A 58314-nucleotide genomic window follows, 5' to 3' on the forward strand; every position below is an offset into this window, starting at 1 on the left:
AAAATTTCGAAAAAAAACTTAGAAAATTTCCGTTGTTTCCGACATAGGTTAGGTTAGGTGCGAAATAATTTTCAAAAATTCATATCTCCTGAACCGTTCTACGGAGAGGGTTCGTTAAGGGCTCGTTTTGTTCGATAAATCAAGCTCTACCAAGTTCATGTCTGGACCAATTAGGTCCAGCGACGGTTCCCCCCCCACGCCCCCCGCGGGGGGGGTTTTGAGGGGGGGTGTCAGTCTGACATCGGAAACGGGTGCGCAGAACTTTTATGCGTCCGACCATCACTTTTTGAGTTGGGTCGGGTCAGGTTAGGTGGGTGATATTTTTCGAAAAACGCCTATCTTTTGAACCAATCTACGGAGAGGGTTGGTTAGGGGCTCATTTTTTTCGATAAATCAAGGGCTGAAAAGTTCATGCCAGGACCAAATAGGTCCAGCAACCGTTCCCCCCCCACCCCCCCCGGGGGGGGGTCAAATGGGGGAGGGGGGAGGGGGCCGTGGGGGACATAACGGGCGGGGGGATCCTGCACCCGACCCACCCACCCCCCCTCGCCCCCCCCCATTTTTGCCCCCCCCCCCCCCCCTCAAAATCTCAAAAACGGCCCGATAGATTTTGGAATAAATAGCGGCATCGGAAAGAGCGGAAAAAATCCGAAAAAGTTCACTCAAAAACCGAAAGTCCACCGATGGCAACGGCTATAACCTAACCTAACCTAACCTAACCTAACCTAACCTAACCTAACCTAACCTAACCTAACCTAACCTAACCTAACCTAACCTAAACCTGACCTAAACCTGACCTAAACCTGACCTAAACCTGACCTAAACCTGACCTAAACCTGACCTAAACCTGACCTAAACCTGACCTAAACCTGACCTAAACCTGACCTAAACCTGACCTAAACCTGACCTAAACCTGACCTAAACCTGACCTAAACCTGACCTAAACCTGACCTAAACCTGACCTAAACCTGACCTAAACCTGACCTAAACCTGACCTAAACCTGACCTAAACCTGACCTAAACCTGACCTAAACCTGACCTAAACCTGACCTAAACCTGACCTAAACCTGACCTAAACCTGACCTAAACCTGACCTAAACCTGACCTAAACCTGACCTAAACCTGACCTAAACCTGACCTAAACCTGACCTAAACCTGACCTAAACCTGACCTAAACCTGACCTAAACCTGACCTAAACCTGACCTAAACCTGACCTAAACCTGACCTAAACCTGACCTAAACCTGACCTAAACCTGACCTAAACCTGACCTAAACCTGACCTAAACCTGACCTAAACCTGACCCAAACCTGACCCAAACCTGACCCAAACCTGACCCAAACCTGACCCAAACCTGACCCAAACCTGACCCAAACCTGACCCAAACCTGACCCAAACCTGACCCAAACCTGACCCAAACCTGACCCAAACCTGACCCAAACCTGACCCAAACCTGACCCAAACCTGACCCAAACCTGACCCAAACCTGACCCAAACCTGACCCAAACCTGACCCAAACCTGACCCAAACCTGACCCAAACCTGACCTAAACCTGACCCAAACCTGACCTAAACCTGACCCAAACCTGACCTAAACCTGACCGGCGATTGAAATCGTCAACCGAAGGTGATAACTCTTCAGTTATCATGATCGACGTGATTGTGATTTGACATGGACTAACCTGAATGATTTATAAGTCAGGGCTGCGACTTTTTCGGGAAAGCTATCATGATTCTAACCTCACGATGCCATTGTTCCGGAAAGGCTCTCCTTATGCAAACTTTTGGCTGCCGTAAACATATTATTGTTTTTCGTACTCACGTTCGTGTTGTGTCTGAACCCCAGCTGGGTCGGTGAAGTCCCTGAGCTCAATCCAACTTCCTATGGGCCACTGTCGCGGATGTCCGAACTTGTACTAAACATACGCGAGCCAACTCCACCTCAGCCATTTTTTTGCACCCGCCTGTGCGTGAGCGTTTCGGAAAGCAGAACTCACTACACACTATACACATTCAAGTTCGCTTTATTATGACTGTCAATATCCTCTGAGCCCTCCGTTCCGGCTAGGTGCTTCAAAGGACATTTCTTTACCGCGGTGGCTGGATTTTGTCTTCCGGATGTTTCGAAACTTTTCAGGGCGATTTTGGATCGATCCTCGGCTGGAGTGTCACTGTCGTGAGATGACCGAGCTTATTCTGACTTTCCGGTGTCACGGTCACCTTTTGCGGTTTCCCTACTGTGACATATGTGGCGGAAAGCGAACCGATTCTCTCGCGACGACGCAGCCGTTCGCCGGGCTCCTCCCTCCGAACTTGGCTGCTCACTACTCGTGCTCGCTTTTCCCCCACCCAACCAGCCGCACGCTGCGCGCTTACAGCGCCACGCGGGCACAGCGCGGGCGCTCAGAACTAACTGGTCTCAAGCGCGATTGTAGCGCAGCAGCGCTCCGCTCGGAAAGCTGCCAGACTAGAGTACCCGACGCTTGTCTTTCCCCTTGTTGTGCGTACGGGGTCTTGACCATCTTCTCGACCGGAGAACGTCGACACCACATGCCCGACACCTGGCTCGACCTTCTGGTGTGCGTGTACGGTTCATCGACCGTGTCTTACACAGAACGATACCGAGGCCACGCTACTTGACGCCTGGGTTGTCCTTTGATGTTCATGGACGGTGCAAAAATTCAATTTTGTACCACAAATCGAACAGGAAGAAAAAAAAAAAAAAAACTGCCAAACCGTAGGTTGGTGGCACGTACTCATGAGTGCGTTGCGGTTTCGGGAGGCTGACCTCATTATTTTAACCATTCAGGTGCCACTGTCGTGGGTGTCTTCACCTCCAAACAAAGTCAGTAAGATTTCTAAAAAATGATCTGAATTGTATACGTGGCAACGCTATACCTACAGCTAGCAATCAACTCACTAGAATGATCCTCGGAAATCTTGCAAGGCTAATAATTCCTGATTGTTAAGGAAATTCATCATCCCCAATACGCCGGTAAAATTTCTAGAAATATCATCAGTTAACACTGGAATATTTAATTTATAAAACCGAAACTATACCGATAAAATTAGAAACCTATCGTTAAAATAAATACTAGCAATTCTAATAATGCTGTTACATTATTAAACAAACCATACAATTCAGTCCACCAACAACCCATGTTTATTTATAACGTATGAATAGGATTACACAGGGTGATCCAGTACCCCCGCGGACCACTGGGCACTGACGTATTCCTTGCAAAGAAATAAGACTGAAACTTCTACTGACAATTTTTTTTACAGCAACGGTTATTGAGTCAGAGCCGTTTGAAGTCCACCAATCACGGCATGCAGATACGGCCAGGCGCGCGAGCCTAGTGTAACATCCGACCGGAGCGTCTGTATGTTTTATTGCTTATGACTATTCCCTAACATTAGTACCAACTAACCATCACTCTAAATGTGAGAACTCTGTAAGAAAGTCATTCAAGGAAACTGCCTAACCATCTGAATGCCCCTAGATGAGGTATAACAACAATTATCATTAATCAAGAGTCCAGAAACCGTATTTCAGGATCCTCACATTACAGGAGACTATGATATTATTATTTTATTATTACAATTTACTAATACCTTTATATTCAAATACTATACAATGCCTAGTTGCAAACATGGAGTTTAGAGCCACATTATAGGCAACTTACGCTACACCTTACAGCTTCAGAGATAGATAAAACTATTACGCAAAAGATATATAATCAATACAATATAAAATTAATAACATTACAGAAATAAACTATTAAGGCCAGGGACTGCGATACCTCCAAAAACGTAATTACAAATTATCCAACATGAATTATAGAATCCCTTCCAAAACGCCGTATTGTAGGCAATGCGCCGAAACTTTGGAGGTAACGTAGACCTCTATTGCAGAACCGTATAGAACGCTACCTGAAGAGTGTATCAGTAACATAATAACAAAACCACCGAATGTAAACTAACTCACGGGATGATTCTGTAGAGCGAAGCAATCAAAAGGCAACCTAGGAAAATAATGATGAATAGACTATTATTAAATCATCAAAATCAAAAACATTCACACTATTTTTGGAGACTACTCCTACTCCATCGACTTTGAAATGAGTAGTTTATAATAAAGAATTGTAAATTTTCCTTCAAACATGTAATGAATTTTAGGAGTTATACTAATTAAATACAAATTTTTATGAAAGTTGCCCATTCCTTGTAAGAAACAATGCATGCTTCGATCCTGTTTCTCTGAAAACTTGTAGAAAATTGCGAAAATCACTTCCACCAAAGCAGCATGCTCGCATCTGAGAATCTGCAATGTCGCATTTCACGATTTCAGCTGCTCTTTAAATGATTTTCAGTTTTCTATGCACCCATCAACTTCTATTGAAGTGTACCAGTTGTCACTTAGGATTGCATGTGTCACATTTTGGAAATAGATAGTATGAACTCGTTCATTATTTACTGGCATTATAATCTCATTGCCGCAATTTTCTGTCACTTTTACCTTTATAGAGCTTTCATGTAGTATATAATACTGGGGGTGATTGTTTATTCTTGCAGTGAGTATTGGCAATTATCACCATTTTCTGTGTTAATATAGATTATTCGTAGCCACTTTGCACTGCCAGCGCCAAAGCGTGCACAAGTTTCGTTTGCAACACTTGTCCGCTGCGCTCGGCTCATGTAAGTAAAGGTTGTGCATGTGTTGATGCTGACGGTGCCACGCAGCATGGAATCTGACCTTCCCGTGAGCCTCTCAGTATAAGTTGGAATAAGGTTGAACGGAGCTTGACATTGTATGATATACGCACATATCCCTGCATAACAGGTAAGAGTCTACGTAGGAGGACATATATTTATTATTGGTTCTACAAGATATTCCTTTAAAATGCGGTACATCTCAGCTACAATTAGGTTATAGACAATAGAAGGCTACATCTAAAAATAAAACATAAACCACATCTAATTTCAACTGTGATTGGTGTAGGCGCAAATAAAGATATTCACAGACACAGATTGAAAATTTAGGATGATCGATATGAGTATGCATAAGAAATGCAATGCAATGTGTAATTTTTCTCGAATTTACAAGAGGAGGCTAGCTGGTTGGACTTTCGCTGAAACCCCAAACCTAGGAGAGAAGCTCTTTTGGGAATATATTTTCAAAGTTCTGATACGTGTACCAAGGTTTTTATGGACAGTTCATTAACGTAAGCTCCTTTGGGAGTATATTTTCAAAGTTCTGATACGTGTACCAAAGTTTTTATGGACAGTTCATATGACGTAAGCTATTTTTTCGTTTACTTTGATTTACGTACTGGAGCTGTAACAGCAGCTCGGCATAAGAACGTTTCGGTCGTTTGTATGAGCGAAAATGTCATAATTATGACACCGTAAATATCATCTTTCCTGTCCACTTACTTCATTTTTTCCCTCTGTCTGTATCGATATATTGTGAAAAGTTAATTACATAAACAACGTTTGAATCTATAAGCGGAAAATTAATGTTTCAAACACATTCATCATAATTTTGAGAGTATAAAAATAGAATAAAAAACGAACCGAAAGAAACTCGTCGGAGTACTTTCGGACCCACTTAGTAGTTTGCGAAAATTCTTGCAGACGTTTGTACCTTCGTATTCTTGCTCGTAACTGAAGTTTATTCGAATAATTGGAACATTAGGAGTTCTATGAAAGCTCGGCCTCCTCCTTTCACGTCCCACATCCGGTAGTAATATTTGAATCATGATTTGGTGCTATTCTCTTTCCTAGTCCTCCAAGGTGACATTTTTAAAGAGGTAAGACATAGACTCTTTGTTGTGGATGCGTCGTATCGCTTCAGCAAGCAAAATACTGATGTCTACAGTCTTTATCTTGTGACATTGCATCTTCTGCAGCTCGTGGGGAATCGTGTTAGTAACAACAACCTGTAATGTACAAGAGTCATGAAACTTAGATTGGCTTCACCCGATTTTACTTTGGACAAGAGATGAACATCCTCAAGCAATGGCATCCTCGATCGGCATAACATCTTGTCATAAACTGTATATTAGGCTTACTTCGTCGATTGGCGATTCGTCGATAAGACGGGGAGCATCTGAACTAAGGAGACCATGAGTAGCGAGTACATATATCTTGTATGCACCCCGCTCCTTTAGAACTTCAGCTGCAGCGGCAAACGATTGTACATCATCGACCATGTCATCCTGTAACACTTGTGGATATATCTCCAATTCTGTCGTTTTACAATGGGAAAAAGATTGTGTCCTTGAAACAATCAAACTTACCACCATGATAGCAATACGTCCGCCAACGTCTCCTACCACGTTGATCGGTGGCTTCTCTTTAGCCGGATGCACCGGGACTCCGACTCCCACCTCCATTGTACGCGAAGGGACGACGGTAGGTGGGGAATACCGACCGTCGTTCATATCTGATTCGGATTCTCTCTGCTCTCCGTGAATCACAGCAATACCGAGACGGAGTCGTTCGGCATAGCTTGTCGCTTTTTTAGCACTGCCTGGATTTCTCGCTACTATTACCGAGTTACGGTAATCTGGAATCTAATACGAGAAAGTCTGTTTGTAATCCTTGGGGTGTTATATTTTACGCCTGTGTTACAGAACACAAGAGACCAACCCTCACTTACGCATTCTTGGATATACTGCAAAAGAAATGGGCTGGCGCGTAAATTGTCTACCGGACAATCAAAGAAGCCTTGAATCTCCTTTTGATGTAGGTCCATAGTGATGATATGGGTCAAACCGCTTTTACACATCATCTTGGCAAGCAGCTTGGACACAATGCATCCTCGTTTTCGCATTTTGCACTGTTTGGAATACGGTAGGTATGGAATAACACCGACAATATTCTTTGCCGATGATGTCTTGCAGGCGTAGGCCATTATCAGTAGTTCCATGATATTGTTGTTGACGTCCTTGGATCCGGTTTGTATTATGTAAATATCTTTACCTCGTACAGAGTCTCCGATTTCTACCATGGTCTCCCTGTTCGTTTTATGGTAGACCGAACAGCCTCCGCTCTTCACCCCAAGTCGGCTGAGAAAACAAAATTCAAAAAGTAAACTATGGTCCGCGCCTCAATATGACAAGAGTAGAGAACAGAACCATGAAATTTGGGATAAATTATAAAAAATACAAGAAATGGTAAGACGATTTCATAGAAAAGCTACTCACTTGGCGATCAGCATGGCGAGTTCAGGATGGGAATTCCCACCGATGATCATTATGTCAGAGGTGATTGGGACGTCCATTTTGATACTTGACCTGGGTAGCCGAAAACCGCCTAGTCTACGCGTGAGATATAGTAAGCAGGGGGTCTTTTGCATACAGCGTTATCGGTGGCGTTAAATAGAGAGGTTAGGTTATGTTGGTATCTAGCGTACGAAATGAATTAGCGGCATCCGTGCGTAGATGATTAAGAATGATCGGTGAACGTGACTGTCAGAGATAGAAATGCATGCATGGGATTCAAGTGTCAATTACCTATAGACGTATCGCAGGAGAATGAAAAGGAATTGAGGTGCTACATACGTCACATAGAGGAGCTAGATGATACGAGTGGCCGACGAGAATGTTACAACGAAAATCTCGACAAATAAACACCTTGTTTTGTTGTGAAACATATTAGCGAATGATACTTGCAAGCTTAATACTGCGATGACACAATGCGGTTTGCGACAGTACAAAGTCAAAGTTACAACTCAAACTATGCGTTCGCGTGTATAATTGCTCATCAATTTCTTCCACGGTCATCCATACACGGAGTTTTATTTACCTCCCGGACCGAAGAACAGCCGATGAGCCGACTGGCGAACGGATGATCTGGCGCAGGGCTACCATCCCACGCCGTCGGGCTGGACGTAAGCAATAGATTTCTTGTTGGTAAGAATGATAATTTAAGAGATAAATGATACTCGAGTAACTCGAATGAGGTTTCAGAACTAACACCCGACCACCCCTCCGCAATTATTTTTCTTTCCATTTCATAACCCAACGAACCACACCTAACTTCAGTACGAGAATCTTGCGACTAACCTAAAAGTTACTACATATTACCTAGTTACATACATCTAACTACATACCATTAATTGAAAGGCTATACTGACCTCAAAGGTCGCGACATCTTCTTACAAAAGCTGAGTAATATTACAATCATTGTTTCAACCATTAAAAGTATTATTTAGCACTAATCAAGTCCACGCAAAACCCCTAGAGTAAATCTACCTGGGGAGCAAAGACTAAACGCCGTATTATAGGCAGCCGTGTCTTGCACGAAGTAGTTTAGTCGGCAACGATACCGTAGACCACTGTCTATGTAAGACCGTGCCGTAGACACGACGAGCATCTACACCTGACAATATTGCGCTTGCATTCGATACTTATACCCAATGCTTGCATACACGCATAATAAACACATATGGATACATATATACGCATTTCTTGCGTAATATAATATCAGAATATTAATACTTAGATATTATCAATTCATATCCCAATGTCTCAAAGTATCGTTGCGTTGCGGAGCCTTGAGGGATATATTCAAACATGGATGAAAAAGCCTATTGGCCAATATTACATAGGCACTGCGCATAAAATAAACATTAATTAAATTAACAAACTTATAGGGATCCAAATAAGTAATTTCGACACAAGCAAGCGTTAGATAAATGAAAAAGGGTTGTGTGGCTGTATGAAACCACGATGAAAGTGAAACTTTTCTTCGGATCGTACGCATGCAACTGAAAATTTTCGTCAAGTTTTACCACTCCGCGCTCCGACCGCGTGATGTGATGCTGTCACGCGTTACGTGACGTGATAGTCGGAAGAATAAATGTGTGGCGATGTAATAAAAGTTTCACTTTAAAAATGTATCATACGTGTAATCGGGTGACGATATTAATAGAGGCAGTGTGACGTATGTGGAGGAGAACGACCCTTGTCGCGTTCGCACTCGTTTTTCTATCTTGCTCTCTCCGAGTTTAGTCGCAGCTAACTCGCTGCTCGCTTCTTGCCCGTCAAACTAGATTCGCGCCGCGCGCTCACTCGCCGCCGCGCATGCGCAGCGCGAGTACTCGCAAGTATGTAAGACCGTGCTCGCAATCGGCTGTTCTCAGGTGCGAATATGGCGCAGTAGTGCTCCGCTCGTGAAGACGTCAGACTAAAGTGTTTCCTTGGCCGAAGGACGTCGAGACCACATGCACGACGCTTGGCTCGATCTTGCGGGGTGGGTGTACGGTCCTCCGGCCGTCTCTTCTACAGGAAGATACCGAGACCACCTCACCCAACGCCCGGCTTTCCCCTCGTATCCCCCAATGGACTATTGGTCCACTTGGCAATTCCAAGCAACTTGACCGTATTACGGGGCTCATGCGTCGGCGAGAGCTAAGGAAAACGTAAATCCGTGGGAAAACGCCTCATCACACACTCTCTCTTCCCTTTTTTCGGCTCTGTACCCGCGTGACTCGCCCGTCGTAGTTCGTGCGACATTATCGGGTTCTTCGAGTGGGTGAGACCCTTATTGCGAATTGATGAACTCGATTCTCTTTCATATGGCGCAATAAAAGGGGGGGGAGGTTACGCTTTTGAGTTAGGTAGCATAATTTTAATGACATAAAAGCGAATCCCATAAGGGATAACAATCAATTTGCATCATGATGCAAAGCCCTGTGCAAAGCTAATATAGATCCCTGTGCGCTCTACGCAACAATCGACACAGCCAATAAAATTCTTAGAAAGAGAGAGCAATTGACCCCCACCTCGTTCCCTCGTTGTCTAACTCTAGCGGACACTTTTTGAACGTAACACGGGATTATTCGTCTGTCCTGTGTATGCAATGACAGGCCACGTATCTTCAAATTACTTAGTCGTCGGATCGTAATTTATCCCCCCGAATTGTACGAATGATAAAACTGCAATTTCAAAAACCTATTACTTTTTGGCAAACTTGTACGACAGGCAAACGGTATGTAATTTCATTCATACTCGTAACATGCACCAACGTTTTGACGTCACAAATTCACGCATGAGGGTTTTATTTATTTTTGGATTTTCCCTTTTTTACGTACCCAATATTCTCGAATGGTAATTTATATTATTATCGTTACCATTGCTTCAGAATATTCATTACGCATCAGATCATTCTGATATGTAAAGTACAACGGTGGACATAACGTCGCAATATAAATAAATACAATGAAATGACCGAAGAACAGATGCATTTCTTTGTGACGCTATTAAGTATTTGGTTGATGCATGAGACAGCGAGAGTGATCCGAACAATAAAATGACAGTTCATACGGGGCTGCAAAATAATGTACAAAAAAATGTAAATTTTTGATGAACATGTATTTTAACCAATATCAAAGTCTTATAAGTCAATAAATATATGATTTCATTACTTGTGGCGTATAATTATAGTTCGCGCAATACCGTAAATATACGCGTTACCCACATACAATTAGAAGCGGATAACCGCCTATGTCGAACACTGAATAATAACCCAAAGATTGATCCAACCATTGATCACTCTATATTTTACTAGATCTTCAATGGCAAACCAATTGTGTATTAAATGGCTTCTGCGGCACATGCTGATGAATTTGGAACAAGTATTTGTAACTTCCGTATGTACAATGTTTCCATCAGTCTCACGAAATTTAAAATTTTTATTGCACATTCTCAACCTATGATAATACAACTAATATATGACTATACTTGTTGCGTCGCTCGCAAAATGTGTATAATGACAACCCTGTGAGAATTCAACGGCTCTACTATTCTGCACCGATACAGCCGTCGCTAGTGATTCTAATGTATGTACGTACGGCAAAATGCGGACCGTGATTACTCGATAAGAAATTTGGACATAGGAAAACAAATTTTCACCCCACGGTCGAATAGTATAATCGTACGTATACAGTTCTCGATTATTGAATACCGGTCCAACAAAGAATCTGAAATGGACACGATTCTCTTTGCTCTCGATAATTCAATTATATCCATTTCAGATTATTCCCAAGACAAGCCCACGCAAGTGTCCGAATCTTGAATGATTTTCAGTTAAAATGTATCGCGTTCAAGTATAATGTCTCCGAAAGCTATCACTTGCAAGGGTGAATGTTTAGCATATACTAAATATATGCATATACAATAGATACCCAATAATCACGATATTTACAATTAGATAAGCTTAATGTTACGCTCAGATTTATAACAAAAAACAAGTCGTATTAGAAAACCTCTTTCCTGAAATTGAATCCAAACTGATCACACTTATATCGCAAGATACGAGCTAGCTGCAGAGGGCCGCAGAAGAACACCGTTACCTTACCCTTTTTTTGATCTTGAAGCTGCTTGAACACTTTATCCCAATTCGGACGACCGGCGTTGGTTCTCGTTTTCAACCCGGTGATAAGGTCGCGTTTTTCCTATAAGCATAAATAGCTCGACTCGTCAGAATCCGTTCAAGTAGTAAAAAATGGGGGAAAAAATGTTCGAACCTTTTCATGTAGCAAATCCATTGCTAATTGAAGTCCCACCGCTTTCATGTCGTTCTTCTGCAAGGCACTCGTTATGTACATATGCATCTCTAGAAAGCGTTCCATCGTTGCTCCGAGTTCAGCCTGTTCCATTTCTAACTGCGATAGTAAATTGACAAACCATTCGAACGAGTGCTGGTCCCGATTTATCCAAAAGAAATCTACCTAAAGGTCATGTGTCAAACAGTCGTAACGATAAGATGTCGGCGATAGAGAAATCAAATATATAACAATATTCAATACACAATGATTCTATTCTCACTAACTTTCCTCAAATGCATTACGGTTGGCGGTATTTCACTGGCCCAAGAAAATTTGCATTTTGGGCAGCAATGTCTCGCCTTCCAATATCTATGCATTATCGACTGAAGTATCGAGGCGAATGGGGTGACGCCAATACCAGTAGCGATTAGAACTGCATGCTGAGCTTGAAAAATATGACTGGACGGAGCACCATACGGCCCATCTAAATAAATCTGTAAATGCAATTATATCAGCTTTAAACTCAGGTAACAGGTGCACCGACATTCACGATGGCCCTGGATATTTATAATCAAATTCTGTGCCTGCTCTCCTGTATGGATAATTGACAGTGACAGCTGTAGTGTATTTAACAACAAATAGTGATCTACCGCCAAAGGTTTTCCGACGGGGTAATTGACAGGGGTGTGGAATGACTGCGATTTCTCATTCTCAGACTCTTCGACACTTTGGGGATGAAACACGCTGGCTTTTCCTTTTTCCACAGCAATCCCCGGAGGACTGCGAGTGTTCAACTCGTCTGTTTCTGCTGAAATCACATTATCATCATGTGGTAGGGTTGAGAGCTGCGTTTTCTCTATCGCCCTCTGACGTATAACCATACCGCGAACATGTTAAAGATTTTTAAAACTTACAATCTATAGTAACGACTGTATCGTCTGTTCCACAATTGTCTAGGCTGGGTGTTTTGAACGCAATTATCGTCGGCTTCATTCGCATGTACCTGAAGCTTTGGGCCAAAGATTTATTTTGTGGACTCAAATAGGCCAGACCCAATGATTTCAGTCGCGCTCGCCTTATTTGCGATTCGTCAAAGCTCGGTTCTGACTCAGATCTCGCGTAGTCACGAAGTCTGGGAATGAGGATGTACAATGGATGAATTAAATGGATTCGTGAAATATATACCTGTACGTATATTGTACCGTTGAATACTCACGCGAGTAATCGTTCCCTTTTTTTGTTCCTAATCCGCATGTCGGGCATCGAAATTGATTTTTCAAGTGGATGTTTGTTGCTCAATACTATCTTATGCAATTGCGCGTTGAGGGCCACTTTTTTAGGAAACTGTCTGGGATCATCTGAAATATTTTACAATTCATGATACCTACTGTACGAGAGTCGGGAAATTATTTTTACATCATTTCTACGGTCGAACCGAAAACCGCATTATTTTCCACTCACGCACGCTGACGTGAGACTTATTGAGCCCTGGATGGCTGCACCCGTCGTCACCTTCGAAACTCGGATTCGCCAGGGCTTTGGTTTCTTTCGCGCTGCCTGTAGTGGCCGTGGTTTTGATGCTTCTGCACAGGGTCACCTCGGAATTCCTGTAAATAATTTTGACCGAAGTCACGTCTACATTTGATACATTTGAACCGGTCGAGCATAAACTTACGATGGTAACTTTTCGACGGTCTTCGTAGCTCCGGATGTTCTTTGGGCACAACATTCAACAGGTAAGACGTCTCCGCGGTGTAATTTCATCTGTTCCCTGTCAAAGTACGAATATAAAGTATTCGTCCATTCGCCAACACCACGAATATGAAGCCACATATAATCTATAAGCACGCAAATAATGTGAATGTTAGAAAAAGATGTCACATTCTTACAGTTTACGTTCTCACTTTATAGCTACTCGACAAAGGTCTACCGATAATACACTGTTAAAAATGTTTGTAAATTTATTACAGACTTACTACAAAGAAGTGTAGCTGAATAAAAAATTGTACGTCTCAAAGTGAATTACTAAACATTATCATTAAATTTGTAATGAAATTTTGTGATCTTGCTTAACTTGGTTGGAAAAACGCAGAAGCGTACTTTGAATTCACTAAATTGTGTAGTAAATGTATTATAGATATTTGTAAATTTACCATAAATTTGCTATACGGCATTTGAAATTTACTAAACATACTGCTGAATTTACGTGATAAATTTACACAGAAATTCGATTACACTCTGTTGAAATAAAAATCGATTGTAGCAAAAGCAATTAATATGCATCCCAATTAATTTCACTTTTTGATTTCGAATATTCCATAACTAGATTCGAAAATGTCGCATATGGACTTTAAATTCCGTAATCAGATGTCGAATTTCCCAAGCCTGAGTTCTAAAATCACCCGAAAGAATTTTAGTTTTACTCGATAGTATGTTTTACACGTATTGTACTTAACAAGTTTCTCAACAGTTTTTGGAAAATCATAAATATCCTTGTGAACCAAGACTGAAGTTGTGCGTGTATAAATCCTATACAAAATCCTTAACAGTATCAGATTTTAGCAAAACCTAAAGAATTTCCATGATAATTTTGGAATTGTTTGACGAACTTTCAATTTCAGGCTGTTAAACCGTAAATTTGCTGACTATTTAACAATTTACTACACTTGGAATGTAGATCCTCTGGTAAATGTATTTAAAATTGTATTGCGAGTACGAATTTGAAACGAAAATCTTATTGGTGAGTTTTCGGTGTCTGTAATATCCGTCATTCCCGTGTGGACTGTGTATTGTATTATCGATCAAATAAAGTCATAGAGTCCCACTCGTATGGTGAATTTAAGAAACTGCAATGTGAAATTCCTGTAGGATAGAATAACCTTTATTCAAATTTACTACTACACACATAGCACTAACGTTCGGTGATTTTACTATAGGTATGTATGGTAAATGTCAACATTCTGGTTTAGAAATTACTTACCATATGTATAATAAATTTACAATACCAAATACGAATAATGCATCCTGTACTTTTTTGATTAATTTGCAACGGAAATATTTAATATTACACGATCTTGCATCTCCGCATGCCTCTATGGATTTCTGAGCGAGTGCGTAATTGCAATGTGCAATGGCTGAAACACTTCACGATAGAATATGATTTCAAGTTTATAGACCGACCTTCCTGTTCCGGTGCACTGCTGATGGTGAATGGATGCCATTCGTATTTTGCGACAGCTGGAATGTTGACGAAAACGTAATCACCAGGGTGAAAGTCAAAGTGGTTGGGCCTTTTTATAACGAGATGCGTAACTCTGGAGGGGAGGAGCAGCCCCGAGCAAATGTAAGTGTTTCCGCGCTCCGATCGTAGCCAGGCTACTCGACGGAGTCTCTCCATCAAGTACAGGGCGCAGGGCCCGACGAACCACTTCCAAAAATTTGGTCCATGAAATATCAGCAAGATCCAAAAGGGCACGTAGAGTAAATGTGTCCAGTAAAATATCTGAAACACATTGTTGGTTACATTTCACGTATAGTATGTGACGATAAAATATTCGAGCTTTCGAGCTAACTTGTACAACGAGTGCTCCTGCAAAGTTGATTTAACCAGACTCCTTTAGGCCCTCTCCGAATGCCATTCATACACACCTCGAAGCAGCCCCCTCGCCTGACAAAGGGCATGGAACATATGATCATCACGGTCAGTATAAGAACCAGAGCAACACCGGTCGGATTGGCCGCACCGGGAACAAGGCCGAACAGCTTGGGCTGGCTGGTGAATATCCATTCGGCGTAGGTGTAATTTCCCTTATTTATTTCGTAATCGTTGACGACAATCAGTTCTGGAATTCGGTTAACAGGGACCACAATATATGGTTTTGTTAAACGTTCGTTTCTGCCGGCGGGTATCACAGAGTCATATGTATATATGCTTTATATATGGTGTCTATACATGTATAAATTTGCATGTGCGCGGGTATGTATGTTAAGGGTATATGAATAGTAGGATGGGCCAAAGAAAATTTTTTTTCTTCAGTTACCGTGAAAATATCGTTCAAGATGATGAAAAACAAATTCTGGTAAAGTTTGAGCGCTTAATATTAATATTGAGAGGTACCTCATTGTGAATTTTGATTTCCCATTTACATAACACGGGAATTTTAATCGTTCAATTTCCTACAAAAATATGTATTTATTTCTACAGCACGCTAATTTGCTAGAACGCAATAAAATTCCAAATAAAAAAAATTAAAATTTCCCGTGTTATTTAAATGGGAAATCAAAAATCATCATGAGGTACCTCTCAATATTAAGGTGCATATAAAGACCCGTTGTACACCTCGAAAACGCGGGGATGCAAAATTCCTATACCGCTCAAGCGATCAGAGTGAAACTTGGGCAGTTAATGCCTTATTTTGGCAATAAGTGGAGCGTCTTTTTAATTTTTCAAAATTTTGAAAAAAAATTTACAGATTAGTTACCACCCACAGAAATTGGCCAAATTTTCACAGTTACACTGAATTGATCGAACTATCCGGTATGATGCCACTCGGCGGTGATGAAACACACATTTTGAGCCCAGTCCCATGAGATTTGATGGTTAATGGACGAAATGGCAGCTGATCTGGTTTTTGATTACGAAGTACACCGAAATCTCATTTTGGCGACATTTGTTACCGACCTTTCATGAATGTCGGTAAATATCTTACCGACATTACACGCATACATTACCGGCATGCGCGTAATATCGGTAACAAATGTCGCCAAAATGAGATTTCGGTGTACTTCGTAATCAAAAACCAGATCAGCTGCCATTTCGTCAATTCACCATCAAATCTCATGGGACTGGGCTCAAAATGTGTGTTTCATCACCGCCGAGTGGCATCATACCGGATAGTTCGATCAATTCAGTGTAACTGTGAAAATTTGGCCAATTTCTGTGGGTGGTAACTAATCTGTAAATTTTTTTTCAAAATTTTGAAAAATTAAAAAGACGCTCCACTTTTTGCCAAAATAAGGCATTAACTGCCCAAGTTTCACTCTGATCGCTTGAGCGGTATAGGAATTTTGCATCCCCGCGTTTTCGAGGTGTACAACGGGTCTTTATATGCACCTTAATATTAAGCGCTCAAACTTGACCAGAATTTGTTTTTCATCATCTTGAACGATGTTTTTTCACGGTAACTAAAGAAAAAAAAATTCTTTTTTTTGCTTGGCCCACCCTATATAATGTACAGTTATGTAAAGATATAGTGCGTGATCCTTACTGAAATTGAACAGATGCATTATCGTATGGATAATACTGTAGAATCCGACGAGCACGCCGGTCGTTTTGTGAAGATAGATATGCTGGTCCAATGGTATCACGGAGCTGAATCCATGCGTTCTCAGGAATGTAATAGAGTGTCGGAGCATTAGTATCAGAATAAAGGCACAATTGAAGTTCAGGCACTGACCTATAGAGGGTGAATAAAGCAACAGCTCACGTAAGTATCGTCGCCAGATAATAATGGCACCGTTCTAGACGGTCTGAATAACTTGCGCATCGATCCGTAGATCGCTTGGTAAAATTCATTAGTAGTGAAATATCGGCAAGGTGTTACGGAAGAGCCTCTGCCACCTTTTGAGTTGGTTAAATTTTTGCGGAAATGTCAACCGACTTATAAAAATCAACAAGTGTACCGCAGCTGACTATACGTGAAATGCACTTATCGGTAGTATTATTTTTTTGACCTACAACGGCGTAACTGCAATCAAGACTCACCGCAAGCTCTGGCCAGAATGACAAATCCGTTGGAAGACTTGTACTGTATCGCTCTGGACACGAATAGCCCAGCATTGACAATGAGAAATGCACTTGTGAATATTATGTAGACATAATTATTCTTGATGTAGGGCTTGGTAAGCTGATACGGCCTAAGAGCCGACAATCGGCGAACTGAGAATTGCTGCTTCGGTTCTGGTTTCGGAGGTACCAGCCATCGATCGATGCTGCAGTATCAATTTCATTATAACGAAGTCCTCGCGAAAGCGAGCGAAATCGCTCGAGGGCAGTGTCACTGAAACTCACCTGATAGACAAATTCTCCAAAAGCCCGTCGTGTTTCTCCAGGACGCTTTTCAAGGATTCGAAGGTAATCGCGCCTCTGTTTTCTTGATCGGCGTCTTCGAACAGGGCGATGGTGAGATCCTCTATCTGATCCTCGCTGAATGTCATGCCATTTTCTTCCATGCAGGCGCGGATCACATGCTGCAGTTCCCGGTGCTGAATCAATCCGTCGCCTGTTTTACATATCGGGAAGCTCGTCAATTATGTACATTATTACATTTAGACACGACGTTGTATAGTTTCGTTACGATGACTGGATTCAAATGTGCTCACCGTCGATATCGTAGACTTTGAACAAAAACTTGATCTTGTCGTCGGGCGTTTTTCCCGCAAATTGATGCATCGAGTCGAGAAACTCCTGAAGCGATATTGTTCCTGAATTGTCCTTGTCGAATATTTGAAACACCCTCTCGGTGAAGAATGGCTGAAAGTTTGTATACAAGACATGGAATATCGAGTTATACATACAGGTATATTAACTGGTCGATGTACGACAAGCTTCCAAAATACGCTCAGTGTGCTTACGTTTTTAGATATGACTATTTTTTTGAATTCCTCTCTTCTGATTTCCTCCTCATTTCCTACGGTCTGCTTGAAAATGTTTTCAAGATGCGCCAAACTCTCCTTGTCAAATCCGGCACGTGATCTGAGTTCAATACATTTCATTGAGATCTGCTATAATGAATCGATGAAAAATGATACTATACATAAAACGTATCTGTACCTTTAAGAGAAGTGAGTGGTTAGGCATAGTTGGGGGTAGTTAGGTTGGCAAATGGATGGGTCTGCATGGGTAGGTAGGTATGTATTTAGTTGGGTAGGTAGGAGAAGTGATAATCCAAACTCACCGAATGCTGGTGATGCTGCCAACGAATTCCATTATTTGTCCCGTGGTCACGTACCCGGTACTTTCCAGGTCGAGAAACCGAAATATTTTTTCAACGATCTGTGAAGAAAAAAAATGTCGAGTCAAAGTTGGAAAAATACACGATGTAACGTGGAATAAATATGTACAATAGTTGGCTCACTCCTTTGGCTCTGAGAATTTGGCGAAACGTGAACGCCGTGACTGCCTCTTTGCCGCACAGCACGTAGGCAACACTTTCGAGCTGCTCGGCAAAGTCTATCTGCTTTTCCGTACTGTTTGAATAAATAAAATACGTTATCGCTACAGTTTTAATTACGTTCTTGCTTTCGCGGTACTCACGTCAATCTCTCCTTCAAAAATTCAATCCAGTCGTCCTGGATGAGCAATCCGTCCTGATCGTGATCGAACAGGATAAACAGTTTGTCTATGAAATTCTGAAACATATATGATTTAACCATATACATACATATATGCATACACGCGCGCGCGCGCGTGTGTGTGTGTGTGTGTGATCTTTATTATACCAGGGCCGGTGGGAGCCGTAAGGCAAATAGTAAAGCGCTATCACAAAATGAAAATATACGTTACAAAAAAAGAAAACAACATTACATAAAATTACATAAACAAATAGATTTGTACATAACACATCATATGGAATTATCCAAAAGATACGATCGATAAAGCTTCAGGTGGAGAGAGTAGTGACTTTGCGCTAAAAGGTTACAATCTAAGGACTGTAATAACTGTAAGAGATGACTAAAAGTCTTTAACTAAGTTGCATGAATGTAAGAATAAAACTGTAAAACTTAAAAATAAATGCATAAATATTAAACAGCTAAAAAATTCAGAGGTACAAAGTCAAAATATACAAATTAACTGTAGAAAATAAAAAAATAAATAAATGCAAGTGTAAAAATGACATCCAAAATAAAAACTGACATGTATACATATAAATGAGCTAAAACGGTTCATAAATATGAAGTATAAATGTAAAATAAAATCTAGGAACAAAAAACTATATGTGAAACAGGAAATCAGTACGATAATATTTAAAAATATAAAAATCGGACGAAAATCATAAACGTGCAGAAGGAATGGCGAGTAACCTACTCCGCTCTAATGCCAGAAAATGTTCCCGCAACTTAGGCCTAAGAATATCAGGCGAAGATGCAGCCCTGACTATGGCTTTACCAGACGCTGCAATTTTAGATTTAAATAATCGGTGAGATCATTATACACTACGCAACAGTAATCAATACGCAGCAGAATAAGGGACGACACGAGCATTGTTCTGATTTCTTGTGAGAAGCATTGAGAGTGCAACCGGAGTTTGTGAAGAGTCCTGTGTACTCTGCGCGACACCTGCAAAATATGACTATTCCGCGAGAGGTCGGCTGAAAGATGTACACCCAGGTTACACACAGAGTTGACGTCGGGCACGGCAACATTATTAATAAAAACGGTGGTAGCTGCAGGATTTTTAGTTGCCGGACATAAGGAGAGCTGCCTCGAATAATGGCCTTTGTCTTTTTGGCATTAAGATTGAGCGCATTTGAAGCAGCCCACCTTGCAACAGCCAAAGCATCTATATTTAATAGCTCTAAAGTAGACAATATATCCGCAGAGGTAGCGTGTAAATAAATTTGCAAGTCATCCGCAAATAATGCGTGCTTCGTAAACTGTAAAACTGATCGTAGCAGGATGAGCATTAGTAATGGAAATGAAATAGGTGATAAGCTCAAGCGCGGAAACAATATATAATATATGTATAATACTCGTATATATTGCATCCTGCATATTTTTTCGTAACTTTTCTTTCAAAATGCACATGTGACAGGCTCTCGTCCAGGATCCTGAATTTACAGCAATTCGGGCATATTTTCAAGCAAACGCGACAGCGAGAAGAGCCCGCGCGTTCAAACGAACGCCCTGTCGCGCGGTTATTTATTGCGGTAATTCGGTCCTTGGTTAAATCGGAGCAAGCCGAGCTATTGACTTGGATTAGTAATTGGAATGTGCGCGATATATGTAGCGTTGCGCTGCATGCGTATGGGCATTAGGAGAATCATAGGTATACAGTATACTGGCATAGGATGTGGTATAGCCTTGGTCGGCAGTGGGGAGCGATAAGCTGAGAGTGAGTTGACGGTTGAGGAGGGTTTGCTCTGAAAATTGCTTGCCATACCGCAGTATACACCTGAGCTCTCGACACAATTGCAGTTGGTATGATATACTTGCACACGGACTCACATAAGCATAGACTTATGCCTGTGATTTGTAATATCTGCCTGCCCGAAGGCAAGCGGGGCGCGGCTTCACGCGGCTGACGAACAAAGCGACAAAATAATGGGCCAAGCTTCAAAATTTTAAAGTTGAAAAGCTGACAGGCCCTGTGCAACATAATTATGCGAATATGAATCTATTGTCCCGTATTAGTAGTGCAACGCTATTCTGCGAGCGTCGTCCGTAAAATGGTATACGGATAACCGCTGGAATGAAGCCCTGCCAGGCAATAGCACATTACGTGACGAGTGCGGGAAGTAGGTGATACCTGCCCCCCCCCCCCCCCCCCCGCGCCGAGTTATGTCTACTATTTTTTGATACAGCGTGCGGTAAGTTCGTTTTACTGTGCCTGTGGAGCGTGCGGTAAGTAAATGTTACCTTTACAGCGATCAATAAAATTGTAATAACAAAGTCCTACGCACTGTGTATTTACCAGATTATACTGTATACAGATTATGGGTCTTATAATCGATGGAAACGTACACGGCGCTAAGGAGCGAAGGAGACGCTCGGATTACTAACATCGATTGATAAAAGGTCGTATTAGCTTTTCTTTGCGTACGCCCTTTCTGTATGCTTATGTTATTGTTCGCTCGATGTCACTGCCCCGATAGCTCAGTGCTCCCGAAACTATAATTTCACTTTCAATACTAACAATAATGATAAACAAACTTGAAAATCATCTTCCAAGTTTTGCACATCAAGCAAACAGCAACATAAACATACAGAAACAGCATACACAAAGGAAAACTGATATGACGTTTTATAATCGATCTTAGTAATCCGACCGTCGCCCTCGCTCCTTAGCGCCGCGTTTGTATACAGCAATTATAAGACCCATAATCTGCATACAGTATCATCTGTTAAATACACAGTGCGTAGGACTTTGTTATTACAATTCTAGATATCGCTGTAAAGGTAACATTCACTTACCGCACGTTCCGCAGCCACGGTAAAACGAACTTACCGCACGCTCTGTCAAAAAGGTATTGTACCCAAAACGATCGTTCGTCTGCACAAATGCTGCTGGTGGAGGCAGGTAGTTCACCTGTAATACTTACATCTCAGGGGATGGGATACTGCGCTCATGGTAAAAGGAAACGAAAATCAAACCCGGACTGTACTTCGGTATAAGTTTTACGCGGCCGGGGTGTAATAATGTAAACGGGAATAATTGGCGACGGCGCAGCTGTACGATGGATTGGATTGTAGGATATAAACCGGAACAGGGCGATTGACTGCATTGACATTTTGTGGTATCGTTTCAAGGTTTTTTGCACAATCACATATCGTAGTGGCAATTGCAACTCATACCATCAGTGTTATCAATGCACGTCGTATGCATTATAGTTATATCTATAACGTGTATTTGTACACCACCTATCTCTCATAACGAAGCTTTTTCTATGTGCATCTTTCGTTAACCTACGCCCTGCATTCTCAATCTACGGGTTGTCGTGACTATATCGCGTTCCAGGAAATATACTTCGTAGGTATGCTCATAATGTATAATAGATTGAGGGTAAACGCATCTGTATGTATATCGAATTACAAGATTCGGGCTCATTGGCATGAACAACTTATTACACGGATTGCGAAAGTCAAGTGTGTCTCATATGTATATATACATACTATAGTACGTATATGTATACATCTACGCCGGATAGAAGTTAATTTTTATGCAATTCGATACGATCGGTGAGATTATCATGTAAATACATAATGCTCACACACAGGTATATGCCTACAGCTTACGACGCGGCGGTGAATGTCGGTTGCGATCGCGCGAGCTGCAGCATGTGCGTTCAAGGTAAATCAAAGTTAATAAATAATGAAAGACAGCCGATTTGAAAAGTGTAATTCATTTAGCTGGTCCTTGAGGCTGCGAGCAGGTCGTGGAAGTAAAATTACCGATACGACAGGCATATTAAAATTTTACTATTATACCGTATTACGATGCATGTACAAGGCGATCGGAATCCATAAGCTTTCGCAAGCACTGCCGAATCAATTCTAAAACACCGAAACTTTCTAAATACGCACATGAAACGTCATAATTCCGATCGAATTCAAACTTCGAAATAGAGTCCCGCAAGCGTTTTCATACATCTAAAATTATTTTGACACGCACCAAGCGTCAACTGTTAGCAATTTAAGATTAACGGCCGATAGCGCCAATAGAGATTCAGATGTTTTATCACGAAATAATGGCTCAAAAACATAAAACATCATATTATTCGTGAACACTTCATCAAGTGTTATTTGGTAAAACATCAAAATTTTTACGCAATCCTAATAATCGTAAGGAAAATCGATTTTCCTCATAATTATTAGGATTTCGTACAAATCTTGATGTTTTATGTCATTGTTGATTTCTACAACACGCTAGTTCATTGGGACGCAAAGAAATTCGGAAAAAAAAATTTCTTGATATTTGAATGGGAAATAAAAAATCACAAAGAGGCACCTCTTAATAATAATATTAAGAGCTCAAACTTTACCAGATTTTTTTTTAATCATCTTGAACGATATTTTCACGGCAACTAAAGAGAAAAAAAATTAATTTTTTTTTTTGGACCCACCCTAATATATTTTATATATGCACCTGCATGTTCGTTTGTTAGCACGCGGCTGTGCGAAACTCGGAGCTACTCAGAGTGGACTTGTACCCTGAATTGCCAATAATTATTAGGAGTCCCCTGTTGCGCATCCACAAAAACGCATATTATACATTGAGCAAAGAAATTTTTTTGCGCCTTACGATAAGCGCCGATATTATAATATGATGTGGCAGGGATAAAACACAATTTCCTTTCAAGAGTTGCTGTGTGTTCATCCTTCTGGACAAGACTTTTCCGAATGTTTCCTTTTTTTCAAATCTTATGTCAGTTTGTAGCTCGATCTGTGGCGTCAAGTGACGTTAACAATGTAAATTCGACGCCACAATACAGCGTCGATTGATCCATCGGTGAAAGTGATTTTAAAAACTTTATACACTGTACCAGAACTCGGTCGTGCCGGGTCGTTTGACTGGGTATCCAATTTTTCATTATACAAGGAAAGTGCCGCATTCAGAATAAATCGTCATAAGCTCCGTAAACAGTTTTTCCGTACACAGTTTCAGCGTGAGCCGAGACAATTGTCCCTTCTCCCAGCCCGGATTAACGCGTGAGAGCCACCGATACGGCAGGTAGTGCAATTAGGATTCAAACTTCGAAAGCGACAGGGCCACCCGGGCAGGGATTGAGCTGATTAAAGATTGACCAATTCGAAGGCCAGTATGTATAAGACAGTCATGCCTGAGCCTAACGAACGAGATTCACTTGACTGCGAACTTTCTCAATACTCGTGTGGTGTATTTACTTGCGCCTTGGTAGGTAAGTATAGGTATAATTTCATACGAGCGTGTGTACAAGGTACGGGGTCGAGATTCCATCGCGCCTATCGTCTAAGTCGTAATGTGACCAAGATTTACGCCAAGTCCGTCATACCTGTAACGATTTTAGAAGACCAGTACAGTACTATATATATATATATTACTATTATATATATATATTTATTAATATATAAATATATAAATATATATATATATACTGCACCAATAACAATCAATCGGCGCAGTTATATTTTTGGCTATTCCACAAGATGGTTAACATTTGGTGATATTCATAATTTCACTACCTAGTCTTCGGTCAAGGATTTCGTAATTCTGGCTATAAAGAAAGTTTTAAACGTTTCACGGAACAATTACTAGCGGCGAAGGAAATGTTACGAAGTATACCACGATGTTGGCGATGTTTAACGGAGCAAACTTGTAGATTTAACGTCACCTGAGGATGACGGACGGACGTTACGGTACGTGTTTGTCTTCGCATCGTTTTTAGTTCGGCTAGAGTAACGAAAGTGTATGCGACGATCACATCGTAAGAAAAGAGGACACGTGGGTTCAAGCAACGACAAGGACAAGAGCGCAGTTACAGACACGAGTTACATCGAACAGAGGTTTACCTAGGGATCGAGAATATCTCCCAGCAATTACGCTTACGTACAGAGTGTAGGGTACCCGACCTCAAGCTGATGGATGTAACGATTACAGCAATAATTTCATTCGATTCTTTATGTCATATTTGTTATATCGATTTCGTCGCTATAGCACACATATATACGTATATAATTTTCAGCATCTTTCCTCGCGGCGTTCGATCTCGTGTCTCATGGTTTCACATGCAATTCAATTGGTTTGAAAGAAGAGATTTGAAGAGTTGATTTTTTTTTCAACAAAAGTAACTCGTTACAAAGCCGACGTGTATTGGATACCGGCGATGAAAGTGGAGCCCAAGTGCTTGCGATTACCTCGTCTTGAAGTAATCTCCTAAATCCATCTCTGGTGTAACGAATGTTGGTGTTGACTATTTCGGAACACTCCTTCAATGTCACTGTTCTTCGACGTTCGATCAAGCACTCTTCTTCCATTATGCTAATTTGACCGAAAGGTTTTCTCTGCGCACTGCACTTATGAGCCATTGCGCCAGTTCTGTTTGCTACGGATGTTTCTCAAGTTATGTTTCTGCGATATATATTTCGTTTCGCTATTCTTTGTAGTTATCTGTTTAGTTTTATTTATTTTTTATTATTATTATTATTATTATTATTATTATAACAGCATCACGGCTAACACAGAGCCTGGTAAGGGTGGACTTTAGGATGGGGAAAGGCGAGGGGAGGGAGTTTCGAAAAACACTTGCTAGTGATTCTCCATTATGATCCAGGTAATGTTGCGCAAAAAATTGCCGCGTACGTTACTTCGCGGTGAAACATTAATGAATATAGGTCACGCGAGTGTATAGCATACACTGTTTATACTGTATTACATTATAGTATATTTATTATCGGAGACGGAGTTTACCCGCGTATAGCGAAAGACTGAATGGAAAATATGTCTGCATCGGTAGCCGTGAATCGGTCGGTTGTTCGACAGGGGAATCTAGATTGTGTGTGGGGATAGACAACCTTTCACTTTTTGACAGCACCGACCAGCTATGGTCGTAATGTAACTCAACATTTCATCTCAATATATGTGTAAAGATTTAGAAAATAATTGAGAATACAAGTTATGGAATTCGCCAAAACCGAACAACTTATTACTCGTATACAGTTCCGATATCATGAACATGTTTATGTCCGAAGACGTTCAACAACCGCTTTAATACCGATGGGATGGAAGACGTTGAGGCGGTCTCAATAGAGGGTATTAAAACGAACAAAGAAATTTTCATTTACTTTTTTTTTTTTTGGGACTGCCATTGAAACATCAACGGCTATGTTCAGGGACACGACCTACGCATGACTCACAATTAGATCGACTGTGTGTATTGATTTTAAGCAGGCCAATGACATAAATGCGAATTAATGAATGGCACATGAAATGGAAATCGTAAAATGTGTATTAATAAACGTAGAATTATTATCCTGAGAGAAAAAGATATCGAAAATTGTGACGGCAATTTTGAAATGAAAAAGAATACGAAATCCGCAGCATCGCAACGGCGGAAGGAAACTATCATCTTGCAGTATGAAGACATTAAGCGCACCAATTATCACCGTCGAGCAGCTTTAAGAGGTCTGAGGGAAAAAATGAATACAATATCTGGATAATAGTGTGAAAATAACTTTCAACTATCCCCGTTAATCCGACATTGGCGGTGAATGCGCTGGATAGGGGTGGCGGTGAGAGGTGAGGAAGGTTGGTTACTTCGCGATCCATATAAAGCGCGCCTGCGCCCCCGCAACAATTCGCCCCACAAAGCTGATAGACGTTGCTGAGGAATTGTCGTGGAAAATCCGGAGTTCGAGAGCGAGTAAAAGCGGGAAAGTAAAAATAAGAACAGTGGCCGTACAATGTGCGTGGCCCGTTACGTCACGTGAACCAATGCGCTCACTCGCGCACGATACGTGTATAACGCAACTATCGAGGCATTCGAAGGAATTATATACCAGTCAAGGTTAGTACGGAGCAATTTCGTGGTGCACGTAGGCACCGAGACGTTGGCGTGTTACGTGTATATTATGCCCTACCTACGCTCCTTGTGCGAGACGCTGCAGGGGGAGTGGGCAAGGTGCCTTGTAATTATGGGACGATGCCTGCGTCTGTCTGGGATGGGAAACGAGGTGAAGAGAAAAATGAAAATAATCGGAGCCCCGGCGTGTGACCACCGTTCAGTTTCGCCTAATTCTTGAAACGCACTCGATACGCGCGTGCATAAAGAGAGGAAAATCGAAATCTCACGCCACCCGTCCGTTCTGCGTAATAATTATAATGGTTTCTTTTCAGAGATACTGGTGTAGCGTGTCTGCACATACTGACCCACTTAGATACTCAGTAACAATTGAATGACATTGCAACCCACCCCGCGACCGCCTCTTTTTTTCTTCATTTTTCTCGTCTTTTAATTCACGTTACACCTGCGAAAAACTCCACTTCGGCAAACTCTACAATCCTATAACACTCTGCGCGTGTCTTCGGGCACCGATGCGATTTTTGCAGATGTGGCTGGCCGTTTTCGCACTGTACTGGGGACTGCACGTGACATGTTCCTACAACGTCCTCTGCAACTTTAACACCATGTGCCTCTGCTGGGTTCAGGACGACGCCGATTATACCCAGATGGACGTAAGCTGCATGGGCGTACCCTTCGCGCGATTTCCCGGTGAGCTAGGACGTGGTCTTACTTTCGGCAAAAATATCGGGAATCACGTAACCTTTCAACGATTTTGTCATGAAAATAGGTAACAAGTCAACCGAGACTTATCGGAATGTTTCAGAGATACCGATTCGGTACATAGCGCAGTTGGACATCGTGGGTTCCGGCATGCAAGTGTTGGAAAACGAGGCCTTGGTCAGTTCCTACGTGGAGGCACTCGGTCTAATGAGCAACCGACTGATGCTCATAGGGGAGAAATCGCTGTCGTGAGTAGAAAATTTGTTTGTTTTTCTGTTCTCCGTCAAATCACTGCAATCACGTGCACCGTGAGTTTTCCATTAATTCGACCACTTCAGACCCTGCAAGCAAGGCCACCGCAGGCGTACACCGTGTATAACGCAGGGCGCGGTTCGATGGTAATATGGTAATAATAGCGAGCGCCACAGGCAGCTCAGGTATGGCGTTACCGTCTGTCCTGGACTTGCTGCTGGACGTTTGTAGCGGCCAAATTCAATGAAAAATCACTGTATACAATTCAGGAAGCTGTACGAATAGTTTTTTCAAAATAATTTTTCTACTCACAGCGGAGTGGCGGACCACCTGAGATCGTTGGACCTGAGTTACAATTACTTCACGAAGGTGCCGCTCAAGGCATTTCAAAATTTGAAAAAATTAACCTGGCTAAACATGCACAGGTGAATTGAGACGACTTCGCTTTAAATGATACACCGCGCACACTTGGGACACTGATTTTAAATAATGTACATACCTATATCTGTCACCCGGACCGACTGGATCGGCTGCAGAAGTGAGCCCGATGATAGCAAGGAAGTATATTCATTAGCTATCGTCGTTGAAAATGAGCCCCTTAACAATTTACAGTTGCACACAGCCCCACAGCAATTCCTAATGACGAAGCTCGGCAGTACTGTCTTGAGAGCTCACCAAAAGAATGTGATTCTTAATTTCAGCATGGTTGTAAAATAATGATACACGCCTAAAAATGTTCTCGAAACATGTAGCACATATTCTTCTGAATCTCGGCAATATCTAGCATATCTACCAAGTATAACAGCACACCATAGAATATTTATTTCAAGTTTCCTTGCGCCTTATGTAATACTTAGCATTTAGACTGTACATGTGTAAACGCCGTGACTAAAGTCGGTTCGGTTCAGAGCATGCATTCTTCACTGTAATGTCTTCGGAGAATTAGATAATATAGTTGCCCCTACGTGAGAGTTAAGCAGATCAAGTTTTAGTATATGATACTGATTTTGAGCTTAAGAATAAAATTTTTCGGTGTTGCTGATCTAGCGAGGGACGAGCTGGCGTCATGAAATTTTTTAATATAAATATAGGTACCGCGAAGATGGATATTATAATGGTTTCGAAATATTTCAGTAATTACTTGACGAGTTTGGACGGTAACTGGAGCCACCTACCGAATACGCTAACTAACGTATTTTTCGGCGACAACTCGATCGCCGAGCTACCGGACTGCTTCAAGCGTTTCAAGTTTTTGGTGTGGTTAAACCTGGACAACAACAATATCGAGCACATCAAAGAGTCCGCGCTGCCACCGCGCATACAAACTCTAAGCATGAACAACAATCTGATCAAAGAATTTCCAGCGAGCATTGGAAGTCTGAAGGATCTGACATGGCTGTACCTGAGGGGAAACGACATCAAAACGTTGGTGCTGCCGCATTTCGAAAGCCCGAAATTAGAACTAATCGATGTAAGCGACAACTCGATAAGCACTATCGATTATAGGAGTAACAACGCGACACTGCAGGTCCGGGACTTAAACATGGCCAGCAACAAACTATCCTCGCTCCCCACCAGAATGTTCGAGAAGATAAACGTGCGGCGGTTGTACCTATCGTCGAACGACATAAGTGGGATCAACGCCGACGCGTTCGAGGGCCTCGAGGACACCCTGGAATACCTAAATTTGGAAAATAACAACCTGATCGTGGTCCCCGAGGCGATACGCTCGATGAATCGAATTACGTACCTCTACCTGGCAAACAACAAGATATCAAATGTTTCGGACGAGAGTTTTTTCGGATTCCGCAATAACCTCCGGGCCTTGTCGATAGCCACAAACAACCTTAAGTACGTGCCCGTCGGGGCTTTGAGCGATTGCAACAAACTGCTGCACTTGAACCTGGGCTACAACAACATTTTATCAATACAGCCGGGAGACTTTGAGTGGGCTACTAACCTGGAAATACTACTGCTGCGTAACAACATGCTAACCAAATTGAAAGCGGAAACGTTCCGGGGGGCTAACAGGCTGAAGGAGCTCAGCCTCTCGTTCAACCACATAACGGAGTTGGACGATGACGCGTTTCTAGGACTCGGGGAGAGTCTCGAGATCCTGGAGCTGAGCTTTGCGTTCGCGATGGACGTTTTTCCGCGGCACGCTCTCAAGCCGTTAAAAAACCTACTCTGGATGGTGTTGGATAACAACAATTTCCAGGTACTCGACACGACGGCCTTCTACTCGTTCCAGAAACTGCGTTACGTCAACCTGGAGTCGAACAGGCTTCAGTACTTACCAGAGCAGATAATCCACTCGTCGATCCACCTCGAGCTTCGCGACGTGAAACTCGGCTATAATTTCCTCGAGACAATACCGTCAAACACGTTCCACAACCTGACGGAACTAAGATCACTCGATTTGTCGGGCAACCGTATCCATTTTCTAACGCCCTCATCGATAAGCTCGTGCCGGAAATTGGTCACAGTATCACTTGCGCAGAACAAGATAGCCCACCTAAGCCCCGCGACATTCAGTCAGCTCTCGAGTCTCCAGTTCTTGCATCTCGAGTTCAACTACTTGGGCAAGCTGAACTTGGACTCCATTCATGACAGCGGCAGTGACGACTTTACCCTAAACGTTTCGTTCAACGCCATCGGCTCAATAATTCCCGGAGACTTGCCCACCCTACGACACCTGGACCTGAGCTTCAACAATATCACGTCTCTGCCCGGGCCGGCGTTCAACGGCACACCGAATCTGAGGACCTTGGATTTACGCGGCAACTTTGTCACCGCGGTTGAGTCCGGGGCGTTCACCTTGAAGCATTTGGAATACCTGAACCTGCGAAATAACAAAATTCAAGTGCTGAGCAAGCAGGCGTTCTATGGTCTCGAAACACTGCAGCAACTCGACCTCAGCGGTAACAGTATAAACCAGCTGATGATGGAGCAGTTCAGAAATTTGAAAAAACTCCGCGTACTCAACCTTGCGAGAAATAAGATCCGTTCTTTGCCCAGGGATGTTTTCGAAGGCACGCAAATCGAAATACTCGACCTGAGTAACAACGCATTCTATGTCGTTCCCTCAACTTCGTTCGCCGAGGTCGGCTACACCCTGCGCGACCTCAACTTGGGAAACAATTTCATCGACCATCTCGACTCGGCCTCGTTTCCAACCTCCCTTCTCAACTCCCTGAATTTGGCCCACAACCGGCTGACCATACTACCCGACAATTCTTTCGTCGCACTTGGTAAACTCCTCACCTTGAATATTTCGTACAATAGTTTGCAGGCCAATTTCAAAGAGCTTTTCCACTACCTACCGGACCTGAGACAGCTGTGCCTAGCGAAATGCGGTCTTGGAATCGTGCCCATCCTACCCCTGGCCAATTTAAGTGTACTTGATCTGTCGCTCAATAGCATCATCTCCATTTCTAACAACGATTTCCAGTACCTGGAGGAGCTAAGGAGTTTAAAGCTCGTAAAGAATCTTGTGAAATTCATGCCGGGTGTTAAGCTCGACTATCTCAGGGAACTGGACGTCTCGGGGAACATTATAGAGGTAGTAGTCAGTATTCTATGTAGGCCGAGTACAACGGCAACGCGAGATGTTTTTTGCTATTTATCCGCAGGAACTGACGAAGGAGATGTTCTCAAGATACCCAAGGCTGGAGAAGTTAAACATCAAGAACTTGAATAGCGTTCGAAATATAGAAAGGGACGCGCTGAGTCACTTGCGATACTTGAAATACCTTCAGGTGCAGACGTGGCCGCAGGCGGAAGGATTTCACTTACGGTTTCTGCTCAGCGGTCTGCCGTTGAAGGTAGTCGAGATAGAGATAAAGGAAAACGTGCTAAAGCACCAGATAGAGAACGTGTTTTCGAAACAGCTTAAGGAACTTACAATAACCGGGAGCGACCTGCAGACCGTTACCTCGGAGGCATTCTCAACCATTGAAGGTGGCGAGCTTATACTTAGGATAAAGAATACCCGAGTACAGAGGTTCCAATCCGATATCTTTTTGTCCCTGACTAAACGACTCTCACAGTTGACTCTGGATCTGCGGGACAACCACATAAACGAGCTCAGCCCGTCAATAATATACGGAAATCTGTCCTGGGAAGCGGTGGGAACAAACATGGTGGCAGGTGATTAAATTTTTCGTCCCTCCGTAACGAGCTAGTGCGGGATTTGTAACCATTTTTCTCCTTCTTTTTTCCCCTTCATGTAGACCGCCTCGAGAAGACGAAAAAAAAAGTAACTTTTATTACAGGTGGTTTGCAGGTATCCGGCAACCCACTTGAATGCGACTGTGAAATTGCATGGCTGAGTCTCTGGCTCCGCAGATGGTTGAGGGAATCCCGACAAATTCATACAGCGTCACAATCCGACGCTAGGCAATTACGGACGATGGCTGGACGAGCCGTATGCACGGAGACGAAACCCTCCTATTCTTCGGACAAAGTCCTGCTAACACTTGGAACGCCCCACACTGCCTGTCAGGCCTCTGCTCTGAGCTCTGGCCACTACCAACATGGAAGTACTTTGAATCGATTTCTCGGATTGTCTATCATACCGTTACTAGCTTACGTTAATATCTTGCATTAAGCCAAACGTTGTGATATTTGTATGTGTATATTATTGTTTAAACGTTCGCCAACGTTTGCGTCACTGCGCACGGGGAAATGGAATTTTTTTCCTCTTTCCCTCTTCAGTCGGTTTATTGATCGACTAAAATTATTAAACCGCAGTGATAGCTGTTTCAGGAACGTTGGAACCAAGGATACAGCAAATGATAATTGTTACTCAGCTTATTTTTAGTTCTTTCAACTTGAAACCACACATATTTCTATAATGTACGGACATACCGGAAGGATTCTTAGAAGATTAAAACGATGCGCACACGTACGACGCATCGCCGGCAGATAGGCAACCGAAATTACATCTTACATCGGGTAAAGCAACCGAGATTCAACTTCAGTTGCCTATCTACCGTCGAGCCTCGTTCGCGTCATTAACCTTTTACGAATCCTCCTGGTACATTTTAAGGCCATACCGAGAGTTGAAACGATTGTATCCGAAGTTACCATATGCGATTGTCCCAGGAAATTTGTCGAAGAAAATCTCCGCTTGTTTCATCAACTATTAATTTAATTTTTCCAAGCATACGTATAACTTTCGCAGCTAATCAAAAGAATTAATATTACCATGCATTGCTCTGTCGTAAGTATGACACGGGTGTATCTGAATGTTTGCAAGGATGAGCCGGTAACCAGTATCTTCGCACACATATCATCATAATGAGAATGACCGATTTTTCGAAAAAAAAAATTGATGTAAAACCAATTAGCGATCCCAACCAACTTGCGTGAAATTATATCAACAGAAAGTTGAAAAATAAAATTCCATCTATTTGGTACATGAATAATTCAATCTCTCGTATTACATGAACTCGGCGCATTGTCAAATTGCATCCTCGCAATGCAACGGGAATTACCGCCTGCAGTTTCCTGCAGAGTTGCTGTACCTCGATTTGCTTTTCAAGGGGGAGTATTTTGTTCTTTCACTTCCCGGTTTTTGCTTCGAGCCGTACGTCGATGAAGCAGGCACCTACCGACAGCTGCCTTCCCAATACAGGAGGCGTGTTACCGCACGAGGCCAATCGACTGGCTCGAGTGATAAATAACGACTGTTAAAAGACGGAGATCCTTCTCTGTGATTCGTTCGCATCGACGAACGTCACATTCACGAAGCACGGTAGATTTACTGTAAAATTTACGCGATACGATGAGCAGGAATGGACACTGAACAGTCGGATCTCGATTGGCTATGCTCGAGTTATTCCACAATTTTATTTTTTTCCATTAATTTTATCAGGATATAATGTTTTTGTCACATTGAAAACCAGGAGGTTTTCGTTAATGACACATGAAATCTTTCACGGTTAACCGTCACCGTGCAGACAATATAATATGAAACGTACCCCCCGTACGCGAATAAACGTACACAAAACGTAACCGGCGCTCACATAATTCTTGGTAGAATGATTCCGGGCCAAAATCATTGCAATGTAATCTTACAACCCAGTTAGACGTAGAAACGGTGCAAATGCACCTCAATAGACATTCGGTACATGGTTCGAAGCGTACGCAGCAACCTCAGAGATAATTAGAAGCATTCTCGACCACATCCCTCGGTAAGTGTCTATCTAACGATTGAGTGATGTTATGCCCACCACCAGTTGCTCTGTTACCAGCTAGCTAATATGAATTACTATAGGGTACTGATCAACACAGCGATATATGTACATATTGTACATATCTATTTAACAGGCTTCGCCCTAATGGTATCTTAATGACGTTACAGATTTAGTGAGATCGGTGAATTGAGGATCGTACATGATACTGGGGTATATTTATTTTCTAATTCACTTCAACTTTGTCGTCTACATAACGATCTGCTCATTTACCGGCGTTCTCAGTTATTTTGTTGTTGTCCTCTCCAGCGACGGAGATAAGGGGTGAACCTGGAAACAAGGTAAGCCAAACGGCCTGGTTGGAAAGGGGAAATAGGGCTCGTGCAAGTGTTTATCGTAACACGATCCAATAATGCGCCTTCGATCTGGCCCGAGGCTAGCGCGGGTTCGCAGTACAGTACCCACGGTAGCAAAACATTTCTACAATTATGTATAGGTACTAACTGAAAGCACTAACAGAGAGATATAACCAGTTCGTTTCTCTACCCGCCTGTTATCACAGTTTCTCCCAGAATGGCAATAGAGCCACGGAGAAGGAACACGCCGAACACGACTCCGCATCGAAACCTCTTGCAAATTAACCATTATCGTGGCAATCAAATAACCAGTCTCTACATGAAATAACAAATTTTTATGCAATCTCGGTAAAGATCTTAAAACTGTTCCGGCCCTACCGTCAGGGTTACGGTTCGGATCGAGTCATATCCTTCAAGGACATCGTGCAAGTAAGCCAACCGCATGTATAGGCTACCCCCCGGCAAACCACAAAGTAATAGCTGTCGTTCGGAGGAGATCGAGCCCCCCCGTATACGTGTATATTAGGATAGGTCTGTGGGCATACAATAATAGCATGTATATAAGTGTAGGTGCACACATGTAGATTTACACACATGTAGATTTACACACACACGCGTATACATAGGTATATGTATAAAAATATACGTAGGCCTAGGTATCCGCACGTAGGTATGGGAATAAACTACGTATACACCCGGTCGCCGAGCGCAGGGAGCGAAGGCGGGTGGTTCGGTAAGCCGATTAGAGCATCACAGCACTCTCTCCCGGCTGTTCGTCGAAGCAACGGGATGCTGGGGGAGGGGAAGCGGATGGACCAGAGACACATTAAAATCGCATCAAACATGCATAGCCTACAGGAGAGTCCGCAGCTTCCGCGGCGTCTGAGCCGACGCCGCCGGTCTAGCTCCGTACGCCGCGCCGGTATGGGTATATACGTTAAAGGGCTTACGGTTTCTCTGACGTATGGCTAATCGCTGCTGCATTACCAATCCAACTTGTACCTTTTCCTTGGAGGTTGGCTCCGATGCGTAGGCTGCTCGGCGAAATCAGTGCATGGAGATAAAATTGGACGGAGGCACAGAGAATGGCCAGAAAGGAACACGCGCATATGCGGTATAAAAGTTGATTGTTCTCTATGTATATTATTATAGCATATTATTGCTATATAATTGAGCCGTGCGACGTGGATGCGGCGTCGATCTTCGCGAGGAAAAAGGCTTTTTAACATATGCCACGAAGTATGAAATTTTTAAAGGCTGCAGGAGGGATTATTACGCCGATGTTAACAAAGCACACGGTCCGAATAGACTTCGCTTATTGTTAGTAATTACGTCTCTCTATACGCTAATTATAGGCGGGTTCGCGGTGGGTGGATATTTTAAAAATACTGTTTTGGAGAACCGTTATTTATTCCCTACAATGAGATAAACGTATTGCACGAAAAGTATTTTTTAGTGATTTTCGACAAGGGGTTGGCTGTGGCGATAAATTGGTGTGTAATTTACTCTTCGAGCGATGTATACGTGGGCTTACATATACGTACACACCCAAACACCGCCTGCGAATTTATTGATACGATAATTTCGTCAATTTCTACAACTTGTATAATACGGGGCAGAGGCTGTATACGCTTTGATAAGGAAGATAAGCTGTCTGACATAGCAAGTAAAACTGTGAGAAATATTGCCTACAGTGAAGACAGCTGAATGGGAAAATTTAAGTCTTGAAATTGACACGTATATAGGTTTTCATCCATATATAAGGTTAAGTTACAGAACCACAGCGTTCAGTGGTATGAGAAAGTGATTTTGGCAAAGGCTGTGAATATGAACAATGCTGAACCTAGCTGATACTTGCACGTTTTCGATTATTCACGAATTTCGAAGGTCAGAGTATAATTGGTGTACAAAGACGATGATACGTGGCGCTGAGAGTACCCGCGGTGACAATAGTTTCTTTCCGTTATCGAAACAATTAAGCCGACATACTCGAACAAGTAGCTGTATTGACTGGAGTTGCCCTTCATTTTCACCGCACGCTTTTCAGCGATTCCAGCCCTTGTCCCGGTTTTATTGCAAGGCTTTTTTTTGTACTGGATTCGAAACAAGTCTACCGTCTATGCGTGCCTCTACCGCGATAATTTGCATTTGCAGGAACGACGAGTTATTGCTTATGCAGAGAGCTGTACCGTACACACCGTCCATCATGCAGGTAAGCCCATAAGCGGCTCAAACTCGCGCTTTTGGCCTGATTATAGGGCAGCAGGAATCAACAGCGTTAACAAAAAACACGACTGCATGTTACCGAAATTAGGAATCACAGGCAGCGCAGGAGATTTTGAAAAACGTTGATAGCCAATCGGGCGACTGTACCTCTTTCGCCCCAAGCAGTGACAAGATTGACAAAAGTAATAGTGGGGATACGAGTTGCCCTTTCCTTAGCGTCATTCCAAAACCTGAGAACAAAGTCACGGTCTCGGCCCTTGTCCAATTACGGAGCAATTGTTTGGTCTCGCACACATACACCCGCACGGTCTTCTCGTCTCGTGTCTCCCGCGAGACCCGGATTAACGGAGAGCAAGCGAGTTCCGCAAAAAGACCAGGCCCAGACTTGACTGTGGATTCAGCTGCATAATTCATATGGACTAATAACTGGCGAGCTTCTTATCCGCTTGTTTCTCATTCTGACTTACGCTGGTCGATTCTAAACATCCATGCAAGCTGCCGATGAGTGATCGAATGTGTAACTGTCGATGTTGTCTATCGCAGGTGAAACCGAACTATTGCGAATCCAAAATTACGGTGGGACTGAAGAAGGATTGTTGTCAATTATCTCGAATCTGGTCAACAATCGGCCAACCATCGTATGGCAGAGTATAAAGCTCTTCGGAATGCACGACGCTCATCGTTGCTCATCATGCTAACCGTGAATCGTCGAGTGACCATCCATCCACGCGTGGCGACGTTCGTTGGACAATTATTATACTGTGCTTGAAAGCTCATGCACGTGAATAAAAAAAATTCAAAAAAAAAAAACGGATCTCACCGTTGTGCCAATTTATATAGAATCAGATAGAGAGGCCGGCGGCACGAAACGAATCTTTAGGTGCGGTCGCCCCAGGAGGGAAAATTGGCATTTACAAATACATATAATGAAATATGCAAAAATTTCGTACCGCATTCCACCGCGATCCATCTGCCATCAGACTCGCAATACACAGCTGCCGCTACGCGCTACGCGGTGCAACAGCTGGTACCTACAAGTATTTATTATATTCATATATAGGTATAAATATCGTGGGCTAAAGTTGTGCACACAATATGCATTCACGCCATCTCTTCATCACTCTCTAAATCTCTCGCCGCATCCCTTTGCACGCTGTAATGGTGCAGTATACATACGTTACCATACAGGAGGCCACCCGATATCGCATGCCAAGACAATTGGGGTGTGGACTCGACGCTCAGTCCACCTCGGACACCCGCATTCGCGGGCCTCGATTCACGCGCCCCGGCAACGAAAGTCGCCGATGATAAATTTCGGTCTTGCTGTCCGATTAGGCATATTTTCACTAACCTTATAGCCGAAGAGATATTCCCTGCGGTACTACGTTTCATCACCCTTCTTATTCTTCGACACCCGACCGTGAAGGGATCTCGGACTATTCAGTAAATATCCACGGGTGAGTCTGAGATTGTTCTGTACAGGGTTATTTTTTCAACCGCCCCAGGCCGAGATCTCGGTACAAACGCGATATACGAAGAAGAGTTTAATGAAAGATTTTCAGGGTTCGAAGGGGGAAAAATTTTTCTGGATCACATTTATTGCAAGCGGAGTCATTAGCAACGGGTATAATGCCAGTCAAATACCTCCCTCCTCCCTCCCGCCTCCCTTCTTAATGGAATGGTGTATTTTTTGACCTCTAAATCTGTAAGTGTATCAAATTCTACATAAATACAAGCGTTGACAATGTTGGCATACACACGGACTAAGCTTGATCGGTTATGAGATATGGGCCGGGTGAAGTGGTATAACCTCACGTAGAGTAGATGTAAGAGAAAAAAGTAAATAATCAAAGTGGAGCGATTGAGTGAAATCAATTATGAAAACTATCTACATTTTCAAGAAATCACTCATGTAGGTACCTACAAACTTGACGTTGGGTTGCGATATAAACTTCTACATAGTTTTTTAATGACTAGCTAATGCTTTTGCATGTCGTCGCTTGTTTCACTCATGTCCTAATATAATAATAAATAGTTCAGTAAATATAATTTATTGTTAAATACGACCGGGTTTTAAATCTTTTTCAAATCTTCAGGCACCTAACATATGTAGGTATACAGGGTAATAATACTATTTTATATCTCACTTTCCAATAGTGTTATAAGCATGTTTTGTCCAATTTTTAGAACCATTCTTTGTCTCGGGAAGCCTAATAGAAAAAAATGTATGCATTTTTGAAAACGTAAATTCGTTTTTGACATTGCCAGAAAATTAAATTATTTGGATTATAGCGACAGTTTAAATGTAGAAATTTTTCATCAATTACTATTCTTCTATGCACTGTACATTATTCTAAGATTAAAAGTTGCCATAAAACAGCTGACTTAAATAATAAGAAAACGTTACGTGTTTTTAAAGAATTCAAAATCCACCCTTAGGGCACCTTCAGAAATTGCATTAAACGATCATAATAATAAATGAATATACACTTTGTCAGCTTTCGACTATTGCATATTATGTATTTCGCCAAATGTTAACAATAAATTGTTCTTACGCCTGAAAATGACACAAATCATCCGAAAAACGCACATTTTTGAGGTTCGCAACCCCGTAAATGTGAAAAAATTTCAATAAAATGTCCTGGAATCGCTCTCATTATAGATTTGCGTCTTCTATAATTCACTCATATTGAATGAGCAGCTTCAGATTCAACAACTCGATTTCCGAGCATCGCGCATCGTGATAAGAATTCTTAACGTTGCGACAGATTTATCCGTCCGCAGACTCTGTACCGACTCTTGAAATTTTTCTACTATGCATTGGCAAGTCTTGTTTCTGCGCGCAATACGTGTATAAGCATGTGTTCGGTTTATTTTTCCCAAAATGGTCAAACGCCACAACAACACGACGATTGGTACTTAATAAAGCCCGAGCTGTACTTGCATCGGTTCGCTATGAGACTGAAATTTCTTTAATAATTCGTCAGACCCGCAGCGAGGCTACGTCGTGAACCGTCGTTTGGAAATTGTCAAACCTTTAACCTTCGCCCCGTGTCTCACGGTGGCCCTGTCTGGGTCTAGAAGTTCAGCGCGTCGCAAAGCTGTTCCTGTAGGTCGGTAGGTACGAGCGCAACGAGGATCTCGGTTGGACGCAGCGACAGGCCCGAACCGGGGAGTACGAGGGGACTCGGCCAATCGTAGCCCGGAGTCAGGAGCTTCGGGGCGGGGCTTCAAGGTATAGGAGAAGCCACGCGCACGGTACTAGCGTCAAACGGCGTCTAGCCATCGCCGGCACGTCACGCGTCCGAGGCAGGTCGACGTGGCGCAGAACCGTACGAGCCTGTTGCAGAGTGCAGAGTTTATGGGCTGAGAAGCCCGTATAACTGATTGGAGGAGTGCAGAGTATTTACGGGGGTATTTTCGAAGCGGCAGGGCGAGCAACGAAAACTGTGACGATCCGAAGACAGTGCGAGTGACAGACGCTGTTTTTCCACCAAAGTAACCAGAAATAGTAGGAGACAATTTGCATTCTTCGATACCAAGGAACACAGTCCTAGTTCGCATCGGCGAACCTAATCTCGGAGCCTTATACCGTGTATCTAAGGCTATCGACGATTACAATATCAATTCGGGAAGTGGCTGCACCGATTTCTGTAGAGTGCAGAAATCGACTGAGAGCGAGAACCGGCAATGACGAGAGAGCGCGTCAGATGAAACCTGCGGCAGGTAGCGAGGCTCACGAATTGAGCGTAACGCCGAACGAACGACTGATATCAGACCGATAATATATTACAGAAGAAGCACGGAATCCGCAAGGAACCCGACCTAGCTGCGATACGAGCGAGGATTCAGGATGCTGCACGGGACTTTGCCGCGGGCCTTCGTGTCGCCGGGGCTCAAGTACCTTGCGGGTGGCTACGGGTACGACGATGAAGGTTCCGGATACGCAGCCGCCTACGCCGCCACCTCGCCCTTCGAGGCTGAGCACTACCCGGTTGTACCGGAGCAACACCACCACGTGTTCCCCACGTGGCACACGGTCCAACGGCCAGCGTCGCCAAGCCCCCTCGACTTGTCGCTGAAGCCGAATGCGAGCACAGCGGGGATGAGCATGATGGACCAGGAGCCCGGGATAAGTAATCGGCGTCAAGAGCAGACGGCGGTGGCCGAAGGATTTGAGCCGGAGACGCGCAACCAGGTGCGGAACTATTCGCCGCCGGGAGTGCCGACGACACCGCAACACCACCTTCACGGTATCAGCGCGCCTATGACACCGCCGAGCACGCCGTCGCCGCCGCAGTGCCCGAGAAAACGGCCAAGGGAGGATCCGGGGTCGGGTGGCTACTCAGCGGCGGCCCCGCACGGCGAGAGGTGCAACAAGGGCGAAAAGGGGGGGCCGCAGAGGTCGAAGAAAAAGCACGCGAGACGATTAAAGTTCGACGAGGACACGAGTAGCCCGGTATCCGGGACCGTTATCCTCGGTCCCGACGAGGCGGTCGTTACCGGGGATATCGATCCCGCCTTCAACGTCGTCGAGGTTACCGTGGAGGCGCGGGCCGAGTTGGCAAAGATCGAGAACCGGCTTGGACCCTACCAGTGCAGACTTTGCCGGCAGCTACACGAGGACGCTTTTCAGCTCGCGCAGCACCGTTGCTCCCGTATCGCCCATGTCGAGTACCGATGTCCGGAGTGCGACAAGCGCTTCTCTTGCCCAGCCAACCTCGCCTCCCACCGACGCTGGCACAAGCCACGGGCTACCGCCCTGCAGCCCGACGGCCCCTGCGGCCAGCCTACGAACCTCGGGGCCGAGTTCGCCTGCTCGCACTGCGACGCCAAGTTCGGCCGGCAGGCCGCCCTCCGCAAGCACCTAGCCGCACAGCATCCCGAGTTGGTGGCACCTGCAGCCACGGTCAGCGGGACAAACGGCGCGCACCTTGCCGTTTCGGCACTGACCTGCGAAGCACCCTGACACCAATTTCCTGCGAGACCATTGCCCAGGAGGCCAGGGCCCTACTGGAGATTCGGTCTTGATCTTATGTGAGACTGGACAATGACGTGGCGGACAGTTTTTCAGAAGGGCCGACGGGACGGGCGGGGGGGGGGGGGGGGGGTGACCGGAAGCGGCGTTTCCGAGACATTCAGGGCTTTCGTGACAAGTCGTGAGTACTAAATCAAAATTTCCGGACCTCGGCTCGCATGCAGGGGCTTCGAGGCTATAATATTCGCCAACTACCAACGTTCTCATGATCATTACATCATTATTCTTATTATTACTGCTGTTGTTCTTGTGAGAGAGTTGTTTTAGCTCTTGATACTTTGCTCTCGTCAGCCGAGAGACAAAAAAAATCACTAAAACACCTCAGCATGTCACCGGCAATTCGGACAAAGTGTAGTATGTATCGTTTTCAGCCACACATTAATTTGAAAATTGTCACATCATCATTAGGTATAGATACAGCGTAGGTCTGTCGCTGCAATTCCTTAAAATTTTTCAATTATATATAACTACATTAGGGTGATTCAAAATAAGGAAATTAAATTTTTTTTTTTTCGGAAACAGGGTTAAAAGTTTCGTTTAGGTAGAAAAGTAAGCCTGTGCATAATTGAGCTCTTAATATTAATATTAAGATGTCTTTTCTATTCTCCGTAAGAATAACACGGGAAAAATGGTTTTTGCTCCTTCTGATTTTTATTTCACGGATACATTTTTGTAGAGAATTGAACGCTCTACCAAAAAGATCTGCTGTCATTTTTTAATAAATCTGCTCTTTCAAAAGTTATTTTAAATAATTTTAAATCAATTTTCTACAAAAATATGTCTGTGAATTTTCTGCACAACACGTCGTTAGCTAGTTATAAAAATCAAAAGGAGCAAAAATCATCTTTCCCGTGTTATTCTTATGGAAAATAGAAAAGTGCAATGCGGAACATCTTGATATTAATATTAACAACTCAAATTTTAACAGGCTTATATTTATGCCTAATCGAGACTTTTAAGTCTGTTACCGCGGGAAAAAAAAATTGAATCACCCTAGTATACATATAATATACATATGTTACCGTTGCTCACAATATTGTCGGCCCCTTTACAAAATTCGCCAACTATTGCACTCTTCCTAATAGCGAATGTCGAGAAAGTTACCACGCATTGATTGAGCAGTAGCCAAACGGTGCGTCATTTATAACCGTAAATGGTCAAATTTAGCACATCGTACACGTATTCGGCAGACAAGTTTATCATTCGCTCTGTCAGTTATTCGTTATTCGCACGTGACAAATCGAATACCTAAATTGCATGAGTACATCGATCGTTTATTTTCCACGATTCAGTTGGGACAATTCAAATTTTCCGATTACTCTCCATGTTAATATCGTATGTTTAATTATGTAATACTAGTCAACCGATCTGGTAACATTCTGGTGAATAAGTAACTTTTCGAAAACGGTCACACGATTGACCGCCAGCACCAGAGTCACATATATTTATTGTACAACGATGAGATCGACATTGTCACCTAATTATTGTTTATAAAATTTTACATTTTAAGAAGAATTGCGGAACATAAAAGAAAAGCAAATCTAGAGCTAGTGAACGTGAAACATTGTAAATCGTTGTACAGTGAGTAGTTATAACGAGGAAAATTGATAGATTATAAAATATTATATACCTACGCGGTAATAGTACCTGTACATTGTAAATGTGTAGATAGCGTCGCGGTGGGTTACTCAAAAGTATGATATTGAAAAAAATACTTATTCAAAATAACCAAGAATCGATGACAATTGTATAGTATTATTGTTGATGGAAGGTGATGTTGCGTGGATTCATTAGAAATCAGAGCCCAAAATTTTCTACAATCTTCTTGAACACACGTCATGTTCTTATAGTCATATGTAAAAACGTGTGTGTAGTTGTATGCTTTTACCTGCGGTAGTCAATCATCGCGGGTGAGAACCTATTGAACGCAGGTCGGTAGAAGATGATTGATTCGCGGTCGTACAGCTAACGATATCAAAGATAATTAAGGGAACCGCGCATAATAAAAGTTCAGTAACATATAAAGTCCGATTTTAGAATCACCCGATCTAATTGTAAAATCCGCAATGTATGTACTTTCAGCGTCGAAATGCGCATCTAGTCGGTAATGTCTAGTCAAAGTAAAAGTCTAGTCTGTCATAGGTGTAACGTTATCTAGGGTCTATAAGTTATCTAAATCAATATTATTTGTCTAGTCATATCACATTGGCGTAATTCTAATCAAGGAATGACAGCTGCAGGACGATACGTATTCACATAGGTATTATTACACGGTGGAGAAGCCAGGAAGTGATCGATCGTCCAATGTAAAACCTAACAATGGATACTCTGGCGATCCAAGGACTGTGTCATCACTCGGAACTATACCTAAAATCGTAAATCGAAACTACCATAAGTAAGTGTAAGGGAATCGTCAGTGTTATTTCGTGCGTCAGGATACATGGGTATTTGATGGTCAGACACTGTTTGAAAATAATTCTGACGATAATTAGTACTGCATATGTTTTCTATTTGCAAATTGAATGTGGCATGCTGTATAAAGTTTTGAAATATGCGTGACTGCTCACTGTGTCTGTATGTTTCTTCTCACTACCCGCCGTGAAATTCGACAAAATGCCGCTACGAGCAATGTTTAGAAACTAGGAAACAGATAAATTTATAAAAACTTTCCGGCTTTTCCTGGTTTTCTGCTGAATTAAAAAGGTATTTTGTGTCCTCAACTAGGACTACTGCAGACCTTTGAAAATTCATAGAATACAATTAGATATATATATGGTCGGATATGTCTTGCCGACAATGAGCTATTCACTAGCGCCTCGGTCGTCCCAGTCTTTGCAATTTGAGCACTGTCTATAATCTCAACGAACGACTAACTGGAATAATTATTCATTGCCAGTAGTAAATCAGACAAGTATAATTTCTAGTCAAGCTGTCCGAGTCATCATAAGTGTTTAGCTTTAGCTATACGATACAATTAATCCTGTGTCGTCGATTAATATATATCTTATCCATCGAGATGAATCAATTATGGGTGTGTCTAATCAGCGACAATATTTCCAGACAGAACGGTAGCATTTGGTGAAAAAAAAGTAACCGTAATAAAAACGATTGAACTTGATCGGCTTCACAATCAAATCAGCTAAAATACGGATAAATGTAAGCAACAAGATATGTAACCTATCGAGAATCGAGTCAGTTTCGACAACTGATGATTTACCGAAAATAATAGTCTCATTATACATAAAATACTTTGGGATTAATGCAATCGCGATTAGCTTATGATATTACGCAATAGTTATTTTACATTGCCCAGTCATGGCTATTTCTTCATTAATGCACGTCCCATTTCCGAATGGCATTAACATTCTTGGACTGCCTCTGCCAGTCGTACCAATTTTATCACTGGAAAGTCGCGATTCAAAATTTTTCAAATGTCATAAAGGGCAACAAGCTGATGTAAGACTAGATCCGGCTATAAGATAAAATTGTTTTACAAACAGACCGGATATACTATTCGTGTGTATAACATATATCGAAACGAACGAATATCCCAAGCTAATGGAAACATTGTATACGTACTTATTCGGATGATTAGAATAGCCTGTCTAACATACGTCTACAAAGGTGAAGTTTGACCAATCAGGGCCGCTCGTGTTATTTTCCCGTTAAGTAAATGGTAGCAGACAACACTGATGGCCTTAAACGGGTCAGCATCCACCTTTGTAGGTGCACAAATAGAAAACCTGCGGCTATTGCGATTTAATCATTAATAGTTAAGTAATTTAAAAAAAGTAATTCAACCAATATATAAATGAAAGGAAACATACCTACCCCCCTATTTGTACATAGATTTGGTTTCGTAAATAAATATACTCTGAAAGTCGAAATTCTAATTGAGTCCATCTTGCTTCCGCACAATTCTTCCTGAATTCCATTTCCCGAGTCACTTTCAACTGTGCTGGATCGTTCATCTCGAGATGATTTTCTTCGTCCGCCGCATCGACAATCCTCCGACTGATCACCGTACGAAGGAGGTTTTCAAATTCTACAAAGCTGAACTGACGGGTAGACCGAAGAAATTGGTGTTACATGGAAAACTATTAGGTCTTGTTAAAAACCTCATCTCAAAAGCGATGCACGACAAAGCAGTTCGGAAGCTCCAGGAAGCAGGTATCGGTTGAACGTCCAGCTCGACTGACTTGATAAAGTAGGTATTAAAAGAAACCCCTGCCTATATTCTCGCAATGCATTGTCGAGAGATCAGGCTCGTCTTCCCATTGTACGCTCCGCCACGGGGGCACCCTGCCTGTCCAGCAACCTTTATGCCACCGAATCAGAAAATCTCGTAAAGGTAAGTCGCGGCAGCCCGCCGAATCGGAGTAGGGTCTGTGTCGAGTCCAGTGAATAAGGATGAACAAGATAGGGGGAAATAAATAGAGTCCTATCGACCAAGGTTTCCCGGCAGAATTTCGAGTCATCGTTATGACCGTTGTTCTGGGATTTACAATTGTCACGTCGAGTTTACATGCTTTCTCTAAACTTTTTCCAATATTATCCCCGAATCAACCGCATGCAGTTGGAATTTCTTGCTCTCTCGTGTCTGTCGTCTCGAGGTCTCAACAAAGAAGCCGAGAATCTACTCAGCCCTACCGGAGCTTTATATTTCGCTCCCAGCGGACTAGGACGGCGCTTTACTGCATCGATGGCGGAACCCGCCACTAGAAGAAGCAATTTTCCAATTTTCCTCGACTTTGTCATCTTCGCTTCGCTATTGCCCCAGTGAAATAGAATTTCAGCCTCAAGTGGCAGAAGCTCCAGCGGAGAATCACCCCTATCCCCCCTCCGGCCGTAGATTCTGAAAACTTGCTGGCATCCCTCGACCGTGTTATACATATAACCTACGTACCTATATTATGATTGAGATAAAAGGTAACTTCTCGCCCGATAATAACTTTGCCACGGATATTGCCCGCGAATACTTATTTCTTCAGGTTCCATCTTTTTTTTCATGCCTGGAACGGATCGCGATCATTTGTTAACTTTTTCCTTCGAAGTATACCGAATTGATTGGTACACACTGCATGAACAAGACCGTCTCTGTCAGTAAAGCAAAGGAAACCGAACTGAACCGAACGCGCTGAAAAGCACAGCGTCAAAGCAGGGGGAGGGGGGGGGGGATTGAGAGACGGACAAACAGGAGTTGAAGCTTTTATCACTCAGCAAACAATAATAGGAGGTTTGGACAGACGCAGCGATGGCCCGACCAGGAGTAGAGTGTATAAGCTACCGTAAGGCGAGCGATTGCACAATATCACTTTGATCCTTATAGACAGCGGTAAATATCTCAAGTATAATAACTGTGAAAGCTTCAGGAAAGGCGCTATCTATAGCGCTTATAATGCCGTACGACCGAAGGAAACACATAAGAGTGAGGTAGAGCTTCTCAGCCGATTTTTCTTTTTTTTCGTTCGTTTTATTCTGCCTTCCTTGCTATTATACCCCTTCCGAGAGATTTTGATCGCATCCTTGGCGACTCCTCGTCACAACGTGGCCTACGATAATCAAAATGCCTCGCTCGGGAGAATGTGCCAAATTACGAGGGAAGCATTCCCGAGAATATTGGGAGAATGCCACAGTTTTGCGAAAGGACGGAGGGTACGCAACGAGAATCACCGTTATCGCGAAGAAAACCAAATGAGGAACAAATGGCATGTTTCTACTGCGGTAAGTGGAATGAGACGATTGATCGGGTTCTTCGGAATGTGTAAATTGTAAGAAGAATATGTTGGCGGAAAACTGGGTAAGGAGTGACAAAAGAATCGATTTTTCATCGTGGACTTGGAAAAGATGAAGAGCGACAGCGGTGAAGTGGAAAAGTAGGTGGGAAGAGAAACGCAAAAAGAGAGGGAAAAAATAGATTTTTATGGATAATTACGGCTTTGAACACAGCGCGCGCGTGGCAGGGAGGAGGGTGAAACCTCAGTGGAATTCTAAGGATATGTATGTATAACAAGATATATCTATATAAGTATACCGCGTGCGTTATATGGGCCGTCGGAGATTTGGTATAGCACGACGTCTTTTCAAAGAGCATGATTATTTTCGCGAAGATGGCTGGCGGGAGTATCGGAGACGAAAGGAATTAAAGAAAATGTATTTCAATCCCGCGCATTCACGAGAAAGAGATCAGCGGGTTTCGCATGACCCGCGCAGTCGGTATGAGAGAGTCCGAAACGAAGAAAGAAAGAAACGAGAAAAAGTGGGTATACTATACCAGATACCTATGTCAGGAGTACGGATAGATCTGCCGCGAGGGGAGCGTGTGTGCTTCTATGTACCACATCGCAAATCCCATGCAGGGTTCTTGAAATACAGACGTAGGCGTGTGTGCCCAACTGTGGCGGGCACGGAGCGTCTTCGTAATTCCCCCTTGCTCTTTGATACCTTGAATCACGATAACCTACGCCAGTCTTCTCTCGCGGTCTTCGTGCACCGTCAATATGATCCCATCGCAAAGAAAGAAATAAATGTCACCGTAATCTCGGATTTGGACTCGGTACAACCACGACAAGACCCGCCTATTGCAAATTTTTCCCATCCTGCAGGAAAATTTTTGTGAAAATCTGTGGATAATAATTGTTGCAAAAAGACAATAATCGAATGTAATCATCGAAACTTGCGGCAGAAAATGAATGTACGATGCTCACTGCCCGTATCAGAGGGAAAAAGATGGACGTTTTGCTGCAGGTATGAGATTGTTTAAAATGGCGCAATGAGAGTGGGGGAAAGGGGCATTGAACGGATGAACATACTTTCCGTTATTTCCTGTGCGGATATATGATTTACCAGAAAGAATGTCCCCTCGCTCCGATTCCCTGTAGGTATATAACTTGCTCCGCAGGGAGGATGGTCGAATCGAGGATCGTTTTGTATTTCCGCCCGAATGACCATCGGGCAAACCACCCGTTGCGCTGGGTAGAAGGGACCCTCAAAGGAGACCGCGTCCTCGCCCACAGCCAAATCGACAACGAGGAGAGACGACTCGAGTTTCTCTAACGATGTGGTCAAGCCCGAGCGCGACACAGGCCCTCAAAAGTCTAAGGTGCGAATTGGTCGGGCCGTTCCTATAGCTAATGGTCCATTTGGAGCTCTTCTCTTTCGTTCGAACACTGTTTAATCTATAGGCCAATTACAATACAGCACGTTACAGATTAAAAAACAACAACTGCGTTCAAGTTAATCAAGTCTTCCTCGGAGTCGATGAGGGGTCAGATACAGAGCAGAGTGAAGGCGGAGAAATGTTATCGAGGTATTCGAACTCGCTCGAGGGCCTACGAATCCTGTAGGAGAAGGCATAATTCCTTCCAGGGAAATATCCGCGATTGTGATGCTTCGGCTGAAAATGAAACAAATTCTCACATCGAGAGGCGTAAAATTAGAATGGCTCTATTTGCTTTGCGCGTATAACCTTGCGACAAGGTTTCGTCCTGTTTCGATAGACCCTGGAGTCTCGACCCCTGTCCGCAATCAGGCCCCGTTCTACGGCCCTCCTCTCGCACATAATCAACTCCTCGGTGAGTCTTCGGACTGCTTTTTCGACCTGTGCATCGATGATATCCTCAACGAAATTGTCATCCGGTCCTACGGACATCGCCGAGAAGCTCCGATCATCTCCCGGAAGATGTGCTTCCGTTCTTTCATCGTAGTCGTACTTCCGGGACTCGGATTCGTGACGCGAAATGTTCATTGACACCCCCGCGTCGATCGAATCAACGCCTATCCAGGGTTTCGCATTTTCGGACGTTTTCCACGTCCCCAAAAGCCGAGAAGTCTCACCGTTGCGGTACAGGGAAAGTTCGAAATCCCGGTCTATCCTTCGTTTTATTTCGCCGAGCAATTTCGCCTCTGTCGCACGATTATCGACCGGGTATTCGTCGCCGAATAGAGGGTTCGAATCCGTCGCCGAGGCGTCAATTTTCCCCTCAAGCAGCACGGTCGCTACGTTACAGCGATTCCTATTTTTGCACAGGTTATCCTGCAGGATTTCTGCGACTACTGGCAGGACGCCACCGTCACTCAACAAAAGTCCGTTGTTTTCATCAGGCAGTGTTGTAGCTTCGTTGCCGTCATCAAGATTCCACTCAACCACGGAATTTCCCTTATTCAATCCGAAACAACTGCCACTGCCTGCTGTTATGCAATACGACATGGGCTTGTTCTTCCGATGCCACGACCTCGATGTTGACGATAAAACCCTCCGCCCGTCGACTTCAAGATCGTTCGAACTAGCCCTCAAGCCCACAGGGGTCAATTTTCGATCGCAACCCTCCGCCGTTCTAGCCGGAATGCGATTGTTCATATCATATTTCAACGAATGAATTGTCTTGCGAGACTGAAACGAAGGAAAAAAGTTCAATACCTCGAATTCGATAAACATTGTTGGTAATAAACCGTGTTCAACACCCTCCGCATAAAGATAACATCACTCGACGTGCAATGGCTGCAAATTTATAATCCGGAAGGGTTGTTCCGGAAGCTCAGAACAAAAAAAAAAAAAATCTATAGGAATTCTTACCACACTGATCTTGCGCTTTAAAGGACTACGAGCTTCGGTTCCGAATCGGTTTCTCTGAAGACTTGAACAATGTGATTCGGACGATCTTCTTCGAGCGTGATCCTCATTCTGAAACGCTAACGTCACAGTATGCCGGGCGACAAATGTGTCCGAAAACGATTTCGAAAGACCTGAGAATCTCACCCCTTGATCAAATTTAAACTGCATTTCAGTCTCCGTCCAGCTGCTTACACAAAAATTTCGACTCTTCTTGCTCAGGTCAAACGATTTCCAGCTCTCCAGGTCCTTTCTGATGTTTAAAAGACGATTTCGGCATACTCGCTCTGATACGATGGGATCTTGATGCCTGAATTGTAAATGCTTGTGCCAAAATCGTTTGTTCTGTTCGATAGAGCGATTTTTAACTGGCAAGAAGTCTAGCTCGTCATAGGTGTGCGCCATTGGATTCGCCGACATTGCGTCAAATTTGTTCTTAAGCGCAAAATAACAAGCTTCAGGTTTAGACTCGGTCGTAGTTCCGCTTGCGAAATCCTCACCTTCAATACACTTGTGAGCTGTGTCTAATTTTGAATTCGCGTTGGGCATCGCCGACGATGTCGACTTCTTTCGACGGTCCACAATCAGAAGGTTCTTCGCACAATGACGACAAACGTTAGATAACCTCTGAAGAGAATCGTTACTGGAAAACGAGTCGATTGGACTAGACCTGTTACGTTCGCTGACTTTTGGCTTTGAATAGTCCATCCTCAGCGAGTCATACTTGTGAAATAATCGGAACGGAATTGAATACGTTGTGTCAGTAGTGGCGTGATCGATGTTCTAGACGAGATTATTATCGCGCACCTTCTCACCTTACGAATTTCTACAGATACAGCTGATATTGTCATCGCACGGAAGAAGAACTGACAAAATCAGAAGAGATATACGGAGTACCAGGGTCAAATCATTCGCTGATGATTTGTTTCGGGTCCAAATGTTGATTTCATCCCACTGGAAATAACTTTTTCTGACAACTTTCGCAGCAAAGTTTACAAAGGATTACCGTGAACTGGAATGATTTATCAATATCATGCAAAATTTTGCGGTTACAACGTTTCCTCGCGTTATGAAAAAATTGGAATTGATTCGGATGTTTAGGTTAAGTTGGTGGAAACGATTGAAAGTCGCAAGCGAACTGTCAGGAGAAAACCATGTTTTGTCGAGTATGTTCCCTCCGGCAGTGCCTCGAACAATGAAGCCGGTCACTGATATTGGTATTCAGAGCAGAGCTGCTAATGGGCATTTAACAGGCTGCTATCAAGTCCGGGGTCCTGAAAGTCAGCGACGCGCGATGGAATTGCAGGGGTGGTTAGTTCCGGCATTTAATATACAACAGCGACGACACCCTTTACAGGACTAGTTGGGGTCGGACTCGAGCTTAACGGTGAAATTTTGTCTCTACGCACTGGAAATTCACGAGAAAAGTGAATAACACAGGTGCACAAAGATCCGCGGGATTCAATGCGTCGAATTATTCCAAACCATGTCGCAATGAATGACCTTCGCACTGAGTTGCTGATGCTTTCTGTTTATCAACATGTGTACTTGCACGCAAGTATCTATGCGTACCTAAAACCATAGTTGCAAGTACCGGTAGTACAACTTTGCTGACCAAACTATCCTGGATTAACACCACAGATAAGAGAGCCGTGACTCGTTCTTTGGCAGGCACGCCATGGCATGATGAATGGTCTCGTGTTTGCTTTGCTGGTTCGTCCGCCCAGCTCCAACTCCGCAACTAAAACCCCCACCGACCCTGGCCTTACTTCTCTTTCAGGCACTTGTTGCATGCTGCTACTTCGAAATGGTTAGTCTCATTTCGTCGCTTTCGTCGCTATATAAGTCTTGCGGTTTACGGTGTGCGCGAAATGGAAAAGAAGGGTGATCCATTCCTGTGAAAAATATGGTTTCACCGAACCATCACATATACGTCACTACCATGCTTTTGAAAGGTCATTCTTGGTTGTCGTGCCACTTGGAACTCCTTCGAAAAGTTTTAGCCCAGGAATTTTATTTTATTATATATTTAATTTTTTTTCTTATCACTTCATTTTGACGTTCTGAAAAACATATTAAAAATCGAGAACGAGATCGCGATCGAGTTAATAAATATTCAAGATCAAAAGTCAAGTAATTCGGTTTTTTGTAAATATCTCACTTCCCACAGCTCGGAAACAAATTGAGATGATGATCAACAAGAAGTGTTATAAAGTTTCCCACAAGAAAGGTCTTGTTCATTTTTTACGTACAACGAAGTGTTTAGCGGAAAACCTGCTTCATTGCAATGTGCGTAGAATCCGTTTTCGCACCACTTACGAGCTATTTTTGCGAATATCTTGCTTCCTATGGCTCGGAGACCAATCGAGGATCAGATCGAAATTAAAGACTATAAAATTTATAACCAAGAAACATTGAATTAATTTTTCGCATACAGTGGACCATCTACGGGATATAGAGCGACGGATATCCATAGAACGTGCGTAGTGTCAGTTTCCGCACCACCTTCGAATTAGGATACAAGGTGCGCTTTTTTTAATATGGTTTCCCCAGTTTGCAGTGAGAGGAAGCGGACTAGTGACAGAATTATCAGGGCAAAGAGGGTTGTGCATTTTCGCGAATAGATAAAGTGAGAGATGTGGGTGATTGTATGAAGGGACATGGTCGTCGAGCATAATCATTGGGTGAGGGGCAAGTGTGAAGGTGTGCTTGCTCGACTATCGTACTGTTGATTTTTAATTACTTTCTCGAAGAAAGTTTATATCCAACTTACCGTTATTCCAATAGCTCCCTCTTCTTCTCCTCTCCGTATTCCGTAAACGGCACATTGAAAGCGAAAAGAAAACTATTGCGGTGGTGGTGGTGGTGGTGGTGGTGGTGGTGCTGGTATTGTTGTTGCCTTTACGTTAGGGCAAACGGAAGTATACGGCCGTTTTACATGCATCCTGAAAACAAAGCATTACTTGAATTAAATCGCATGGAGCTTAATATTAAACGTGTTTATAATTCTTGCGCAACACAGCTGCATTGCAATGTAAAGATTCTTTTTCTTGAAACTTCAGCAACAAAATATAGCTGCAAGGCAGAAAGGGATATAAATAAGATCTATATATGGATAATTGAAATCTTTCTAATGTAAATTCTACTGACATTTTCAACATGTTGCGTTTTACACGCTCTTCTTTCCTTTATAGTGGCAAAATCGATTTAAGGAGAAGTAATAGAGTTTGCGATCACGCTTGTGAAATGACCACGACCAGTTCCAAAAATGGATGAAACATATATGTATACATTTACGCAGAGTGAGGTCCTAACGAATGCATGGTCCGTCCTCTGCAGAAAATTAATGCGCACGTGCTATATTCTGAGATCAACTCTTTGCCAGAGCGACCAGCGGGCGTAAATGTAAACTCAAAATTTGTTACATTTGTCACTGGTAGTTTTGTTCAACACCGACAACTCAAAATTTTTGTATACCCGTTTCTCTGCTTTCCGAGAAAAAAAGGAAGTTATTGTCATCACCCCGAGGGTGAAAAGTTGAATTTTCACTACATCTCGACATTTCAAACTCTACTTCCGCTCATTTCCGGATGGACGTCTCTCCGTGTGGGTATATACGTGATCTATTTTTCGTTCGACGATATCTTGCGAAAGACTTACCGCATTTTCATAATTTTAATCTCATTTCACGCAGCTTTTCCAAACTTAGAACTGATTAGATTCGGGCTTTGATAGGTTCAGTGCTTTTCCAATTATTTGAATAACAAAACTCTCAAAAACATAATAGAAATAATTATATTTGGAGGATGGATGTACGGATTCGAATGAGAATTGGTACTATGAAGTTTTTCGGTTAGCTGATCACGAATCTAAAATCACATTTGTAAAATTTATAAGGAAAAAAAAATCTAAAAACATTTGGATTTCCATGAAAATTGGTATTCAAAGATTTTTAGATTGCTGATCACGAATCCAAAGTCACATTGTCAATATTGACGTTGTTGTTGTTGTTGTTGTTGTTGCCCTGGCATGCAGCCGCTCTCGGATTGTAACGCATGCCCATTAAATTTCAGCAAAAGCGATGGCGATGACCACTTTGTTAAGAAATTTTTGTTAGTTAATAATGAATTCTTCGAAAACATTTTAAGCTAATTGATTGGGGCAGTTCATTTGAAAATTGGGTTTTCGCGTTTTTAGGAGCAGTAAACATCAAACTCGCGGTCCAAAAAATATAAAGCTCGATAAAAGATGGTTTTTTTGTACACTCTAAACCAGGCGTGAGGATTAAAAAGAAGTTAACGACGATGAGTGTCAGATGTGGGTCGGTTTATACATCTACTATATATTGTAATAACTGTTTATATATGTGGGCTCTTTATATATAAAGAGGTGCCAACAATCAGAACATGTAAGAGAACAGATCTTAAATACACCAATAAAATAATGAAGAGGAATTTACAACATATTCCTTTCGGCGATCTTTAATTTCTATAAGTCGAGAAAATATGACAACTCATGTATATATATTGAATGACGATCACAATCTGATACCAAGCTATTAAGTGAAAAATTACCCACGCACAAACATCCGTCCACACACCATTCACACAAACGAATTAAAATACGCCAGCTTTGTTAAATTATAAATTAAGTATTCACATGTTTCTTTTCCTTCTAAATAAAATCTAGATATTCGTGAGGTTACTGAGGATTCAAATTAAATGGTATTTTAAATAATTATTGATACTCAAGTAGAAAAAAATATTTCTGGCAGTGAGTAGGTCTCGGCAACGGGCTTCGATGATCAGTATTCTTGGTGAGATAGCTGGTGAGATTCTTTGGATACAAAATGGATCTTGATCGGATATTTGATCAAGCATCTTCACTGCCGCGTTTTTACAGCGTCTTCCAACGATGTTAATGTTTGCTCAAACACTAAACTTGAAATTGTAATTCTCGTCAACTGCGTGAAAATTGAATCCTCCATGATAAACTGGTTATAGTTGACATACGACTGGGTATATTCAATGAATAAATAAATAATCAACGAGACTTTAAATGAAACTAAATATAATACTGCTACGAGGGATTTGACCGTGTGGCCTCTGGCGTCTTCTCTCGCAGATTGTGAGCTCTACATCCTTCGCAGATTAAGTGATACAATACACCGCACTAGTCAAACATCATGGACATATCCGTCGGAGTCAAAGTCAAATTCTCGCACATATTTGAAATGCTTGCCATGTTACAATAAATAATATAAATTAATAACGATGAATGAGTAAAGTGAGATTTCGTTTCTTCGAGACAACAGAAGTATCCATTTGCGGCAATGCGACAAGATAAAATTGTGCGGTCGATGATAAATATCGGTTGTATACATGTAATTATGCCTTTTCCTTATGTTTTGTCGGTGATGGTTATGTAGCAAGGCGAAGATTCATCCATACGTAATTTGAAAAGCTCTAATAGTTCCTTCCTGGCAAAGTTTAGTACCTTCGTACTTCCCCCACTAATGCATTATGCACACAAGTGTGGCGAGAGGTTATAGAGTACCGAGAAACCTTATTACCGCTTTACCTAGATAGCCCTTCGCAATTTTAAATCGTAATTCTACACCATCGCTGCTCCCTCACTAGAAGTAACGAAGAGTTACACAACGTGCATCAGTGACCGTAGTTCAATACGTGTATAGATTAATTTAGGTCGAAGCATGGAATCAACGAATACATTTTTTATAATTTTTATTCATGCGGCCGTGTTAAGTCGTATATCATTCGTAAAATACGAATTGCAATATCATTGGGTTGCAACCCACATAAATATAACAAAAGTGCCTTGTAATCATTTCTACATAGGTGGGTAACCGTTTGGCTCCGCAGTGTTTGAAGTGTAAAGGTTGAAATGAGCTCGGTGCGTCGATTCTCCACTTTGCGGGAGGGTGTCGAGTATTATGTGGGAGCGTCGCGATGCCGCTGGCACCATGCGTATTTCTCACATCACACTCAGGGGAACGATTACATTCCTTTAGAACTGCGAAGCATCCTCCACCGTGGCGGCGGTGATCTGTTAAATAGGCTTCGTTTTGCCGCTTTTGAGAATTATTTATGTGAATCCCGCACATCGACCACTCGTAATATCCCTGTTTATACCAAATCCACCACCAATCTACGATCTTCTGGTTTTGCTGGATGAGGAGAAAGGTCAGGCTCACTGCAGCAACTTTTTTGTCCGAAACATTTTTCTGTTTAATCGTATGCTTTCAAGATATAACGGTACTTGGAAAACTTTAAAATTTTGAAAAAATTCACACTACTCTTTTTCATATAGTTGAATAATTGAGAGCGAACAACTTTTTGACCGTTCGAATCCGCACGGAATGCCTCGTATATAAATTAGAAAACTTAATATGGGAAAGAGGCAATCAGTTATCGCGGTCCTCCTCACACCGTGCAGCTGCATTGACGGAGGCGCCAATTAGACAACACGCACCGAACGTGTTGCTCGAGTTGCAGTACACCGTTTCTATAATATGTATATACGCGGTCGTTTTGTGTAATTACTAAATATTACGTAGTAGTATAGGGTATAATTGTTGGCTGCAAGGAGCGCGTGTTATACATACTCTATAGGAACACGGTAGGTACTTCTCATAAACAATTTGCATGCTAATATATCGGCAGAGCTGTGGTACGGTGGACTATATTGGTATTGTTCTCACCTTTTTCCCAATCGTAAGCTAAACCCGGCGTCCCTTTACCTCATCACCGATCATTGACACTGTGTTCGTGTTACTTCATTATAAATGGTCGGGACGTGCTTGCATTCGCAATGATGTGTATTATTATGAACATCTCTGACCCAATCAATCCTTAAATACAAGAATTTCGACCGAGCTGCAGCTCGGCGGACGTTCACGGACTGTGCAGGGGTCGCAGTTAGCGTTGGACCGAACGTAGCTCGGCACGCTGTTTGTTCAGGATATTCCAATCGAAAGAGTGATCCGCACAATTGTTTTGACGGGACCGATATACGTATAACCTACAGTGCAGTTTTCGGTCTTCACCGCCGCTGCGGCGTGCGTCGCAGGCAGCCGTGTTGAATCCATGGATGAAACGCGGAGTTCCCATGCTCACGTTTTCTCGCTATCCTGTGGGAATTAGGAACCCCGTATAATTCCTATGGGAAATATCTCCACCCCTGAATGAACCGGGATGACGGTCATCGAGGCTTCACAGCTTACAAATTGGTTCACGACTATGGGGTTCGCTCTGCTCGATGCACGCACTCTCTTATCCGAGTGAAATTCACGCCCCGGTTCTCTCTTCGGAAAAGATAACGGCGATTATTTTTTTAGTAACCTGATCTAATTTCTAGCAGCGTCGATTATTCCCTGCCCTGAGTCGTCATATAGTTTGTTTCACGCTTGGCTCAGTCAAGTTGTCTTTTAACGGAGTGTCGTCCGAGGCGATTCGAATGACGCACAAATGTATATTATGGGAATGGTACACACAACACAACGCACGGAAACACAAGTACCTACTGTGAACATGTTTCAGGAGGTGGGAAATTCGCAATCGGACACGTGGTCAGCACGTGCCAGTACTGCCCTGCGAACCAGATTACGCGCCTCGCCCGAGTCGCACTCGCACAAAGCCATGGAGCCAGTTTTCACGGAGAACATCGAAGCCCCGCACTGCTGCACCACGTCGGAAAACACCCGTGTTCGTTGTTAGTTTTGCTTAAAAGAAAACGAGTTTCTTGAGTACAGGTTTCAAATTTCTCTGCCCCAATTATATAGGAAAATCTTTCAAAATTCTACGGAGTGATATTTTATCAAGATTCTAGACGAAAAAAGATTTTGAGAAGCACAGGACAATGTCAGCCAGGAGATTGTACTCTGGCAGCATGAAAACCAATTAATTCGCGTGTATAAAAGCAAAACAGAACCTGGGAATAGGGTCGGGATTTTAGATGTACTAAAAGGTCCGTAAGTCTGATTAACTCTAAGCTCGTGGATACGGAGCACTAAAAGTGGGCAAAATCTTTCGTTACAGATGTGGTCCATTTTTTTCTGACAGACAGCGCTGCGATCGCACAA

General features: G+C 42.8%; 4 protein-coding genes across 12 annotated transcripts; 2 read left to right on the forward strand and 2 right to left on the reverse strand.

Annotated features, from left to right (window-relative positions):
- Positions 1-4853: 4853 nt before the first annotated feature.
- On the reverse strand, positions 4854-7849 carry LOC124408118 (phosphoribosyl pyrophosphate synthase-associated protein 2). 7 transcript variants are annotated; one of them, XM_046884834.1, is made up of 6 exons: positions 7811-7849; positions 7210-7299; positions 6663-7071; positions 6301-6576; positions 6073-6219; positions 4854-5940 (listed from the first exon to the last, which is right to left on the reverse strand). In XM_046884834.1, the coding sequence occupies exons 2-6, from the start codon at positions 7284-7286 to the stop codon at positions 5782-5784; spliced, it is 1068 nt and encodes a 355-aa protein (XP_046740790.1). In that variant the 5' UTR covers positions 7287-7299; positions 7811-7849; the 3' UTR covers positions 4854-5781. The 7 variants fall into 7 exon arrangements, with proteins under 7 accessions (XP_046740790.1, XP_046740787.1, XP_046740785.1 ...); XM_046884831.1 differs by having other exon boundaries at positions 7210-7323; positions 7678-7811; XM_046884829.1 differs by lacking the exon at positions 7811-7849 and adding an exon at positions 7639-7794 and having other exon boundaries at positions 7210-7323.
- A 2568-nt stretch (positions 7850-10417) lies between these two features.
- LOC124408175 (NADPH oxidase 5) lies at positions 10418-25442 on the reverse strand. 3 transcript variants are annotated; one of them, XM_046884918.1, is made up of 20 exons: positions 25168-25442; positions 18871-18965; positions 18692-18803; positions 18512-18609; positions 18189-18309; positions 17937-18087; positions 17626-17836; positions 17320-17546; positions 16823-17011; positions 15204-15397; positions 14736-15057; positions 13231-13393; positions 13017-13162; positions 12772-12913; positions 12470-12687; positions 12206-12363; positions 11840-12049; positions 11535-11738; positions 11366-11462; positions 10419-10662 (listed from the first exon to the last, which is right to left on the reverse strand). In XM_046884918.1, exons 1-20 carry the CDS (start codon positions 25336-25338, stop codon positions 10511-10513), a joined length of 3381 nt encoding a protein of 1126 aa, XP_046740874.1. In that variant the 5' UTR covers positions 25339-25442; the 3' UTR covers positions 10419-10510. The 3 variants fall into 3 exon arrangements, with proteins under 3 accessions (XP_046740876.1, XP_046740874.1, XP_046740875.1); XM_046884920.1 differs by lacking the exon at positions 16823-17011 and having other exon boundaries at positions 10418-10662; XM_046884919.1 differs by lacking the exon at positions 10419-10662 and having other exon boundaries at positions 10689-11462.
- A 1178-nt stretch (positions 25443-26620) lies between these two features.
- LOC124408137 (chaoptin-like) lies at positions 26621-32618 on the forward strand. Its single transcript, XM_046884862.1, has 7 exons — positions 26621-26816; positions 27359-27521; positions 27637-27781; positions 28100-28210; positions 28920-31347; positions 31418-31934; positions 32060-32618. The coding sequence occupies exons 2-7, from the start codon at positions 27359-27361 to the stop codon at positions 32392-32394; spliced, it is 3699 nt and encodes a 1232-aa protein (XP_046740818.1). The 5' UTR covers positions 26621-26816; the 3' UTR covers positions 32395-32618.
- Positions 32619-40359: 7741 nt separating this feature from the next.
- Positions 40360-41648, forward strand: LOC124408025 (insulinoma-associated protein 1a-like). Its single transcript, XM_046884665.1, has one exon. The coding sequence runs from the start codon at positions 40418-40420 to the stop codon at positions 41531-41533; it is 1116 nt and encodes a 371-aa protein (XP_046740621.1). The 5' UTR covers positions 40360-40417; the 3' UTR covers positions 41534-41648.
- The last annotated feature ends 16666 nt before the right edge of the window (positions 41649-58314 follow it).

This window comes from Diprion similis, chromosome 7 (assembly GCF_021155765.1).
Source record: "Diprion similis isolate iyDipSimi1 chromosome 7, iyDipSimi1.1, whole genome shotgun sequence".
In the NCBI taxonomy this organism is placed as follows: domain Eukaryota; kingdom Metazoa; phylum Arthropoda; class Insecta; order Hymenoptera; family Diprionidae; genus Diprion; species Diprion similis.

Excerpts from the sequence above, each read along its gene's own strand:
- LOC124408025 (XM_046884665.1), top strand. The coding sequence starts at position 40,418 with ATGCTGCACGGGACTTTGCCGCGGGCCTTCGTGTCGCCGGGGCTCAAG.
- LOC124408118 (XM_046884828.1), bottom strand. The coding sequence starts at position 7,361 with ATGCAAAAGACCCCCTGCTTACTATATCTCACGCGTAGACTAGGCGGT. Across the intron at positions 7,072-7,209 it reads CTCGCCATGCTGATCGCCAA|CCGACTTGGGGTGAAGAGCG; the intron begins GTGAGTAGCTTT and ends TTGTTTTCTCAG. Across the intron at positions 6,220-6,300 it reads GACGTATTGCTATCATGGTG|GATGACATGGTCGATGATGT; the intron begins GTAAGTTTGATT and ends CAAGTGTTACAG.
- LOC124408175 (XM_046884918.1), bottom strand. The coding sequence starts at position 25,338 with ATGGCTCATAAGTGCAGTGCGCAGAGAAAACCTTTCGGTCAAATTAGC. Across the intron at positions 12,050-12,205 it reads CCGTCGGAAAACCTTTGGCG|ATTTATTTAGATGGGCCGTA; the intron begins GTAGATCACTAT and ends TTGCATTTACAG. Across the intron at positions 10,663-11,365 it reads GCTTCAAGATCAAAAAAAGG|ATACGGAAGTTACAAATACT; the intron begins GTAAGGTAACGG and ends GAAACATTGTAC.
- LOC124408137 (XM_046884862.1), top strand. The coding sequence starts at position 27,359 with ATGTGGCTGGCCGTTTTCGCACTGTACTGGGGACTGCACGTGACATGT. Across the intron at positions 28,211-28,919 it reads ACCTGGCTAAACATGCACAG|TAATTACTTGACGAGTTTGG; the intron begins GTGAATTGAGAC and ends GAAATATTTCAG. Across the intron at positions 31,348-31,417 it reads TCTCGGGGAACATTATAGAG|GAACTGACGAAGGAGATGTT; the intron begins GTAGTAGTCAGT and ends ATTTATCCGCAG.